The sequence below is a fragment of the Siphateles boraxobius genome, unplaced genomic scaffold (assembly GCF_051911475.1).
Source record: "Siphateles boraxobius isolate OS27281-9 unplaced genomic scaffold, OSU_SipBor_1 22, whole genome shotgun sequence".
Classification (NCBI taxonomy): Eukaryota; Metazoa; Chordata; class Actinopteri; order Cypriniformes; family Leuciscidae; genus Siphateles; species Siphateles boraxobius.
Genome location: NW_027508833.1, coordinates 5,320,415 through 5,391,924, shown reverse-complemented (window position 1 = coordinate 5,391,924; position 71,510 = coordinate 5,320,415). Strand labels below are relative to the sequence as shown.

The window sequence follows — 71,510 nt, the reverse complement described above, 5'->3', positions numbered from 1 at the left end:
GCTCGGCCTCGTGTGCTGGTTAGAAGAGCAGTAATTGAGTTCATGGGATATTACTTTGTGGTCATTCAGTCTAAAAGAACAGAAAAAAGCCCAGCCACCTCACCTGGTCTGACGATTCTTTTTTATTTTTCCTGGAGACTGCCGCGCCCTCACCGTCTGTCCTGAGAGGAGAAACAGCCGGTTAATAGCGGTTGGATTTCATACTCACGAGTGTGTTCCGTGTGCATAGAGAGTCTGCTGACTGCTGCGTTCGATCTGCTGCCGTTCTATGAGCTGAGAGACCCTGTGAACCATTGCTCTGAAGGAGAGTCGGCTGACTGCTGCGTCCGATCTGCTGCAATTTTACGAGCTGAGAGATCCTGTGAACCATTGTTCTGAAGGAGAGTCTGGTGACTGCTGCGTCCGATCTACTGCCGTTCTAAGTTAACGTCACATCTTTGCATGGCTGGTGAAGAAGCGTGTGTGCGTCTCTCGCCACGTGGTCACGTGCGCGTGTTTCTCCTTCAAAACGAGCGCGCGCTCGTTTAAAGGTCCCTTGTAGATGGATTTGCTGAAGAGACATGTCACGCGGTGTTCTTTTCACACGTCGATTGGAATTAAACACGGAGACTTATCTAAGACTGAAAAACACAAACTAGACTAGAAACAAATAAAAGAAAGGCGAAGAGCTCGCCCGGAGGCGAGACGTTACATTATGACAAGAGGGTAAGAGAGGGATAAACTGGTATTCTGTCCTTTTGAAGACCTGACGTTTCCGCCTTCTTTTGGAAGAGGGTCCAATCAGGAGCTGTCCCTTTGGAGGGAGATTTTATCACCCTTTGTGTTATAACCAGGTTTTTAAATCTCTAGTTTCATTGGGTGTTTAAGAGAAGAATCTTCACAATTCTTATAATACTAATGTGTCACAAAGTTTAGCAAAATGTAATGTCAATTAACAAATGGGGAATGAAGATTGGAGTTTATCGAGACCAAACTTGCCACAAATGGATTTGGTTAAACATTAGTTGGCAAAGTTTAAAACATTATCGCATTAGAGTTGTCGAGAAACATAGACCAAACCACAAAAAGGCAACTCATGAGATAGGGAACTTAGATACATTGTTCATACAATTCTCAAGTGGATAAATAATAGCATATATATATATATATATATATGAATACAGGATTCATTTCTCCTCCTTGGTTAGAATTCAGAGAGAGCCACAGTTCTGTGAACATTCCTTTGGGTCGTAAACGCTGTTATCTAAGAACACCAGTGATGTTAGTTTTGGTCTCTTTTCACTCCAAAGATGGAAAACATAGTAAACTATATTTTACTGGATATTACTGTACGTATTCTGATTGATCACACCGAAAGCATTCTGGAGGTGTCCAGAACTATGTGTACAAGTTATGGGAATAGACAGTTATATTTGAAATGCATAATGAAGGTATTTATAATTCACTTTAAGCTACGATAAAATCATAGTCATTCCAATGTGACATGGGCAAATGGACACACATAAAAACACATCGAATATATCTGGTTAAATGTCTAAAAAGAGAAGTTTCTTTCTCTTTAGTATCACCTTCTTTGGGACATTCCAGTCAGTCATAAAAATGTCTCGTAACTGGACACCACGCTCTGTCCTGAGCGGGCTTCACTTGTGGGGGATGCGTGTGTGTGTGTGTGTGTGTGTGTGTGTGTTAATTTACATCCAGGCTTTTTGGGCCTGAAGGCAATGGGATTTTAGCTAGGATGTATTTAGTTATTCAGATTCACCCCTCGCCCAGTCCTTACAGTGAGGATATTGGAGAAAGGTTCTTGTGTGTGTGTGTGTTTGAATGTGCTCTGGTCTCCATTCTGGCTTGGCTCTTAGGAGGTAACATCTTTGAGGCCTGACCTTCCCTGCTGTGTGTCGTACACAATTTCCTTCTCGTTGGAAAGGGGAGGCTTGGTTTTTACTCATTTCGCCATGAAAGTGTCAATGAACGCCATTAGGGGCAGACTCTGTGGTGCCCAACCTGAGTTATGAACCAGAGTCAGAGAGGTTAAAAGCATTCTTACATGTATAAGTGCATGAGTCGTCCTGACACAGTCCAGATACCCTACAGTTATCTGTTGCCTCGCCTGATTGGTGTCTTTGGTGTCGGCTCCTCCGGAGTGTGGATATTGACCCTCGGCCTTGGGAAACGGTTACACTGTCAATGGAGGGACAGAAAGCTCTCGGATTTCATCAAAAATATCTTCATTTGTGTTCTGAAGATGAACGAAAGTCTTACAGGTTTGGAACAAAATGAGGGAGAGAAATGAATTTGAAATGAGAATTTTAATTTTTGGGTGAACTAACCCTTTAATTTGATACTTTTACCTGTGGGATTACTTTTTTTATTATTAAATATTAAAATACCAAACACATGCATTATGATATTTGTGTTGCAATTGTATCACAATGTTTCACATGGATTGTTATTATAAAATGAAATGATATACTCAGTAATGAACACCAACAACTATTGATTAACTGATTTATTGACTGATGAATAAAGTACTGTAGACTATGATTTCCGTTTTTAATGTATTCATGTATTTGATGTAAAAAATGAAAAAGCTTGGTGCTCAAAAAGGCAGGAACAACCTATGATTTAAGAAAAATAACTTTTCTTGTAAAACTGATTTCAGATCAGCACTATCAAGCTGCTTGTGAGACAATTTTCATGTAACTGTCACTCAACTGCAGTTTTCCCTCTACAAATGCATCCACAACTTTTGGCAGCATGTGTTTAAGGTAAAAGCTATGTAGCCTTTGCATATATGTGGAGACATTGTCATAAGGCACCAGTGGCGTGCACGGGGGCTTATATTCTATAATAAGCCCCTTTTGTCTCTAAATGTATTGTGCCCTTTTCTGATAATTGTAAATAATTATTATTATAAATATTATAATAAATGAAACACACACACACCCTTGACACTAACAATAATAATACAAACAAATATATTTAAAAAAAATTGGCGGAGAAGTGGTAGGCGGAGTTTCCTTTGCAGCGCCTCATACGCATTTAACGGTTCAGGGCCGGTTGCACCAGCTGTGCGTAAGTTACAACTTAGCCTAGTTTTGACGTAAATGGGCACTAAGTTACAACTTACGCACTACTAAATGTTTTTCCGTTGCACCATTCAACTTAGTTTAAACGTAACTCTACGTTCCACCTAAATATTTACGGCAGCTCTCCCCATGAATAACGGTTGGAATGAGATGGCAGCCAGAGTAGATTACATCGATGAGCTCGTAATCAGGGGCGATTCCAGGATTTTATAAATGGGGGGGCACAGGGTGGACCAAGATCCAGTCGGGGGGGGGGGGGGGGGGGGGGCATGGGAAATCAGAAAATTCTAATGGAAATAAATACGAGTTTAGAAAATATTAAGCACGATTTAAAAAAAAAATCAGTGACCTAATATAGATGGTATTAAATGTGGCACTGAACAAGAGCCTGAAAATCATTTTGTATTATACATGGATTGGACCACACAGTTTTGTTCTAATAAATAAAAAACATCACCTAGGCATTATTTAGTCATTTAACATGCTTTATTCTCAACACAAACACTGAATGTATGTGTGTGTGTGTGTGTGTGTGTGTGTGTGTGTGTGTGTGTGTGTGTGTGTGTGTGCGAACGTTCTCTGCATGAAATCTCTTTCTGACATGGTTTCTTCTTAAAGGAACCTTGGATGTCCTGTTGCGGTGTAAAAATAAACAAAAACCCATTCAGTATAAATTACACAGAGTTGCATGTAAAGTTCTCACATTTTAATGTTTACCACGGCTCTGCTTTTTTTTAAAAATATTATAGTGCCTTTAGTCTTTAAAACAAAAGATAAAGTAATATGTGGGTCATTCCTAGTATGCGGTGACATTTTGGCTTCATAAATGTTGGGGAAAAAAGGGCATGATTTTCATGTTTTTAGCATTCTATCAAAATAGTGACATGTTTAACATATAGGTTTGATGTTTGACATAGGTCAAGCTCAGGGACTCTATAATAATAATTATTGGTAGATTGTTTAGACACTGTCCATAAAAATATTCCACCCTGTTAGGGACATTATGTCCCAATATCCATAAAATATTCCACCCTTATGCCATCTTAGATTTTTTTCTTCTTCTTGAAACAAGCAAAACAATTTTTGATGAATCGAATATGTTTAAGATTCCACCCTGTTAGGTTTATAGATCTAACAGGGTGGAAAATTCTGAGCTAAGTTAGCCATAGCTCTTTGAGTGATCAACATTTTTAGCTAGCTAACCTTCTACAGATGAACAGAACTTTTATAACTATGTCAAATTTGTTTTTACATTTTTTGATAGGACAAACATTCTCCATAACATAGCCTAACAGGGTGGAACTTTAAGGGTGGGACAAGCAGGATAACATTTCAAAAACTAAAAAAAAAAGTTAGGAGTGAGAGCTGAAGCATACCTCAGTTTGTACAGTTGAATTCCAGCAGGTAAAAGAAAACAAATTTCACTTCTTGAAAATGGTCTCAAGGAAATTGCAGTTGGATTAGGAAGGCAAAAAAGTACATACTAACAGGGTGGAAGATGACTTCAGGTACGCAGTAATTGAAGAAAATTTTAAGAAAAAGTCCTATATTTCCACATGATTTATATGTATGATTAGAGGCAATTTAGCGTACTCTATAACATAATTTAAAAATATTTTGAGGTTTTTGTCATTTCATGGTTTATATTTCTTGCAGAAGTTGATTACTGTGCACTGAGGACATGATATAATTGAATGCATACATCAATTAAAATTGTGTAAAATACAAAATAGTATTTTTAATGTCTATTATCTCTGATTAAATGGTAAAGAATACTTAAATCTACAATTTAAGCCATTTATTATAAATATGTGACTCATTTTAGAGAAAATATAAGTAAATAAATCATTGGGACAGGAAAGTCACCGTATACCAGGAATGACCCATGCATCAATTTTATATTTATGTAGACGCGCTGCCGCGGAATAACACTGACAAGTCATCTGCCGAAATTACGTTAGCTAATCTAACGTTACTGGCTTGATCAGTTACACATGAAAGTAATCCGACCAACATATGGTGCGATATTTCAAAATATATACTGTAATTGAGTGTATATACCATAAACAGTGACGTGTCGAGGTGTTTCTCTCTCTCAACACCTGGGGGCACCAGGGGGGGGCAATCATATTTCAGGGGGGGCCAGTGCCACCCCGTGCCCCCCTTCTAGACACGCCCCTGCTCGTAATTGATAATGAAGAACCGCAAATTCGTCGACGAGTTTTACGAGACCGAGATCATCCATTGGATATTTATGATGATGTCGACATATTTGCTCGTTTGCGTTTTAAAAGAGAGGGAATAATGCGGATAACGGACATGATCGCGGCTGATATTCAACATGAAACGGACCGAAACGGCGCTCTCTCCCCAAGCCTTCAAGTCTGCGTCGCATTACGTTATTTTGCTACTGGATCATTTCAAAACTTAGTTGGCGATTGTATACAAATTCATAAATCTACAGTATGTAGAGTGATCCGCAGGGTGTCACTTGCCTTGTGTCGCCACATGAACAACTACGTGTGCATGCCAAGCATAAATGTACAAAACACAAACAGGCAAAAATTCCATGCCATTGCCGGTTTCCCTGATGTACTTGGCTGCGTCGATGGGACACAAATCAGGATAAAAGCACCAACAGTGGATGAGAATGCTTTTGCGAATAGGAAGGGATTTCATTCCCTAAACACCCAAGTCACCTGTGACCCAAGTTTGTGTTTCTTAAACTGCGTTGCTAGATGGCCAGGTTCAAAGCACGACAGCCTCATCCTAAGAAGATCAAACATCTTTGAAAAGTTTGATTCCGGGGAGTATAGTGGCATTCTGCTGGGTGATTCTGCCTACCCACTTAAAAAGTGGCTGATGACACCATACTTAAACCCTTCCACACTAGCAGAGGAAAAATTCAATTCTTCACATACCAAAACACGGGTAACGGTGGAAAGAAGTATCGGTGTTTTAAAAAGGAGGTGGTCATGTCTCCACAGGGGTATGGCAGCATATTTAAATTTGTTTGATTGTTTATTTTTATCAGTTTAGGCTAATATTTCAGATAAAGTGCAAGTTTTGAATACACCCCAAATGTCCTCGGTAGGAATTGCAATGGAGCCAGAGTGAGCAGCAAAGGTGACAGGAGCATGCATTGTATTGCACAATTTGGCTATGCTGTGGAAGATGCCAGTTGATGATCTAGGAGGTGAAGAGATTGAGGTCCCGCAGGAAGAGCACAGACTTCAAGACCCAGTGCAAGAGGGTGTAACTGTCAGGCGTTTCATCACAGAGAATCATTTCACTTAAACTGCACTAAAACACATAATTGAACTTTTTATGTAACATATCATTATTTGTCAATAAGTTCACACACAAATTGTTTAGAATAAAAAGACTACTATTTTTTCATTTTTAATTAAATAAACTTAAATTCCATTCATTGTAGATTTGTATTCCTCGTCTCACTTGTGAACTGTATCTCAAATCTAATATATCTCAGTTGTGATGAATTCAAAGACACATCCGAAAAAATGTTCTTTTTAAAGTAAAAACTCAGACTTCTTGTAAAATATATCTTGTCAAATATTTATTCTTGTCAAAATTATTTCATGGTGTCTGCACACACTACAAATAAATTCAATAAATATACAAATTATACTGTATTGAAGAATAATAAATATATAAACATAAATATCGCTGTGTTGCAAACAAGTTATTAAACGTAATAACAGAATGACGCAACAATTAGCCTACACACTTTAACCATTAGCCTTAAACAAACTTGGCAAAGAAACTGTCGATATGATGACCTACATTTCAACGATGTTGAAGGAGTAACCAAGAGGCTTTAACTCTTCTTGTAATTTAATGTTTTCGTAGGTTTAATTTAAAATTTTCTAGTTCAATTTTTTTTGCGTTCACTTTTTATTTTCAAGATCTCCTCTTCTACTTTCGCACATTCAAGTTTGAGAAGCTTACAGCGGCTATAGTTTATGTCCTCCTCCTGCTCATTTGGACGTTTCCTTTTCTTTGCATTTTCGGCTGAAGGTAGCGGTTCTTTATCTTGTGTGCTCTCTGGACGGTCTATGCGAAGGACAGGCAGATCTCCCACTGATGCTGGCGCTACAGTGTTTCAGCGCAAGTTTCTGTTGCGGGAGTTGGCTGACTCGATGCAATAACACCTGCCGATGAATAAACAAGAACTCGCTTTTTTCAAACTTTACATGGTTGCGTCCTAACTGCAAGTCAGAAAAGTAGCCTATTTTATTTTTATAGTTCATTGGCACCATATGTATTTTTAGGAAACATTCTAAGAATAAAAACAAGAAAATATAAATACTTTGAGTAATGTCTTCTGTGGCCTCACTTCCACTTTCAACTCCAGTGATTCCACAGACGGCGGGTGAGTTCCCTTTCGATGGGCTCGTTCACGGCGAAAGCGGCGAGGCGAGCCCGCAGTGTGGAGAGACCCAGGTCATCACATCCCGGGCATCCGCCCTTGGTCAAAGCAGCTTCTGCGTGGTCCTGGCCCAGGCAGCGAGCGCAGATGATGTGACGATCCCCGTCCGGGAGAAGGTCTCTGCACGACGCGCAGGAAGGCATTTGAAACAACGCCTCAGAAAATTGCTCTTTTACAAGTGTCGCGGGGCGAACAGAAGTAAAGATACTTGCGTGTGTGGCACGCCGGATGGCTCAGTAGGATGGCGTTCGAAGGCGGCTGAAGGTGCCGACGTCCTCGTAGCAATCCCGCTGGTATGCTTTTCGACGGCGGCGAAGGCTTCCATAATCCGGAGGATCCAGCGAAGAAGGTGTTCGCTGAATGAGATTAAATCTAAAGAACTCTCATGACGGGGCGCCCAATAAATAGCTCTTGGCCACGCCCATCTTGGCGGGCTCTGATGCGCGCGGGCGCGAAGCGCGCTCATTGGTCGCGCATTCAGAGTCGCCCTGTCATTGGTTCGAGCAAGTTGCCGCAGCACAGCCAATAACCGAGCTTCCTTCGTTCATTGCTGTCAGCTGTGCAGCTGCAATGCGTTTTACATAAAGACTTCAGTATTCTCGAGAAAAGGAGTTTTCCCATAGCGTAAGCTACTTACGCAATACTCGTTCCCTCCTCTCAGGGAACCGAGGTTACGTTAGTAACCGAGTCGTTATCACCAATTATTTCCAGGATAACTGTTGAATATGGGCCAGGCTCAGGTCTCGGACCGCCTCCAGTGGAGACATGTTTTGTGCGAGGAAAATCCTCAATCGCTTGTGTCTTAAGGTCGTTCCACTTCTTCCTAACTTCTATTATCTCCCTCTGCTCACAGCCTTTTGCATTTATTTTGTTATGTCCTGCCAAGTATCATATTTTTTTCCGGTTTGTGACAGATGAGTTTAATTTGCTTTCAAGGACTGTTGTTTTCTTTATATCCATCAATTAAAATAAGAATTTCTTCATGACTGACATTCTTCTTCCTGATTCTTTTCTCCTCCATGAGTAGGCTATGAATATATTTTCAATTAAAAGTTTAATGTTTTGATTTTGACAACGTTTGTTGTAACGTCTTTTTTAAACTTTCGGTTAGTCAAGAATGAGTTTGAAATTCCACGCTGTTCAGACTATTTCCTGTTTACCTATAAGAAGGCTTGTGATTGGCTTAAAAAAATAGACGTCATTCTATGCGTCAACGCATTACTTGGAGAGTTTACGACCTACTAGCTACGTTCTGCCTTACGAACAAATGGTGCAACGGAATAAAGTAAAGAGTTAGTTACAAACTAGCTAGTAGTTACTAAGCCTCTAGTGTGGACTTTACGTTCCAGTTTAAGTAAGAACTTACGAACAGCTGGTGCAACCCTACCCTGATCATTCTTATGAATAGCTTCAATAATATTCTTTGCCAGTATTTTTTTCTTTTACTAAAATAACACCTACAGAAGTTTTGAATGTTATTGTTATCAGTCTTAATAATAGATACATTAAATTTGCTTCTCATATCCTCATGTATCTTCTGGCTGATCCACTGACTATCTGGAAGTATTTTTTGTAATACTCCAATTTATACTCCAATTTACAAAAAAATTCTTGATCAACAAAATCACAGACCTATATCAATAATTTGTGTTATTGTAAGTATTTGAATAATGAATTCATAATCTGTTATCAAAGAACATAGCAAATAATAATTTAATAATAATAATAATAACTTTTATTCTTTCACATTCCTCTGTTCATCTTTATGACGAATGGGGTTCCAGTCGAGTCACGCCACCTTCTGGCTGTCTTCCTGTGCTCTGCGTAAGTCTGAGGTACCTGTCGTGAGACTGGCACGGACGAAGGATTCCTACTTAACACAGGAATACCAAGGTACCCTGGGAAGCATTTCTCAGTGGAAATATGCAATAATGCCAACCCAAGAGGGGGGGACTTAAGAATACACATATGACCCGGAGGGGGATGCATAAGGAGAACACTGGGGTGTCCAGCCCGCAGGATGGAATATTTCAACCCCAGGGGTGGCAAGGTGGCTTGCCAAGGGAAAGACAGGTGGTCAGAGAGGCTTACAGTGCGAATACACATGTGGGGGTCGCCCAGAGGGGGGACCATTCACACGGAGGCACCTAGCCAACACACAGGTCTAGACTCTGGCGTCGACGTCAGCAGTGCTGGAGGAACTCAGGGCTTTCGGGAAGCTCACCTGAGGAGATATCGCACGTATCCAGCCCGTGGAGTGGAATGGCGAGCAAGCGAGGACACCTGAGCGGGTCCTAGTACCGGCTGATAGGCTTAATGCCGCGCACTTCCGTTCTGGTGCTTCCGTATTCTTCAGCCAGCTTTAGTACTTCCGGTTCACGGTAGCGTACGCTGTAGCTATGTCGTTTTTTACGCGATCGCTGCAGGACCTGCCGAGTATAACGGCAAACGATGTACATCGGATCATCCAGACCACATCGAAGACACCAACATCAAAAAAGGACAAAGGTTTTAAATTGTATGTGTCCAGCTATATAAACAACTACGAAGGTAAGTTAACAAGCCTCTGTTTTGAGTTTACCAAAAACGATACATGCTAGCTCATTGGCTCTTTACTAGCCAAAGATAGCACAGTGAGGAAGCAACATTAATAATGTTAGCAGAGTGATAGGTTAACATCATGAATATTTTGTGTTTCTGAAATGCAATACCCTAACCTCTATGTTACTAACAGTTTCAAACAAGGAGTCAGGAGAGGTCACGGTTAGGTCTGAGTGCTTCAGATCTATCAGGAAAAGCCAGAAGCCTCACTGTCTGAGTGTAAGGGAAAGTCATCCTGCAGGTTCAGTTCAGGTTCAGAAGAAACAGGTTCTTTTTTTGTCAAAATGAAGTTTCTGTGAGCCATATCATTGCTGTGAATTAGATCCATATAAACACCATCATTGCACTATATGGATCATATGGTACCTGAGATATCATGTGAAATATGCATACAGGGTGTGCCAGCAAGAATGTAAAATGAATGGCTCCCACAGAAGCAAGATTTTGTTAAGAGTTTTTTATAATTTCTTCATTACTTATTCTGCAATGCTATTTTAAAATGAGTGAAGTGAGATTAATCATGATATATTACATCTGACATGGTCAACTATAGGCTAAATAAATTGTAACAATCCCTGTATCACTTTGCACATTTTAAAGTTCACTAACAGATTTTTGCTGTCTCTTTAATTGCAGTTGTAGCCGGTACAGTATTCTAACAAATATTTGTTTTTGTAACAGATTGTGCTAAGGGATTCAAAACCGGTGGTGTTACTGAGATGCCAGTGTACCTGTGTGGCAGGTACAGCCTTGTGCAGTCATGTGGCAGCTCTACTGTACCAGACAGCGCGCTACTCTCAGCTGAGGCTTATATCAGTTCCCCCAGTGTTCAGCTGCGCAGAAAGTGAACAAAAGTGGCACAAACCAAGGACCATGGTAGCAAGCCTTTTAATGACTCTTTCATTTTATGTATGGATATCTCTTGAATGTTTCTCAAACATGTTTTTATTTCGTTGCTGGGTATTAAACCTGGTCCAATTAATGACATGGTCATTATATCAGCCAGACCAAAAGAAAGGAGACTTGCAGAAGGAATCAGGTATGTTGTTATCTATACTAAACACACACTACAAATCCATTTGCACACGTACATTTACGCACCCTCAGAAGTACTTACTTGCTCAACCCTTGTGCGTCAATTAAAAAAAGTTACACATAGGTCCATGGTGGACAAAAATGTCTGTCAAAAAAATAAAATAAAGCTTGAGACTTAAGTGTGGTCTCATTTAAAAGTAGAAAAAAAAAAGTTTAAAAAGTGAAACTAAAAAAAGGTTAGAGGTTTAAGTTTAGGAAATTGATTTATGAACATTATTTTATATAAACTATATATTTATACATCGATATTCGATATGTTATACGATAATGCTTAAAGTGTGTAAAATAAACGTAACTTATCTTAAAAATATATTACAAATTAATTATATAACCTACATACTTGTTTCACGTTATTTTTGTGACTAGAAAACATCCCTACAACTTCTGAAAGTTAACATCAGTGTTTTACAGTAGCATAAGAAGTGTTTTTTTAACATCAGTGTAAACCACAGGTTTTAGGTTATCCTACGTTAAGTTTATTTAACAACAGAAACTGAATAATCAAATGAAAAAATAAAACACTGCTTAGTTTTCACTGTATGAATTAAATATATACTGATTCTTATTAAAGCTACAAAAATTATTCAGCCCAGAGCAGTGAGTGATTTTCTCTTTGTCTTTTGTTCATGACCGCAGTTATTGCAAGTCGTTGCGATGTGCATATTGCGATATATATACATTTACGATCTGTCACACGCACAAAACTCATTGCTTTGCACATGTACTTCTTAATTCTAACACATTTGTTTATCTTTTTTCCACAGAAGCAACTTGTATAAAGGAGTTAGCTGCCCTCTGCCAGAGATCTCCACTCTGAAAACCTGGCAAAAAGGCATCTGGGATCTTCCCATCAGACTGCTGACATGCGGCGGGGTCTAGCCCTGGAGCCTGTAGCAGTAGAGGAGTACTGCAACGTGAGGGAAGTCAACCACTACCCATGTGGGTTCCTGATCCACCCTGACTCACCATGGATGGGGTCAACACCTGATGGGCTTGTGTACGATCCTGAGGGGCAGCCAGTGTTTGCACTGTTAGAAATTAAATGCCCAAATGTAACTAGCTATGTGGACTGCCCTTATGTTATGATAAAGGAGGGTACACATACACTGAGGCGATCCCATCCTTATTACTGGCAAGTCCAGGGACAAATGTTGATTTCTTGCTGTGACTGGTGTGACTTTGTCATTTACACAGAAGATGACATGTTCATTCAGAGAATTCCCCGTGACATGCAAGTCATACAAACCATTAAAGAAAAAGTTGACTATTTCTTTTTTTATTTCTACCTCAATGCCTTCTTGGCCAATTAATGACTTGATTGCAGTGTAAATATATTTGACAGTGAAATGTTTTTGATTGTGATGTAATGGTTTTGATTGTGATGTAATGTTTTTGATTGTGAAGTAATGCTTAGGGTAAGTAATATATGACTTGATAAATCTAAGCATTTTGGTGTTTTGTACGGCTTGAATTTAGTTTTAAAAGGTAAGAGACAGGAATTAAAAATGAGAGACCAAACAAAAGCAGATTACTAACAATTATTTTTAATATCACAAAGCGTCCATAAATCTTTCATAAAGGCACTGCATATCAAGCTTTTACTCAGACGTCCCTCATCAGTGCACTGCACATATAATACAAAGTTTTTATGTATGTTATGTGCAATGCCTTGTTGAAGGTCATCTGGCTGAAAGCCTGATATGCAGTGCCTTTATGAAAGTGTATAAATATACAGTGTGGTTGCACGTTGGAAATCCTCAGATCTCAGGCTTCTTTGCCCAGGCCTTTACCAGTGGCCCATTTTCATAGTTTGTAAGGAGACAAGCCACCGTGTACAGTTGGTTGATGCTCCCAAAAACCCGTAGGGGAATCACAGAATCGAAAAACTTGTGCTCTTTGACCCCGGCGAATGAAGCGCTCCACATGCACCCTTAGACGGGCTATGGCCTGGGTCTCCCTAACCTCAGATGCAGACATTTGAGGCCTGCCAGAGAGAAAGGCTGGCCTGTAAACCTTGCAGGGCAAAATGTCATTAATGAGGAAACCTCTGTCTACCATGACAGCCATCCCAGGTTTGAGCAGACTGAGGAGACCAGATTCACGGGTAATCTGTTTGTCGCTGATAGACCCAGCATACAGCACAGACACAAATGTCACTGGCCCATGTGGCGCGATCCCAATGAGCCCCTTCAGAGTGCAGTGGGACTTGTACCTCACTTTGGAGGAGAGGCGAAGATGGACATTGACACCTCAGCTCAGTGCAGTCAAGGATGACTGTGGTGTCAGGGTAGTCCTTGAAGTCTGCAGGCAGTTGTCTCTGTATCTCCTCTTCAGGTATCCAGATCCTCACTGAGCCGAGTTCTGTGAACAGGTAGTTGCTCCATGTTGTAATGATTCTGCTGACCGTGGACTGATGAATACCATACCGGTCAGCAAGGTCCCGTTGCTTAGACCCGAGGGCAATGTAATTCAAAAATAGGAAAAACTCGTCAATGGGCTGCAGGGAATGGGTTGTAGCATTTGACTCTGTGAGAGCTCCTCTTTGTGCTTGTCGAACACTGACCATGGATGGTAGTGAGTTCGCAATCAAGCCCCAGAAACGCATCAGTAGATCATATGATGCAAACCTAAAGAAATGGAATGTGTGAAAAAGTCGGATGGGATTTGAAATTCTGAACATTCCGCAATGTTAAGTCAATGGGATTTTTTGGCCGCTTTTTCGTCCGCTGTGCGAACATCGTACACCCGATCGCTTAGAAAAGTCATAGCACAGCTCTCCTCAATGAGCCGCATGATTTGACGCCTCACTCAGGGATCTGTGCCAATCGGTGCAGGAGGTGTTACGCGCCAAACTTTGTCCAGAATAATAAAAAGAAGAAGAAGAATAACTAGAATGTACATTTCCAGAAGAAAATGTGAAGTGGTGCTTGCAGTGGCAAAACTCGCCACTCGGTTGCTAGGGTGTGGTACATGATTGCATACGAGCCAACAAACATGTCTGTACTATGTTCTGGTGCTGAGATATGGCTTATTCATGTTGTTCAGGTGGTTGCTAGGTGGTTGCTAGGGTGTTCTGAGTGGTTGCTATGCGGTTGCTAGGGTGTTTTGGGTGGTTGCTAGGGTATTCTGGGTGGTTGCTAGGGCGTTGCTAGGGTGTTCTGGGTGGTTGCTAGGCGGTTGCTAGAGTGTTTTGAGTGGTTGTTATGGTGTTGCTATGTGGTTGCTAGGGTATTCTGGGTGGTTGCTAGGGTGTTGCTAGGGTGTTCTGGGTGGTTACTATGAGGTTGCTAGGTGGTTGCTATGAGGTTGCTAGGTGGTTGCTAGGGTGATCTGGGTGGTTGCTAGGCGGTTGCTAGGGTGTGAAAGGCTCGCTCTATGAACGCAATACGTTAAAAAAGTGTCACAATGAGATGACATTAATCGACTCGCCCTTCAACCATCGAACATTAAATGAAATTTAAAAGTTTAAAAGAATCAACAAGGTCAACAGACCAAAAATAGCCCCAAGAGAGCGAGTCTTTGGTAAATATCACTGTAGTAGGCAAATATATATCTGTATAACAGGCCTTAATCAAAAATGTTCATTAACTTCAGCATTACGTGACACTATATCAAAGTGATTTCCGTCATTTTGACAGATTATAAATTGCATTTACCTGTGAAAACAAACCTGGAAAGAAACGTGAGGATTTGAGGAAAATAACGAGAGATTCTTCGTGCATTCCAGTGAATTATTAACGTAAATTAAATTCGGGAGAACAGACCACAAATGTGCCGTATATGTTGTACTTTTTCATACTTTTACAGCGGATTGCAAAGGAAAAAATAAAAATCATCATGAGGAAAAGAAAGTAGCGACTGAAAAGAGCTCTTGCCATAGATATTCTTGTTATAACATGTCACGTTAAAATACCAAGTATAACGTTATTCTCATGATGTCTGAAAATAAATCATGAAGGAAAATTGACAGCTCATCCAGTCAAACTGACGGATCAGCTTTATTTGAAGGGCAACCTTATGATTTGAAATGATTCGTTTCAGCCTTTTTGTATGGAAGTTCCCCAAACCGGAAGTGCCACCCATGATTCAAAACGCAGTAAGGTCGTCAGGAATAAGGTGGATTGGAGTTCTTAGCATTTTTTTGGCATGATTTAGCACTTACCTAATTGCTATTAGCATGTAGCTATTCACAGCTAGCATGTGTAGCATGTTGGAAGTCCTGTTTGCTAGCATGAGTCAAAAGAACCAACCCCCATCTCTATACAATGTTCTGATGCAGAGATATTTGTTTTGCAAAATGGTTGCTAGGGTACTCTATTTGGTTGCTAGGGAGTGGCTTGGCAGCTGCCAATCATGAAACTCCAAAGACTGATTGTCAGTGTGAATGATATAAACTAACTCCCATGCCTCGGTGACATTTAGAAAAAAAGATATCCTTCTTTGAATTTTGGTTGCTAAGGTTCTCAACAATGGTTGCTAGGGAGGGGCAAGGAAGTGTTGACATGATTCATGATTGGCTGTTTGCTGCCCAGAGTCAAACTTGTGTTAACCCCATCTCTATATGATGTTCTGATACAGAGATATAGGTCTTGCAAAATGGTTGCTAGGGTGCTCTGTTTGGTTGCTAGGGAGTGGCTTGGCAGCTGCCAGTCATGAAACTGAAAAGGCTGATTGTCAGTGTGAATGATATAAACCAAATCCCATGCCTCTGTGACATTCAGAATGGAAGATATCCCTCTATGGATTTTGGTTGCTAAGGTGCTCAACAATGGTTGCTAGGGAGGGACTACGTAGTGTTGAGGTGATTCATTATTGGTTGTTTACTGCCACGAGTCAAACGAGTCCACCCTTGTGTTTCTATGACACTTCTATCCGGAGATATCCTTTTGATCTCTTTCAATAGAAGTCTATGGAACTTGTTGCTAAGGTGCTCTAAATGGTTGCTAGGGCGTGGCTTAATAGCTTCACAATGATCCTGAGAGACTGATTGGTCATCTGAGTAAAATGAGCCCGTCCCCTTGTCTCTATGACACTGTGATCCAGAGCTATGTTCAATACAAAATCCCTATGCAATGTGTAGAACGGCCCATTTCATGGGCCGTCCTACACCATAGTAAGTCAATGGGGCAACTTTGAGCAGCTCCTGACCCCCAGGGGTGCAACTTTTACCCCATTGTGAGGTATGTTCTTACAGAGCCTGTCAGCCTCTTCAAATGTGGCAGATCACACGTTTCTGTGAAATCAGATTTCTGAGCTATGACTCGTCAAAGTTTGTTGCAATGTTAAGTCTATGGGATTTTTTTGGGTGCTTTTTTGCCCCTGGGGCAATTACCGTACCCCCGATCTCTTAGAAAAGATGTAGCACACTTCTCCTCAATAAGCCGCACGATTTGACGCCTTTCTCAAGGGTCTGTGATGTCAGCATGTATTTTTTATAACATAGTAAAAGATAGTTACTATAGAGTTATTATAGAGTTCTTAAAATCTTTATTAAAAAGTGCCTATGGCCTACGGTTGCTAGGGTGCTGTAATTGGTTGCTAGATTGAGGCTATGAAGATTTTAGACCATTACTTATTGGCTGCTTGATAATATAAATCCTCTGAGGGAGAGAGAGGGAGAGAAATGCAGGGGTGTCAGGCCCTTTGTGTCTCTGTGTGTGAAAAAGTTGGTTGGGATTTGAAATTCTGAACATTCCGCAATGTTATGTCAATGTGATTTTTTTGGCCGCTTTTTCGTCCACTGTGCGAACATCGTACACCGATCGCTTAGAAAAGTCATAGCACACCTCTCCTCAATGAGCCACACGATTTGACGCCTCACTCAGGGGTCTGTGACAAAATTTGCGGGACGAGTTACGCGCCAAACTTTGTCCAGAATAATAAGAATAAGTATAACTAGAATGTACATTTCCAGAAGAAAATGTGAAGTGGTGCTTGCAGTGGCAAAACTCGCCACTCGGTTGCTAGGGCGTTGCTAGGCAGTTGCCAGGGTATTCTGGGTGGTTGCTATGGTGTTGCTAGGCGGTTGCTATGGTGTTCTGGGTGGTTGCTAGGGTGTTGCTAGGCAGTTGCTAGGGTGTTGCTAGGGTAGTTGCTATGGTGTTGCTAGGAGGTTGCTATGGTATTCTGGGTGGTTGCTAGGGTGTTGCTAGGCGGTTGCTATGGTGTTCTGGGTGGTTGCAATGGTGTTGCTAGGCGGTTGCTAGGGTATTCTGGGTGGTTGCTAGAGTGTTCTGGGTGGTTGCTAGGGTGTTGCTAGGCGGTTGCTAGGGTATTCTGGGCGGTTGCTATGCTGTTGCTAGGTGGTTGCTAGGGTATTCTGGGTGGTTGCTATGGTGTTGCTAGGCGGTTGCTAGGGTGTTTTGGGTGGTTGCTAGGGTGTTTTAGGTGGTTGCTATGGTATTCTGGATGGTTGCTATGGTGTTACTAGGTGGTTGGTAGTGTTCACATTTGGTTACTATAGAGTTTTTATAATGTTAATGGCATGATTTAGCACTTAGCTAATCAATATTAGCATGTAGCTATTCACAGCTAATATGTTTAGCATGTTGAAAGTCCTGTGTGCTAGCATGAGTCAAAAGACCCAAACCCCATCTCTATACGATGTTCTGATGCAGAGATGTAGGTCTTGCAAAATGGTTGCTAGGGTACTCTGTTTGGTTGCTAGGGAGTGGCTTGGCAGCTGCCAATGATGAAACTCCAAAGACTGCTTGTCAGTATGAATTATATAAACCAACCCCCATCTCTATACGATGTTCTGATATAGAGATGTAGGTCTTGCAAAATGGTTGCTAGAGTACTCTGTTTGGTTGCTAGGGAGTGGCTTGGCAGCTGCCAATGATGAAACTCCAAAGGCTGCTTGTCAGTATGAATGATATAAACCAACTCCCATGCCTCTGTGACATTCAGAATGGACGATATTCCTCTTTGGATTTTGGTTGCTAAGGTGCTCGACAATGGTTGCTAGGGCGTGGCTAGGAAGTGTGGAGGTGATTCATGATTGGCTGTTTGCTGCCCCGAGTCAAACGAGACCACCCTCATGTTTCTATGACAATTCAGTCCAGAGATATCCCTTCGATCTCTTTCAATGGAAGTCTATGGGAGTTGTTGCTAAGGTGCTCTAAATGGTTGCTAGGGCGTGGCTTGATAGCTTCACAATGATCCTGAGAGACTGATTGGTTGTCTGAGTAAAATGAGCCCGCCCCTTTGTCTCTACGACACTGTGATCCAGAGTTATGTTCAATATAAAAGGGGTTTCTATGGTGTAGGACGGCCCATTTCATGGGCCGTCCTACACCATAGTAAGTCAATGGGGCAACTTTGGGCAGCTCCTGCCCCCCAGGGGTGCAACTTTTACCCCATTGTGTGGTATGTTCTTACAGAGCCTGTCAGCCTCTTCAAATGTGGTAAATTACACGTTTCTGCGACATCCTCGTTCCGAGCTACGACTCGTCAAAGTTTGACGCAATGTTAAGTCTATGGGATTTTTCGGCCGGTTTTTCGCCCCTGGGGCGAACATCGTACCCCGATCCCTTATAAAAGTCATAGCACACCATTCCCGAACAGGCCGCACGTTTTGACACCTCATTCATGGGTCTGTGACAAAAACTGAGGGAGGAGTAGCGCGTCAAAAAGTGGCCAGAAGAATAAGAAGAAGAACTAGAATGTACATTTCCAGAAGAAAATGTGAAGTGGTGCTTGCAGTGGCAAAACTCGCCACTCGGTTGCTAGGGTGTGGTACATGATTGCATACTAGGCAACAAACATGTCTGTACTATGTTCTGGTGCTGAGATATGGCTTATTCATGTTGTTCAGGTGGTTGCTAGGGCATTGCTAAGGTGTTCTGAGTGGTTGCTAGGGTGTTTTGGGTGGTTGCTAGGGTATTCTGGGTGGTTGCTAGGGTGTTCTGGTTGGTTGCTAGGGTATTTTGGGTGGTTGCTAGGGCATTGCTAGGGTGTTCTGGGTGGTTGCTAGGTGGTTGCTAGGGTGTTCTGGGTGGTTGCTATGGTGTTGCTAGGCGGTTGCTAGGGTATTCTGGGTGGTTGCTAGGGCGTTGCTAGGCGGTTGCTAGGGTATTCTGGGTGGTTGCTAGGGCGTTGCTAGGCGGTTGCTAGGGTGTTCTGGGTGGTTGCCTGGGTGTTGCTAGGCGGTTGCTAGGGTATTCTGGATGGTTGCCAGGGTGTTGCTAGGCGGTTGCTAGGGTGTTTTGGGTGGTTGCTAGGGTGTTGCTAGGTGGTTGCTAGGGTGTTCTGAGTGGTTGCTAGGGTGTTGCTAGGCGGTTGCTAGGGTATCCTGGGTGGTTGCTAGGCGGTTGCTAGGGTGTTCTGGGTGGTTGCTAGGGCGTTGCTAGGCAGTTGCTAGGGTGTTCTGGGTGGTTGCTAGGGTGTTGCTAGGGTAATTTGGGTGGTTGCTATGGTGTTACTAGGTGGTTGGTAGTTGTCAAAGATGGTTACTGTTGAGTTTGTAGCATTTTATTGGCATGATTTAGCACTTAGCTAATCAATATTAGCATGTAGCTATTCACTGCTAGCATGTTTAGCATGTAGCAAGTCCTGTTTGCTAGCATGAGTAAAAAGAGCCAACCCCCATCTCTATACGATGTTTTGATGTAGAGATATAGGTCTTGCAAAACGGTTGCTAGGGTACTATGTTTGGTTGCTAGGGAGTGGCTTGGCAGCTGCCAATCATGAAGCTCCAAAGTCAATGTGAATGTATAAACCAACCCCCATCTCTATACGATGTTTTGATGCAGAGATATAGGTCTTGCAAAATGGTTGCTAGGGTACTCTGTTTGGTTGCTAGGGAGTGGCTTGGCAGCTGCCAATCATGAAACTCCAAAGGCTGCTTGTCAGTATGAATGATATAAACCAACTCCCATGCCTCTGTGACATTCAGAATGGAAGATATCCCTCTTTGGATTTTGGTTGCTTAGGTGCTCGACAATGGTTGCTAGGGCGTGGCTAGGAAGTGTTGAGGTGATTCATGATTGGCTGTTTGCTGCCCCGAGTCAAACGAGACCACCCTCATGTTTCTATGACAATTCAGTCCAGAGATATCCCTTCGATCTCTTTCAATGGAAGTCTATGGGAGTTGTTGCTAAGGTGCTCTAAATGGTTGCTAGGGCGTGGCTTGATAGCTTCACAATGATCCTGAGAGACTGATTGGTTGTCTGAGTAAAATGAGCCCGCCCCTTTGTCTCTACGACACTGTGATCCAGAGTTATGTTCAATATAAAAGCGGTTTCTATGGTGTAGGACGGCCCATTTCATGGGCCGTCCTACACCATAGTAAGTCAATGGGGAAACTTTGGGCAGCTCCTGCCCCCCAGGGGTGCAACTTTTACCCCATTGTGTGGTATGTTCTTACAGAGTCTGTAAGCCTCTTCAAATGTGGTAAATTACACGTTTCTGCGACATCCTCGTTCCGAGCTACGACTCGTCAAAGTTTGACGCAATGTTAAGTCTATGGGATTTTTCGGCCGGTTTTTCGCCCCTGGGGCGAACATCGTACCCCCGATCCCTTATAAAAGTCATAGCACACCATTCCCGAACAGGCCGCACGTTTTGACGCCTCATTCGTGGGTCTGTGACAAAAACTGCGGGAGGAGTAGCGCGTCAAAAAGTGGCCAGAAGAATAAGAATAAGAAGAATAAGAATAATAAGTATGTGAGATAACAATAGTGTTGCTTTGCCATAGGCAAGCACCACTAATAAGAATAATAAGTATGCACAATAACACTAGTGTTGCTTTGCCATAGGCAAGCACCACTAATAATAAGTATACACAATAACAATAGTGATGCCTTGCCTTTGGCAAGCACCACTAACTAGAATGTACATTTCCAGAAGAAAATGTGAAGTGGTGCTTGCAGTGGCAAAACTCGCCACTCGGTTGCTAGGGTGTGGTACATGATTGCATACGAGCCAACAAACATGTCTGTACTATGTTCTGGTGCTGAGATATGGCTTATTCATGTTGTTCAGGTGGTTGCTAGGGTGTTCTGAGTGGTTGCTATGCGGTTGCTAGGGTGTTTTGGGTGGTTGCTAGGGTATTCTGGGTGGTTGCTAGGGCGTTGCTAGGGTGTTCTGGGTGGTTGCTAGGCGGTTGCTAGGGTGTTTTGAAGGTTGTTATGGTGTTGCAAAGCGGTTGCTAGGGTATTCTGGGTGGTTGCTAGGGTGTTGCTAGGGTGTTCTGGGTGGTTACTATGAGGTTGCTAGGTGGTTGCTATGAGGTTGCTAGGTGGTTGCTAGGGTGATCTGGGTGGTTGCTAGGCGGTTGCTAGGGTATTCTGGTTGGTTGCTATGATGTTGCTAGGTGCTTGCTAGGATATTCTGGGTGGTTGCTATGGTGTTGCTAGGCAGTTGCTAGGGTATTTTGGGTGGTTACTAGGGTGTTCTGGGCAGTTGCTAAGGTATTCTAGGTGGTTGCTATGATGTTACTAGGTGGTTGGTAGTTGTCACAGACGGTTACTCTTGGAGTTCTTAGCATTTTCTTGCCATGATTTAGCACTTACCTAGTTGCTATTAGCATGTAGCAATTCACAGCTAGCATGTGTAGCATGTTGGAAGTCCTGTTTGCTAGCATGAGTCAAAAGAACCAACCCCCATCTCTATACAATGTTCTGCCTATGGCCTACGGTTGCTAGGGTGCTGTAATTGGTTGCTAGATTGAGGCTATGAAGATTTTAGACCATTACTTATTGGCTGCTTGATAATATAAATCCTCTGAGGGAGAGAGAGAGGGAGAGAAACGCAGGGGTGTCAGGCCCTTTGTGTCTGTGTGTGTGAAAAAGTCGGTTGGGATTTGAAATTCTGAACATTCCGCAATGTTAAGTCAATGGGATTTTTTTGGCCGCTTTTTCGTATGCTGTGCGAACATCGTACACCCGATCGCTCATTGCACACCTCTCCTCAATGAGCCGCATGATTTGACGCCTCACTCAGGGGTCTGTGACAATCGGTGCAGGAGGAGTTACGCGCGAAACTTTGTCCAGAATAATAAGAATGAGAATAAGAATAATAAGTATACAGAAGAACATGTTGTGGCAAAAATTCTGTTAAACATCATCACTGCGTAAGAGACACTCAGAGTCAAATTAATAAAAAGAAAAGTATTTATTCTTGCAAGAATAGGTTCAGTCTAGTACACAGAAGTTACGCTGTGCAAGAGAGTGACACACAACAGGAAGATATGAGACAGCCTTTATACTGTTTTCAAGGTTCCTCCTCACCCGCTGTACCTTTCACCCACTCAGATAAGGTCCTTACTGCTGTTCAGTTTCTACTTAAAGACACAAACTGGTACTGAAATAAACTGGCCAAAACTGACCATCCCTAAGGTCAGAGGTCCTGTCCCATATGTTCCTGAAAAGTCACGCACAAGCACGTACACACATATACTTTTATACATTGAATAGGTTCATTCTCTTATGATACCTGTTTGGGATCAATGACTATTAAAATTTCCACAACAAACACTAGTGATGCCTTGCCTTTGGCAAGCAACACTAATAATAAGTATACAGAAGAACACTAGTGATGCCTTGCCTTTGGCAAGCACCACTAACTAGAACGTACATTTGACTAACTAGAACGTACAGACTTTCACAGAGTCTCTGGAATATTCCTGATGAAGAAAATAAAGCCTGTTAAAATGCAATAATAATCATAAAAAAAAATTCCCGCAGGACATTTAACTATTTCAGGAGCATGAAAGGGTCAAACCAAATTTTGTTTACCAGTGTGTGACACAACTCTTGGTAGCTTACCCTGACGCTTTATTATTATAATTTTTTTAAAGTCCTGAACATCAAATTAGGGCGGCACGGTGGCTCAGAGGATTTCTGTGTTGACTTTGGTTAAATTGAAAAGATAACCATAGATGTTACAGTGAGAGTGTGAATGGAAAGGCTCCAGCTTTCTGTATAAGTCAGAGAGAGAGAGAGAGAGAGAGAGAGAGAGAGAGAGAGAGAGAGAGAGAATATCAGATTGCTTTTCTGTCTAGTCTTACTTACTAGCCATGCAGTTCAAACGCATGATAAGGCAAATGAAACCCTCCAAAGTGTTCTTTTCTGCAGCACCACCATACCGCACAACCATGAGACTCAGGATGTCTTCATTTACATGCATGCCTAGGGCACAAGAACCATGACATAAATACAGTATCTATACAATGTGTGAATTAAAATATTATATATATCATAATATCTCTGTTTTCAATTTTATGGGTCACTGGGCAGCTATAGAGATACACTGTACCACCAGCAGTGATGTAAAATTTGTTAATGCAAATATTGAAGACTTTTTTTTACTACTAGGCAAGTTAAGGCAAGGCAAGTTTATTATAGCACATTTCATACACAATGGTAATTCAAAGTTCTTTACATAGAAGAAATTTAAATAATCAAAAGAAATAAGAATAATTAAAACAGTTTAGAATAAAAAAGAAAGTAAAATACAGTACAAACTGTCAGACGAACACTGGCACAGTACTCATTCAGTAAATGCACAGCTAAACAGATGTGTTTTGATTCTGGATTTGAGTGTGACTACTGTAGGAGCACATCTGCTCTCTGTAATTACTAAGGAAATTACAATATTTTCAACAATGTTTTACTGCAGCAAAGTATAAACTGTATGATCTTTAACCTGTTTTCTCTAATGCATTTTGCAGTTTGTTCAAAAACAGAACGCCATCCTTGGAAGAATCCATGCTGTAGAAGATTTCCTCTAAAAAAAATTGTAAGTATCTTAATAAAAATCAATACATAGCTATGTTTCTTGTCTTAATACAATAACAATCAAAGCTAAATTCCAGACTCAAATCCACTCACCATCATAATGCGGGTCCACAGACGAAGAAATTCTGATCCACGAAGTCTTCCAGTGAGAACTATTTTTATTGTCAGGAAATATTTCTAGAGCTAAAAAAGGTTTCTTGACTGTATGACTGGAAACACGAGCTGAACCATGGGGATAAATCATATATAATTGTTAAACAAATTATTTTTTAATAGTTTTTAATTAAGGAAAAAATGATACATCTGACATGGCAATTATACTTCTGCAGGAATCCAGGCCAAATCCTTCAGTATTTTTATTTAAAAGGTACGTGTCACATTTGTGAGATTTATGAGGCAATTTAAGATTTTTAAACTAGCTATATTTCACATAACGTACATTTTTAAAACACTCACCTCTAAGTAGGTTTTCATGAAGAAGCTGTTGAAAACTTTGTACTGTTTCCAAAGAAGACATTCAAGAGTTTGAAGCTTGTAGCAGCTAATTTTATTTTTTGATCATATATTAGCTTACATATTTACCTGATTGGAATATTGTCGAAACAGAATTTTAGTTCTCATTCATCCACTTTATCGGCGTATGGAACCTAAATATGAGAAAAGAGACAACTGTATCATCGGCAGCAACTGCTAAAATCACGACTAGAGTTCCCATTTATAAAGCAGAAAATAAATGTCTGAATTCTGATAATCTACTCTTTACAATTTTCAGATGATATCAGATTCTCAAATCTTAAAATAAATAAAAAGATAATATATGTAGCATTATATTAATAATATATATTATATTAAAATCGTACAGAATAAACAATAATGTAATATTAAATGTGCAGAGAAGAGTGTTCATGTAATAGATTCTGAAGTTGTAATTATACTAACTTTATTTGTACATTTAATTTAATTCCCATTTTAGGAGAATTAACAAAACAAGACAAAGATAGGGTTTAGTTGCAATTGCATATGTTGCAAGAAGCAATATTTCAGTGACTAATTCAATAATTGCACATATTTACAAACTCAAGAGTATACAAAAAATATTACAAAATAAGTCATTATTACCTCGTCTACGAGATCCACAAGAAAATCTTTTTCTGTGCTTTCTGTGTCCTTTCTGGATAAAAAACACACACATAAATATAAATTTGTAAAAAAAAGTTTTTCAATTTTTCAGTATTCCAAGCATAAATATAATTGCTTAAATGTTGAATATTGTAAAGTTATGGTAAATCTCTCAGTCCTTCATGTAACTTACTGAATGTTTATCTCATTTTTGCACAGAATGGACAGGATGAATTCTGCGTTCTTATTAGGGATGTAAGTGGATGGTACAATGAGATACTCTCCTGGCTCCAGTCTGAATAATTTCATCACTTGTCTTGCATCCTGAAAGTTCCCGCTTGTTGCCACAGGCTTTCTGCTATAGAAAAAGCTCGATCCAAACTTTCCCTCAGATCTCATCTAAAGGATAATTAAACAAACAAAAAAACGTGTCAGAAAGGTATGACAACTTATGTACTGTATGTATTAAAAACTGATTAAAAACAAATTTTACTTGCCTCCGGTGGAACCTGTAAACGTTCCAAACATAAATAAAAGTTACACTCTAAGCACAATGGCATCATTGTACAACCATATTTATTGCCTTTGCGGCTTTTGCTTTGGTTTTGGTTTTTTTGTGAATACTGACCGCAAACACGCAAAAGCCAATGCCATGGTGTGAAGCAAGGCGTCTGTTTCTTTTGTCAGGTTTCTGTATGAGGGACACCAGAACGTTGCTCTGGCCCTGCTCACAGCCCCTATCCATCTCATTAATCTTCAGCCAAAACTGGGGGTTGGTAAAGAAGGTGTCTACAATTACAGGACATGGGTGTTAGAAGCAGATTTGCATTGATGACTAGTCAAGATGGTAATCATGCTTGCATTTTGCTAAAACATGCTAGTATCATGATAATCATGCTAGCATATTGCTAAAAGCATGCTAGCATCATGCTAGCAACATGATAATCATGCTGTTAGCATGATACTAGCATGTTTTAGCAATATGCTAGCATGACTACCATCTTGCTAGCATGATGTTAGCATGGTAAACATGTTGCTATCATGATTACCATGTTGCTAACATTATTTGATGTTTTTGATATTTTGATATTTTGATCTCTATTCAATGGAAGTCTATGGAACTTGTTACTATGGTGCTCTTAATGGTTTCAAGGGTGTGGACTGAGAGCTTCACAATGATCCTGAGAGACTGATTGGTTGTCTGAGTAAAATGAGCCCATCACCTTTGTCTCTATGGCCTTGTTTACGCTGCAGGTCTTGATGCCCAATTCTGATTTGTTGCCTATATCCGATTTTTTTGACCGTCCGTTTACACGTTCTTTGACATACTATCTGAAAACGTTGTGCATGCTTAAAGGGGGTTCTTGTACAGATGGACGAACGTGAAATATGCTTGATGCTAGCTCTGCGATATATGCGAAGTTCGCCAAACATCACCATGATTTTGAGGCGGTGGATGAAAAGGGCCATCATTGCAGCCAGCGCATACACTTCAGTTATTGTGTGCGAGAGGGCTCTCGGGACTGGTGGGAATATACAACATGATCTCATTCAAGTGCGTATCTACTAATTTTATTTATCGTGTCATTTATACGCCAAAAAATTGTTTTTGCGTGCATGATACACACTGAAAACCTCTTGGGTAGGATTAGGGGTGTGGAGTGCGTGTGTATTACACGCCATAAAATGCACATTATTGAAATTACCATTGATTATTGAGAGCGCTATATAAATGCCTCATTCATTTATATCATATGCACGCGAAAACGGCGTATCATATGCACGCAAAAACTATTTTTGGTGTAAATGGCACGAGAAATAAAATTCCGTCCCTTTGCAGATGCGCGTCGGGGTTCCTCTCGTCATTAAACCGCTGAGACATAGCCAAAAATGCCTCAGTAAATCCGATCTGCCTGTTTACATGACAGTCGCATTGGCACATATCTGATTTATTTCCACATATGAATGAGGCCTGAAACCGATCTCGAAATATCCGAATCCGTTTTTTACCTGTTTACACTGTCATAGAACACATCCGATCTGTGTCACATATGAGCAAAAAATCGGAACTGAGTCACATTTCACTGACAGTCCACACGAGGCCTATGACACTGTGATCCAGAGTTATGTTCAATACCCTATACCCAAATCCCTATGCAATTTACGATAGTAGGAAAAAGGTGTATTTCATGGGCCGTCCTACACCATAGTATGTAAATGGGGCAACTTTGGGCAGCTCCTGCCCCCCAGGGGTGCATCTTTTACCGCATTGTGAGGTATGTTCTTACAGAGCCTGCCAGCCTCCTCAAATGTGGTAAATCACACGTTTCTGCAAAATCCTCGCTCGGAACTAGTCTGTTCCAATGCAAAGTTTGTTCCAATGCAAAGTCTATGGGACTTTTTCGGCCGCTTTTTCGCCCCTGGGGCGAATACCGAATCCCCGATCGCTTATAAAAGTCATACCACACCTCTCCTCAATCATCCACATGATTTGACGTCTCATTCATGTGTCTGTGACAAAAGCTGTGGGAGGAGTAGCGCGCCAAAATTTTGCACGGAATAATAAAAATAAGTATGAGCAAAAACAATAGTAGTGCCATGCCTTTGGCACTAATAATGAATGAAAAGGACCTGAATGATTCATGCAGCCTCCAGCTGTACTCCCAGGAACCCAGCTGCCTTGGTGGAACTTGGAAATCCAGTGACATGCAGGCTTTTCTTCCAGAAAATCAGGACAGGAACAGCAGATATCCATGTTGTCAAATGTTCTAAGGAAATCATTCATTGACATCCTGCAAAAAAAAAATAATTACTATATAAATCCTAGACAAAATGTAATTCATGTTTTAGTACACATTAAGAATTTTTTTCAAAACCTGGTTCTCACCAGAACTCTCCATTTTTGTCCAGAAGATGTTGTTTGCGGTCCTCATCACTCACTGTGTTCCACAAGGGTGAGCTGAAAGAATTATGAAAAACATACAGAATAAAGGATCATTTTGACTGTGCAATAATTAAACAACTTCACAAACTTTTTTGTTTGTTGAGAACTGCAAAAAATAGAACAATTTGTTTTTGAATGTTTTCACTGCCAGTTGTTCTGCTAGTTAGTTATGTTAAACTGCTACTAATGTGTGATATAATTCATGATTCCCTATCTATTGCTATACATTTTATAAAGAAATTATACAGTCTGTTCTAACATCTGATCATTCTTATATACATAGCTTAAAGGGTAAGTTCGGCGTTTTACAAGTAAAGCCCTGTTTTAAGATCGTTTCTGATTAAATCGAACGGTTAATATTAAACTTTGGACACATGCTGCTGTCCCGAGAATTTTAGGTTTTTGTGTTAGCAGAACTAAACAGGGATTATATAAACATATTATATATTTGCTTCTTTATTTTGAGACATGCTGTACATGCTTTAGATGATGTTATATTTTTATATATATATATATATATATATATATATATTATTGCTAGGCAAACATTGCCATGTTCAAGTAATGTTAGTTTTATTGTCATATTTTGTTAGTTTCTTTGTCATGGTTTTCCTTGTCACTGTTTTGCTGATTTCTAGTTTGTAGTTTGTTACCATGGTTTCTGATTAGTTGCACACCTGTTCCCTGTTTATTTGATTGGCATCCTGTGTATTTAGCCCTCAGTCTCCTCAGTTCTGTGTTTGTCTTTTAAGTTTTGGTAGATGTGTTGAGTTGACTTTATTTCTTTGTTTATTAAAACTGTGTTATTGTCATTCTGTCACGCATCCCTCTTTAGATTCAACTACACTGCACCGTTACAAACATTTGTTTGTTGTCATTTATTATTTGTGTTCATTAACGTTTTGCTATTCTTGTGTATTAATTATCTTGTCGTTTTTTTGTGTGTTTTGTGTGTTGTATATTAGGACCCTCTTGAAAACGTGCATCTTTTGATTGTGCATCTTAAGGGGTTTATCCATAAAAATAAAATTTGTTGCAAATAGGAAATTTCCACAACAGACTTAAAAAAAGAGAGAATGTGGTTAAATAAAATCAGTTCTTACTCGTCACTCCAGTCTCCATTCCACTCAATGCCTCCCCATGGGTTGAACAACCTCACCAGCTGAACTGGATATTTACCACTCATGACCTGTGGAACATGATTGTAAATATTTAGTAGTATGAAAATGTTGCAAATCTTTCTAATATTACCAGTAGCTTTAGCCTTTAGTAGATTTATTTTGTAATTTACCAGAATTTTGAAGTAAAATGCATACGTTTATTTTTAATTATGTGTCACGTTCGAGCACTGATTAGAACAAACACTGAGATTTATGCAAAAAGGCCAAATCATGTACAAACATGTAAAGCATGGGTGTGATTCAAGTTGGTTGGCTTCCATTATCATTTGTCCCTAAAATATTTACCATAAGATCTTATTAGAATCTGATGTGTGCTGAGACTTGATTTTGTGCTGTCTTACCTGGTAAACCTTTTTCACAGTGTAAGCGTGGCCCAGAACAATGCCATTTGGTAATCGTTCCTCATTCTGATTGTGGAAACACAGAAAAATTATCAGAAGACAGATGGTGTAAAAGTCATTGATTAAAATGCACTGTAAGTGTTTTTTTTGGAACAAATTAAAATGTCCCTGTAAAATATTTTTTTTTGTGTGTGTTTACCCCTGGTGGAGTTTCACAACCCATAAGGACTTCTGACTGGAAAGCACGGTACATTATCTCCCACAAATCAGTTGGAGCCGTTTTCAGTTCGTAGTGCATATGAACCCCACCAGTGAAGTCCATGAGGGCTTCAGATACCCGGCCATAGTGCATGTCAGCGTAGGAGCCGCACACCCTGTAACAGTCACTCAAACTCTAAATTGCATGCCGCAATAATATGGACCTAAATTTGAGGACTAATACTGTACACTAATCACAGGTTGAATTACAGTCGTGCTTATATTGAATACGACAGCACAATTGCTTACATTTACATTTAATGATTTTTTATAAAGTCACATAAAGTCACTAAAAGATGTACAGGCACTTACTTTGCATATGCTTTCTCCAGCAAGGCTGGCCAGAACTCATTATATACTTTTGATTTGACAAAAATCAGCTGGCTGTTGATTGTTGGCAGTTTGTCATCAATCACAACATCGTACCATTTCCCAAACCGCCAGAACTGTAAGTTTAAATAAGCAGAACACTGAGTGAAAAACTACCAGGAATAACTATTGCTTGGAGTTTCGATTCTGGATAATATGATCAAAATAGAATTAAATATTGGAAATTATGGCATGAAATAAGAGGAACTTACCCTGAAGTGAAATAAACCAGTATAATTTTGGCTGAATGATTGTCCGTCTGGGACGACCTTTTGTAATAATTTGTTTTGAAATGTTAGGGCCCCAACAGAGGCCAGAAACCAGCAGTTTCCTGAAAAAAAAACACTTATTGGAACAGTAAATCTAATAGGCTATCTTTCATATTCCACAACTCATTCTGATTTTTTCTTCGAATTTATTTTGTTTTCAACAGAAATCAAGCCTAAATATAGCCACAAGAGGCAATCATCAGACACCAATGGTTTAACTAAAGGATATAGGGATGTTGTCATGCATCTTTTCAAATATAATAAGTCTTTAAGTGTGTCTTTATAGATGTGTTATTCTGTATATTATACAAGACAAATAATATTGTCTCTTTATTTTAATTAGACAGCAGTATATCTACCACATCACACAAATTTGCAAATATGTTTTCAATATTATTGGGATAAATTGTAAACGAATTATATATAACTAATATTGTAAGTACAATATAAAATTATATTTCTTTCTGTAACATTTTGTCATGAGGGTATTGGGATGATGCATGCCAAGTTTTGTGTAAATCGAACCATCGAACCAAAAAAATAGGTTCCCTTTCGAGGGAACACGTGATGCGTCAACGGCGCTTTGGGAACGCCCCCAGCATAAATGCGTCTGAAGCATCTATGTCAACTAGTCCAATGGAAGAATGATCGTCACGTGCGGGTGACGTCATGACCAGGAAGTGATAAGAGCACATCCGGTGCAAACCGGCATTAGCTTCTGTTGCCTCAGCAAGCGATCTGAATTTCTGTCCATTATATTTACTGTCGTCTGTTATTTATATATATATATATGAATGGCGAAACAGCTTTACAAGCTCTTCGTTTCTCCCTCCCTAACGGGTGGGGACACACACAAGCTCTGGGTAGTTTGTTTGGGAGTGGAGCATGCGGTATCAGCCTTCAAGGGGGCTGATTGCCAGCATTGCGAGATGCTTCCGCTTTGCATGCTCTGCTTCGCCTGGCACTTTTCGAGGAAAGTGGCCGGGCTTGCGATCCTCAGGGTGCAGTACCCGCTGTTCCCGAGGGAGCACGGAGAATGCATTCCTGGGGATCGCAAAAGGATCTTTCAGAGGGGTTGGAGACGGGTCCCCTTGCCTTAACTTCTTCCTTATCTGGAGGAGCCAGCGCTCTCCCTCCGGTGTCGGAAGCCCGCTCTGCGGTTCCTTCTGCCCGGGGAGAAAGCCCGATGCTTCAGTGCTCTAGCTCCGAGGAGTTAGACGTGCTGGGCATCAAAAATGAAAGCACACACATGGGGGAAAGAGATTCGCCACCTCTTTCTCCAGCATATGAGGCGCTGGTGGAGGTGATTACTCGCGCTGTCGATAAGCTTCATATTGATTGGCCAGCTGAGAAAAGGGACGCTCCACCACAGGGCCTTCTTTTTTTGCCCGATCTGCACAGTGAGCTGTCCAGATCGTGGAATAAACCATACTCTGCCCGTGTATTTAGTCCCCAAGTTCGCATATATTCTGGAATACATATTTACATATATTCCGGTCCAGCATCGTCTCTGAAGGCCTCAACTTTACCCACAAAGCCATTAAAGACAACATCGACTTTAGTGGGCAAAGCATATACGGCAGCAGGTCAGGCTGGAGAATGCCTTCACACTATGGCAGTGCTTCAGGCATACCAGGCTGACCTGCTGGGGGATTTGGACAGGAGTGAGGGAGTGGGGCCCGAGGAGGTTCGAGAACTTCATTGGGCCACAGATCTGTCTCTCAGGGCTTCCAAGGAGACCGCCAGAGCAATTGGGCGGTCTATGGCTGGATTTTAGTCTGTTGAATCGTTCAGTACAGAAACTCAAGTTCAAGATGCTAACACTCAAACAGATCGTGACTTAAATCAGATCCGAGGACTGTTTTGTCACGATAGATCTGAAAGACGCTTACTTCCATGTCTCCATCCTCCCTCAGCACAGGAGGTTCCTGAGGTTTTCTTTCGGGGGGCAAAGAATACCAGTATCGGGTACTTCCTTTCAGTCTAGCTTTATCACCCCGCACGTTCACAAAATGCGTAGATGCAGCTCTGGCCCATAGACGACTAGCTGATTCTAGCGGAATCAGAACAGTTAGCGGTTCGGCATCGAGGTGTCGTTCTCGCTCATATGCAAATGTTGGGATTGAGGCTCAATGCCAAGAAGAGTGTGCTTTATCCAGTACAGAGAACCACTTTTCTTGGTGTGGTATGGGATTCAGTCACGATGCGAGCCGTTCTATCGCCTGCTCGTGTAGCTGCTATCCTTACAGCCACAAAAGAGCTAAAGCTAGACCAGTCACGCACTGTGAAACAGTTCGAGAGACTGTTAGGCCTCTTGGCAGCAGCGTTCAATGTGATACCTTTTGGCCTGCTGTACATGAGACCTTTGCAGTGGTGGCTCAGGACCAGAGGGCTCTCCCCGAGGGGAAACCCACTTCGTATGATCAAGATTACGTGGCGGTGTCTCCACGCCTTGGTTATATGGAGGAAACACTGGTTCTTGTCCCAGGGTCCGGTGTTGGGAGCTCTTTGCCATCGAGTTGCGATCTTGACAGATGCTTCCCTCACCGGCTGGGGAGCAGTAATGGAAGGCCGCTCAGCTCAGGGTCTGTGGAGGAGTCATCATCTATCTTAGCATATAAATTGCCTGGAGTGATGGCTGTCTTCAATACGTTGAGACATTTCCTCCCAGACCTGAGGGGCCATCATGTGCTTGTCCGGACAAACAACACATCGGTGGTCTCTTATTTAAATCGTCATCGGGGGGTCTGCGTTCGCGTCCGCTTTGCAAACTGGCGCACAAGATCCTCCTGTGGTCCCTGGGGAAAATAATCTCTCTGAGGGCAGTGTATATTCCAGGGGGCCAGAACATAGGAGCAAACACCCTGTCGAGGCAGAGACGTTTTCCTGAGACGTTTTCCAAATAAAATTCAAAATGGCGGAAACATTTCCCTGCATGCAAACAAAATCAGATGTATGATTTTTGGGGCTAAACAAGGATTTGAAAGAGAAAAGGAATGTAAAACTCTAATGCACTTATTATAGCACCATCTAGTGTGTTGCTCAGAGGGCAGAAAAAGAAAATGCAAATCTGTACAAAATACAATAAGGCTACTTGGCTTAAATATAGGCTAAGCTTTTATTTACAAAGATCAGCTCGCTTTATTTCAATAGCCCTTCTAATCTATTATTCGAAAAATAATCATGGCTGACTGAATTTCTACGATGGCATAGGTAATTGAACTGAACACCATTTTGCTTATGTATAATGCCGCTAGGGTTGCAGTAGGTGCCAATGCACTAGAATTCACTGAGTTTAAGGGGGAAACTCTTAAACTCAGTGTTTAAGAGTTCCCCTTAGTTTTGCACCTTCACGTGAGTATAAGGGCTATCCCAATTCTCGTTTTGATCGAGGGGTAGGGCTAAGGGGAAGTGGTACATACCCCTTAAAACCAAGCAGTTTTGCGAGCTTACTTGAAACCAAGAGGTACCCCTCGATCAAAACGAGTATTGGGATAGCCCTCACTCTCACGTGAACGTGCAAAACTAAGAGGAAGGGGTAAGACAGAGAATTGGGTTTCACCCTTAAATTAGGGTAGGCAATTTTTTAATCAATAATTGAAGTGGTCTACGTTTAAAAATGCACATATCTTCTGTGGAAGTCTCGAGACTAAAGAAATGCACGTCCAATCATTGCATTCGGTACACCGCGTTTCATGAGGCTATGCTGCAGAGTTGTAGACAGACAGCGCTGCAAACAAACAGCAGCCGCCTTTGTAGTTCCTCCTGAACCAAAACAAGGAGTTTATGCTGCATAATTACCGAGATGGCAAGCCGTGACGTTCACGTCCTCAGGCTCGGATTTTTGTGTTTCTTTCTATGGCAACACTATCAACGCCGAAATGTTTGCCTCAGTCAGGTGGTACAAGTAAAAAACTCAGTAAGTTGTTTACGTTCCATATTATTGTAGTGTTATGTAATTTAACGCCGTCTCTCATGACGCTTTGCAGACTCTCTGGCTTTGCGCGTTCATGTGTTTTGAAGGAGGCGTGGCTTTGGAGAAGCTCTAAAAGGGAGGGTGGGATGCTTTCAAGTCTAACTTGCTATTGCTACCGTCTCCAAAACTGTCTTCCCACGCTTTAAGTGTCTAAAACAACAATATTGTGGTTAGTCACAGACATACCTATATATCCTTGGGCGTAGTCAAACGTGGACACTGACTCTACAATAAATTCAGCTTTATCTGGATACATTTTCTGAAAGAAAATAAGTAATATCTTCAGTATCTGGCAACTGATACATTCTGTGAAAGGGGTGTGATTGAAAGTGTTTTTTAGTAGTCTTTTAAATTCTTTAAAGCATTTTAAATTGTCACAGTCACAGTCGCACTTCTAATTAGGTGTGCAATATTATCAGAACATGTTAAAGATGAAGTATAGATTACATACCGTTGGTCTTATCCACTCCACTCGGGCCATGACTTCTGGCATCAGCAGCCCTTCGCCAATGGAACGAGGGTCTGGGGGGAAAAACTCATCAACAAATCTCTGTCTTGTCTTAAGACAGTAGTCTTGTAAAAAGTTGTAGTCCTGATCCATGAACTTCAAAGGATTTGTTTCAGAGCCCATGCTACCCTTCATGTTGCGGTCATCCATAATTTTTAGGCACATGCCGTGTGGAACCGCTGGAGGAGGGATTTTGAAATCTGTCTAGATTTCTTTGCTATTTAAAAGAGGACATTACAACAATAATAGGCTACAAAGATATTACATAGCTTTAATAAAAGTTACCTCTATCACATTCATGTCCACCAGTTCCCATTGACAACCTGTGCCATTCCCTGCCAGAAATACCATCCACAATCTTTATTTTAAGAGAAAGGTCAATGTTTACCCTGACAGATCAATGTATCTGTTCATCTTACAGCTCTATGACTGTTCTTGTCGGTATACGTGCAAAGAGTCTTTGAATGTAGTTGTTCACATGGTCGATTAAACCTAAACAAATCCCATTCTGTTATTGATTTTTCTGTGTTGTAACTTTTACATTTGCCATTTGAGGTTTTTATCCAAACGACTTTCATTTCATTCAAAAGTAGCCTATACATTTTATCAAACCTATTGCTAGCACAATGCTCAACTGTTTTTCCTTCGGGAATACAGACATAACACATACAGAAACAAAGTATCATAAATCCTTACAGAACAACATCTACAGATGTAAATGTTGCATATGCCACAGACTAAAGACAAAGTAATTCAATTCATACAAGTATATAATCCATAAAGTGTTTTTAAAATTAATTAGTTTGTATCTACAAACTGAATATAGGTCTTCCCTTCCTTTGAGACTATTGAGCTTCGACTTATTGCATTATTGACATAAATAAGATGAATACGTACCTTCAGAGATGTAATGAATTTTCAGCCAAGTGACTAATCTTCTCCGTCTTTACACACTTTTGTCTTACTTCAAGCTTTTAAACATTTGTAGAAGCCCTGCCCCATTCCCAGCGTATGTGTTTATAACAAAGAAGTGATTGACAGAAACTCATCTTAACTCATCTGAATCTTGTCATAAGAGACACTGAAATCCTCCACATTTGCCAAAGGACAAAACGTTGGTCTACATATTTCACATTAGAAAGTTATAATTGTTATTATTATTATTATTTTCTTGGAGGAAGGATGGTGTGCATGGTTTATTTCTGTGCATAATATTATAAAATACATGCTGCTTTTTATACACTCTATTACAGTTTAGTTTGCTTTTATGGTATCGGTTTATAAGGCCTCCAAAAATTCATTCAGTGCAGCAGAAACCAGTTTATCCTGCCTGACTTGCTTTGTATGTAGAATTCTACAGCAGACTTCATCATTATAATGATCATGAATTACAATTTATTAGAATTGAAATGAGTATATGTATGATATATTTAATTATAAAATATATAAATGATGGCCATAGTAAGTAAGAATATCTTATGAGACATTTCTTGATAAATGAACACTCATGCCAGCCAGGTATGTTAGGTATTTAAATCCTTGTAGTGTCAATACAGTATATGCAAATGAAAATAGTCAAGTCAGATCATGTCCTGCTACTGTACAAAGAGAGGAGGAGTTTGATAGTGACAAACTACAGTAGTCAACATTTGAAGTGGATCAAAAAGTTCATCAAAGTTGTCCTAAGAAAAGAACGGGTATTGTTCAAAATTCATGTATAAATTTATTGAAAGGATTTGATCAACTTCAAATCTTGAGTACTGTTGGAGAATATGCAATCAGTTTGGAACTGTGAGGTTACTTTGGAAAAAAATATACCAAGGCAAATATCTTTTTGAAGATATCCTTTTGAAAAATATATATTTTTTAATTAACAATACCCTCAGAGTATAAGACCACTCACAAGTTCACAGGGCACAAGTTATAAGGTGAGCATTTCTGGTCAATTTCTTCATCACTGTTTGTTTTCTGTGAGTGATAAAAACTCAGATTAACATTTCCTTCTGCATTCTCAATGTGCATTCTGTGCATTCCTTCTGCATTCTCAATTTGTTCTCATTCAAGAACAAAATGTTCTACGCTGTCTTCCATAGTCATAATAAAATGCACATTAAATGGATTGGTAAAAACTGATATTCACAGCCGTCATGTCACCAGTTCTCCACCAGAGGTCACTGACACTAAATTAGTGAGTTTAATTCCCATCGTTACCTGTAATCATTCAATATCTTCGACATCAATATCTTCATGATAATGTAGTACTGGCAACTCAAACTGACTACGCCATGCCCTAATGAAGGCAGGAGGGACTACAATATTAGAATCAGTAAACACAAAATTTATAAGAATATTAATACATCTTTCAGGCTATTATACTAGCCGACCATGGGGGCATCTCAAAGCTCCCTATAGCTTCCAGGGTCTCAGTAGATCAGTAGGCTATATCGTGTACATGAATTCGGGCACTGGTTAAGGACGTAAGGACCCTGCTCACTACACACAGAATTTCCAGCGACATGACAACATCCTCATTGTACAACAATTCAATTTCAATTTCCAGCGACACGACAATGTCCTCGTTGTACAACATCACTGGAGTTTATGAACAACAGCAGAACTGATATCTTTCCGACATTATCTCCCTGGTTTTCACGGTGTATTGTGCAACTTTTTAGGGAATGAACGTATCAGAGCACGTTTACAGTGGGTTTTTGTGATTGAGACAGCCCTTAAAATGGCTGTTTTAATATTAAAACAACGATTAAAACATCTGTGTTTCGATAAAATCCATAAAAGAAGATAGGGTCCGGCCTGCTCACAAACACACACTGACTCTCCTACCAGCTGTGAGACGAACACGAACACAGCACCTGAAATAAACAAAGTGCTCAGATCGCTGTCAATTTTCGAATCAAGGGGCCTTTAAAGTCTGCGTGAAACGGAAGTTGGGATAGTCTTTTCTTTCCTATTGTGAGGTAGGCCTTGGCTATATCAAAGTGATTGTTTCTCGAACAAGAAAAAAATGTATGGCGGGACTTGATTTTGTTCAACAATACATTTTGAATTTAATATTTATGTAAATATTTATGTATAATTGTACCAGTATTTGCTACTCCCTGTATATTGTTAGTCTTTTTGCAGCAGCAGGTAGGTGCAAAATTGAATGAAAATGTGTGATAAGGGTATTATACCAACAACAACAACAACTAAAAAAATGTCACACAACAAACAGAGGTCCATGCTAAGACAATCTACAACAGAGGGAGGAAACTGTCTGTTTACAAGAGCTCATGGGACGGACAGCAGATGTTTCTTTGTCTGTGGAGGATTTCGGTTTTAAAAGGGTGAGAGATATTTGGGGAGAGACAATGGGTTGATCTTTGTACTGAAATGGAATATTAATAAACTTGGATAGAGTTAATTATGATTATGAGTATGGGATTCATTGACATGACCCACTGTAAGTATCCATGTCCATCCTTTTTAATAGATCACCCTTTTTGTATGTTATAAATATGTCCTTTGCATTTTCGATGAAGTTCCTTTATCATCACTGTTATGCTAACTTTTATCAATGCAGTGAAGATAATGTTTTTCACTTGTTCCAACACCCTGTATAATGCCGTAGGAAATAAAATCGTAGGAAAGGGTATACAATTCCCAATGGCTAAGCAACTTCACTCGCATGGACACTGGGTCTAAAGGACCACCGGAAGGGTGTCTTAGGTCATTTCCTGCCATTCAAATGGAGACGCTGCCCTGCTCAACACAAACACAGGATGTGATCCATGGCTAGATTTATCAGCAACAGGCAGGCAACAGACAAAATGGTAAACATTATTGTGTGTTTGTTTCTGTGTACAATATAGGAAATATCATAACCTTTGGGGCTGAGTATGTTTGTATTAAATGTTAAATTCAGGGTCACATGTACAGTGTTTTATATTAGTGACTATTTGAATTAAAAGTTTAGTTATACAAATGTACTGTATGTATTCTCTTTAGCAGTGGTTTTGTGTGTTGGTTTAGAAAACCTATAGATCATAGCTAATATTTCTTAAAGGAAGAGTTCACCCAAAAATGAACAAGAATTAAGATATTTTTGATGAAATCTGACAGCTGGATCACTCCTCCATAGGCTCCGTCAGGGATTGAAACTTGCCAGCCCCGGAGAGTAATTAAAGACATTGTTAAAATAGTCCAAGTGACTACAGTGGCTCAAACTTAAGTTTATCAAGCGACAAGAATACTTTTGTGCGCAAAAACAAACAAAAATAACAACTTTATTTCAACTATTAATTTCCTTCTCTATGGGCCTCTAGTCAGTTAACTTAGTATGATTGCGTAGAGCTACGTCACACGTAGGCTCACTATTGGCTCACTATTATATATAAATAAATAAAATAATAAATAAAAAAGTGTCAACAAAGTTGTCAACTGACAACTAGCCCTATAGCCCTGGAAGTTTATTCTCAGCATACATGGCCTACTATCTCATCAGATCAGTAAAGTAATTCAGGTTGCACTTTATTTTACAGCATGTGCACTTATGTGTAATTACAGTGTACTTACCTAAGAAAGTACTGGTAACTGCATGGGTTGAGATCAGGTTTAGGGGTAGGTTCAAGGTTAGTACCCATGTTATTGTAACTAGTATTATAAGAACATGTCAAAATAAAAATAAAGTGCTACTGTAATTCATTAAAAATATATGCAATAGAATTATATTGGGGGAAGATTAGATAATGACAACACAATACACAACTTGTTTTCTCTTTTTGATAACTTTCATTTGTGAATTATGATTAATGAAAATAAATGAATTTTGGCAGGTTTCATCTACTCTCCCAGTTTTTTTTTTTCGGCACAGTTGTCCGATTATTATTGTATAATAATTATTATTATTATTATTATTATCTTGATGACACAAGAACATCAAGATTTGTTTGATACTTGACAACCACAACGTGCACTTATTAGGCTACTCATGGTAAACTAAATTATGCATATGCTATGTTATTTCTTAATAGTGTGAATGTGATTCTTCATTAGGAACTTTAGAAACTATGACAGCATGAAACATGGATATAAGTCTAAATCTAAAATTGGACTGGTGTCACGTTGTTGAACTGCCATAGGCTGATACATCTGGGAAAGTAGTCAAAACAATAAGCAGCCTGGTCAGTGGTCAGTTGTTTCTTGTTGGCGTCAGGAACTCGCCCTGAGAAGACACAAATGAAAGATTGTTTCCGTTGTAGGTTATTCACTAAACAGGATGCATTAGTTTGAGTCTTGGGGTGCCTATGAATAACTCTTTCTCCATTCTCTGAGATGAACTGAATATTTCTCCTCAAAGCGAGAAGTATTTAACCATTAATGATAGTGGCGGGATGATGCGTGTACTGATTCTGATGTTGTCCTTTTTTGTCGCTGACGGAACTGACCGGGTAATCCCAACCTGCACAGCCGAGGCTTGCTTCACATTGCATTTGAAAGAAAAGGATTTTGAAAAAGCTTCTGAAAACTGTGTCAATAATGGTGGCAATTTGGTTACTATGAGAAATGACAATGAATTTCAGAGCGTTAAATCGGCTCTTCTAGTAGCAGAAGACAGGATACTTAACTCTAAACTTTGGATCGGACTTGAGTTGCTAAAAGGACGCTGCACTGATTTCACTGAGGAGTTGCACGGCTTCAGGTGGACGTCAGAACCAAAAGAGTCCAAATATTCCAAATGGAAAAAGAAACCTTTGAGCACGTGCACGGAAAAAAGATGCGTGTCGATTTCGCAAGCTGATGATTTCAAGTGGACAGATGGCTCATGTAAAGAAAGTGCATTTTATATATGTAAATTTCTTTCCAAAGGCATGTGCAAACCTATAGTGATAGAAAAACCAGGTGATGTCAAGTACAATCTTCCGTTCTTACACAAACCCCAAACTCAAAGTGAAAAGTTGGCGATGTTACCACACGGGACATGGTCTGAAATACTGTGCGGCCGGTCGAAAGATGCAGAATCCTTTGTCTCAGTTTGTAACAACAAAGATGGAATTTTTGGCTGGACAAATTCAGAGCGTTTTTGCGTTCGAGAGAAAAGAAGTTGTGGACATAAAAACGGAGGCTGTGATCACCTTTGTTCAGAGACTGCTGGAGCAAGGGTTCGTTGTGAATGTCGTGACGGTTATTATCTGATGGATGATCAAGTTAGTTGTGCTCCCAAAAACACCTGCGAAAATTCACCTTGCAAATCAAAGTGTATTTCGACAGCTGCTGGATTTTCATGCGCATGCGCGGATGGATCTCAGCTGTCTGAAGACAACATCAGCTGCGTTGATATCGATGAATGTCATCAGGGTGTCTGCGGTGAACACGGGTGTCACAACACCCTGGGAAGCTTTCTTTGTGAGTGTAACCCAGGTTTCAGGCTTTTTGCTGGCAAATGTGAAGACGTGGACGAGTGCACCGAATCAAGGTGTCAGCAGGGCTGTCTCAATTCGCAGGGTTCATTCTCTTGTTACTGCCACGCAGGTTACGTTTCATTATCAGACGATAGAGGGATATGTACAGATATAGATGAATGTCTTGGTAAACCATGTGAAGACATCTGCATCAATACTATAGGTAGTTTCAAATGTTCATGCAGTGAAAATTTCATTTTGGCTAAAAATGGCATCAGCTGCATCCAGGATTCCACTGAGAAACCACACAACACTCCATCTCCAGATCATAGAGAAGAGTTCATAACTAAATTGAGTCATTTACCTGTCAGTTTTGAGTCGACAACAATCAACCCCCCTCCACTTAACAAGACAAACGCTAAAGCGGACACCACTAAACGCAGAGAAAGTTTCCTCGGTAGTTCTTGGATATTGGTGTGCGTCTTAGCTTCAGTTATTGCATTGGTTGCAATCATTGTGGTCATATCTGTCGTTTTATGGAAACTTTCAAAAAAAGCCACTTTGAAAAATACCACCGCTGACAACTACTGCTGGGTTTCATCTGGATTGGACAAAGAACGGAAAAAAGCAACATTCAACTGAATAATTCAATGTAACTATTCCAAGTGTGCATACTTATTTTCTGTCAGGATCATATTTAACAGAGATACAATGTTATCTAGAAGGATTTGAAACAAATGCCTGTTTTCTCATTAGCAATGTTTGTTTCAAAGTTCAGAACTTTTATATTATGATACTCATATGTTATGCTGTCCTCTGTGGGCACCAGGCCTCCGTTGTTTAAAAAAATGAAAATTACAGGCTAAAAGGAAAGGGATTTTTTTTCATTCACTAATCAATTTTTTAGTTCAGGATTGTTTTTAACCAAACTTAGTATAAAGGTGATTCTCAACTATGAAACAAATAACGGAATTAATTGATATACCATTTTGCTTTATACAATATGGGTAAAATGCCCATAAATGGGTAGTCCCATTCAATAATTTATCTATACACTATATCTGATTTGCATATTAATGTATTCTTGGGGCAACATGTAATGAAAACAGGAGTCTAATAATGGGAGAAATAATTGGCAACATTTTCATAATATTTAATATTTCATATGAATATTTATATATAATTTCTTTCCCTATTCACTTGGTGTGTCTCCCAGAATGCCTGATAAACATGCTTTAAATCCTGGTGTCCTCTACAGACGACATGTATGAAATCAATGCACTGTTTTGTAACAGAAAGTCGTATTTTGATTAGAAACCACATAACATTTCCCTGAGATGTTGATTTATGATAAACAATTTGAAAATTAGTCAGATTTAAATGATAATGACAAAATATTATCATTTGTCCAAACGAGTGCTTAATTTGATGTCAATCATTTTTAAAGACCAAGGAGAAGTTGTTGTTATTTTGAAACCTCCAAATATTTGGTATCTCTGAAAGGCCCTGAATGTGCTCGACATCCAGACTGTGACATTTTTCAGATTTCAGAATTATCATATTTTTTCCCCTTCTATATGTTGGATAAAAAATCTAGCATAATAAAAGCACACAGGATACTTTGAGGCAAGGGTCAATAATGAGGGTATACTTTATCGAATGGTTAAACTCTTTTTCAGGGTGTTTTTCTGTCAGGGAGGGGCAAGTTATATATGATGTCAACTTTTGTTTAACCATTTACCTTATTAAATAGTTTCTGTCTTTTACCTGTTTTCTGTTTTATTGTTTTGTTTGTTTATTGACTTCTTGCTGTAAAGCCTATAAAATAATATTTAATTGTACAGGACCCATTGTGATACAATTTGAACATGTTGTCACAAAAGGGCAATGTTTTTTCAGTGAATCTTTCTTTCTGGCAATGGAATAACAATGGATTAATCTTTTATAGCCAAGAATGTATGGTATAAACATATAGAGAAATTGATGAAATTAATTTTCAAACAATAAACCTATCCCAAGCCTTAGACCTGTTTACAAACACCACTAAATGTAAATATATAAAGACTTTGTTGTTGTTGTTGTTGTTTTAAGTACACGATGTGTAGCTATTGTTGTAAAAAAAAATGTCTGGTAGAACAAATAAAGCTACATCTAACTGTTTTCAGTGATCTTAAAATGTGTTCTTCGACAGAGCTACCCTAACATAAAATAAGTATACTTCGTTAATTTTATTAAGTAAAGTTTAAGTATATTTTTAATTTTATGTAGTAGGCTAAGTATAGGCTACTAAGATCAATAAAATAGTAGTATACTTGTAAGTGTAAAATTTAAATGCTACATGGGACTAATTTTTAGCATAAAAGTATATTTTTAAGCATACTTGAAGTGAAACAGTAGTACACTTTGAGTCCACTACTACTATACTATAAGTGAACGTATATCCTACTGATAGTTTTCTAGTCAAATACTTGTAGCACATTTCTTTAAATTATCAAAGTCCATTTTGAAGTATACTCTCAGTAGTCTAGTTAGTTTTATACTGGAAGTACTTGTAAGTTGTCTTTAAGTGAACATAACATCATACCTGTAGTTCACTATTTATATATTTTTTTTTGCACTTTAAGAAGATACTTTATTAGTTTTAAAATGATTGAATATAGGCACCTTTGACTGTATACCTGAAATCTTTCTATTTTAAAAACAGTTTATTCTAGTTGGTACTGGTGTGTTTAATGTAAAAAATGATCGTGATTTTAACGGTAAAAGACTGTAAAAATGCTACAGTGAAAAACAATTAATTGGTTAACAGAAAGTTTCCTTACTATAAATAACTGTGATATATATAATGGTACATTTAATGTAATTTTACTGTAAAATACCGTTAAATTTACAGTTTTTGGAAGTGAAAAAGAACAAGTCATTGTATAATTTACAGTGAAAAAATGTAAATTGACATTCCCACAATTCCCTTCGTGACACTTCACATTTAATGTATTTTTTTTAAATAACTGTTTCTTCATAATTTTCTTAGTTTTTTTCTAATCAGTTATGTACATTAGGGTTTTATGTTACATATAATGTTGTTAAATTAATGCTTATGCATTTTTAAAATTTCAACATGTTACCATGAGGGTGTTTAATGTTTGTGTGAATCAGACTGTGCAGCTTCAATATATTAGAATTAACTTTCATGTGGATGAGCTGCTTATGATGAGCTTTGATTGAACATTTGACTCATTAATGCTGTGATTGTTGGCTGTTAGTGTATTACAATGGAACAAAACAGATATTAATACAATAAAAGATCAGTAAATTAACATTATATCAGATAATGAAATTCGGTTTATTGCTGTAAAATGATATGCTTACAAGTCTGTAAAAAAACTAAAATCTTGCTACCGTATTTTTAACAGGAAAACTGGTAACCACAGCTGCCAGTTTTTCCCCGTAAATTTAACGGATTTTTTATACAGTGTGGCGTTGAAACTAAAATGGCCCTTCAGGAACAGAATTGAATAGCCCTGCTACTTTTTTAATTAAATGTTTTCGAAAGAGCAGGCTAATTGAAGAAGTAAGTCAGCGAATGATTGACTAAATAAATGAATGAATCGTTAACTGAAAATTCTCGTAGGACCAGAATTATTCATGTGTAATTTTTAAGGTCATTGCCATTGCATTGGTGCATTTCTCGGAGCGTGCGTGGCCTATGCGTCACGTTGATCGGCTCCCTCAGGCGGGGTTTCCTTCCTATGTTTACCTTTAGGCCTATCTCTATAATGGGTTTTCTGAAGTTAGGGATATTCAATGTTTTTAAAGCCATATAGACTATCCTCACGCAGCTCAAGTTGCCGTGTAGCCTACCTCTTGAAATCAAGATAGGATGGATTCTTATGGACAAACGATTTTGATTTTCATCGTGTTAATTTCGTTTTTTGCTGGATTGGGGCATAGTTGTGCTTGCTCAAGTAATCTAAAACATTGTGCAAACATTTACCAAATACCAGCGGACTTTCAAACGGCTCAAGAGAATTGCAGAGAACGGGGCGGTCAATTATCTATCCAACCGAATGCTGATAAAGTTTTCGGCTTTCTTCTTGATAACGTGATCGGACACTTTTGGATAGGACAACATTTTCCAATGGATACGTGCTCAAGTAATACGAGTGCATTACACGAAAGAGAAATGACCACGGATTTGACGAACTTGGAGAGCGCAGAAACGGCGTGCGTTCCTCTCTGCTTGTCTGTCTCCAGCGGCATAAGATTGACTGTGAAACCATGCGCAGAAAAACTGGATGGATTTCTGTGTGAGGGCCCTCAGGGGGATCTCTGCAAAGGGAGTGTGGTCGTCCTGGATGATGCGCGATGTATGTATGCACCCTGTGAACATAAATGTATTCCTATGGGGACCGGATACAGGTGTTCGTGTCTGGAGCGATTCCGTCCTAATGCACTGGATCCACGCCGCTGTGACTTCTATTGCCCAACAAAAGTTTGTGAAGCGCTATGTATGAGAAGCGGGGCGGCGTGTTGGTGTCCGGATGGCTTTGTTAAAAGCGAACAAACCTGCGAAGATATAGATGAATGTGAATCAAATCATGGCTGCGCTCACGTGTGTATAAATACGATAGGAGGTTATAGATGTGATTGCTATCAGCCCTTTATCCTCGTTAATGGAAGTGAATGCGTTCTCGATCTTAGGATAGACCTATTTAATGGTCAAGTAATCGCAACACCGTCCCCTAATTATATAGCACGAGGGGGCCTGTCGACCCCAGGAGAATATGTTGGGCTGATAATATTCCTAGTAGTGTCTGCTTTTGCTCTATTAGTACTTGTGCGTTATTTGCGAGGTCGTAAAGCAACTGTACAGGAATGCAATCCACCAGATTATGACGAGGTTCAAGGAAGTGTATCAAAGTGAATGATAACTGATACATAACCGTGTTTTTTTTTTTTTTTTCAAAAGTTGATAGTATGTCTCTATACGTCAAGTAATCATCTTTTTGGCTCACGTTCTCTGAAGGATTGAACTTTTGTGTCCCTATCTAAAATAAAAATGTTATGTTAAAAAATATATTTCAAAATGTGTTGAAGCTTTAAAATTGTTCTTGAAAAATGTGTTTTTCTGGCTGTAATGCTTTAAAAGATTCTAATAGGAAAATTATGCATTAAAATTATTAACTCAGCAGTCTTAGCATGCCATAAAGACCATGTGGAAAGTAGGCCAGCACATGACACTCTGGTGCTGCTTCGTCTTCATACGGGTTTGAGGAATCCGATCTTCAAGCTAAAGGAACTGGATTAAATATTTGAATGCTACTGATCCACAATCGGATTTCTAACTTGTGATGCAGCCTGGATCATAATCATACACTGTGTCCGTTCGTTGCCAGAGGAGAATATGCTCCCGACTGAGCCTGATTTCTCCCAAGGTTTTTCTCTCCATTCTGGAGATTTGGGATCTCCAACCCTGGATTTGGGTTCCTTGAACTGTGACCTCTGGCTTGCTTAGTTGGGGATGCTTAATATGCTTAACAATATTATTGATCTGACTGTACTGACAATATTGGATGAGAACTGAACTGAGCTGGGTGATGACATCACTGTTTTCTACAAAACTGCTTTATAGATGAAATTAACTGACTTAATAATTGATTATATTTACAATGGAACTGAATCAACACTGAACTGACTTCAGCTGAACAATGACACTATTTTCTTTTAGAGCTGCTGTACAGCCGAAATGATCTCTGTTTGCGTCATTGAATAATTGTCCTGTTATTACTGTAAATATTCTTTGAAAGAATCTGTGTAAAGCATTATATAAATAAAGGTCACTTGACTTGACTAAAGTTTTTCTGTGCAGGAAGTTGGGAAATACTGTACATGTTTTTTTCTGTTATTGTAATTTTCAAAAGTTGCTTTTGATGTTTAAAATGATAATGCCTCTATAAGTATATTATTGCATCACAGATGCACTTTGATAAGACGTAATTTGCATAACAAACAAATAAATGCAGCTTAATATTCTTTTAGCCCTTCGATCTTTATAATATCTGAATTCCTTCAGACTAAACTTTCATCTGAGTCATGCATTCAGTGGTCAAGCTTTGTTCTCTTAATTTGTTAGCCATTACCAACTAACTATTGAATTTTACTGATATTTATACTTTTACCTTGAAAGCATAATATAAAACCATCTCTGAATGCTTTTTATAGCCTATCTGTGATATTCTGTAATTCGCTAATAAATAATGACAGTTTTCATATTTGTCAATGTTCCATTCTGAAATGAACAAAATTAATTGCCGGCTGTTAATATAAATGTTAAAAGGAATAGTCCTATTTACTTGTTCAAATCAAAATTGTGTATCACCAACATTTCATGTCTTTTTTCAACCTTATTTAGGGAGATCAGATCATATCACATGCTCATCCTTTCAAATGTGGGCCTATTCTTGCTCTTTCTTTTAGCAGTTAGGCCTACTAGTCTATTTTTAAAAAAGTTGTTTCCCTAATTGCTCATTTTATGTTCCTCCACACTGTACTTTGACCTGTATAATAATTCATCTACCCATCAGGAGAGGCTGGATAACTTTCCAGTGTAGAAAGGATCTAGCCTACAACAGGAGTAACCTTATTAGTCCACTGAATATCATCAGCTTGATCAGCTCGAGGGAGAGAGAAACTCCGACGAAACTGATTTTTAATGTACGACATCAGTGGGTAAGTGACAGACCAAAAAATCAGAAAACATGGGCACTTTTTTTATAAACAACATTAGCGTCATCATTAGACTTTGGCTTTTAAACGGGTAAGGTAGACTAGTGACGCTTATGACGTATTTTTCATCATCATCTCGACCATTGTACCTACATTTAAACAGCATCGATATGCTGCGCGAGCCTTCGTCTGATCTGCCGAAGACAGCTGAATAATGCTTAATAATGCGTGCCGGATATGCCCTACACGCGTTCCCGAAAAGACTATTTTGGTATTTACAAATTGATATGGGGATTTACTGGTCATCATGTTCTGCGCGTCGGCGAGGAGATTCAGCAGGGTTGAAAATCCATGATGCAATCCTAATATTTTCACGTTTTACCTAGTTTTTGTCGTTGTCATCATCATTTCAGAGCATTGTGACCCGATGAATTTCATTCAATGAAAGATGATTCATCATGGTGATAAAGAAGGCAAGAAATCTGCGTTTGGACATCCTGTCTACGGCCAGATTATTCTCTCGATCATCCTCCTCCTCCTTCTCCTCCCTTTTCTGGTCACCTCCTTCCCGGCTAACACAGTAGGTAAGACAACTGCTTAAATCAATGCTGCGCTTACTTTAAGTGATAAGGATTTGGGAATATGATGAGGATGCAGGGCCCCCCTTGTGTAACGGGACACTCTGAAATTGTCGATAGCCCCCAGGCCCATTCTGTTCCGTTATGGCTTAACAGTCACTTAATGCCATGACGATGCTGCTTTTCAGCTGCCCTGTTGTATATTGAATAACCTTTGGTCATGACGAAGCAAACACATTCAAAATACAAGCAAAAAACACACTCATAAAATTCCAGAACCATTGAGTAAAACAAACATCTCAGCAGAAAAGTGTTTTCTCATGTAAAAGGAAATGATATATTGATAGCGTGATGCTGGAGAGACTACAGGGGAGTGTTGTAACACGAGCTGAGTTGTAACACTAACAGTTTCACCCAACACAGATACGGGTGACAAAATGTTATCATGCGCTCAACACCCGCCTGAGCTGTTAGAAGATGTTTAAGACCATATTTAAAATATAAAGGAAAATAACAATTTTAAGAAAAGATATATTGCAAAAAGAGTTATAAAGTCAGAGTACATCAGAGATATTCCCATTGCGAGAAATAAAGTCAGAATTGCGAGATATAGTCAGAATTAAGTGATATATTTAGACTTTTATTTTCAGAAGAGGGTTTTCCCCCCTAAGAATTAAACTTTTCAAAAAGTTATTTTTGAGTTTTAAAAGTTGTCAGAATTGCAAGATAGTCTGAATTGTGAGATATAAACACACAATTACTAGAAAAAAAAGTCCGAATTGCAAGTAGGCTGATATAATCAGAATTGCGTGATTAAACTCGCAATTCTGAGGGGGAAAAGTCCGAATTTTGAGAGAAAAAGTCGCAATTACCCTTTTTATTTTTATTCTGTGGCGGAAACAAGGTTCCATGTACCTTAGACCAGTCAGTGTTTTTATTTATTTTTCCAGCATTTTTTTAATTTATTTTTCCAGCATTTTTTTTATTTATTTTTTACATTTTTAATTAAAGACTTTCATATAGCCTACCAGATATAAACAAGAGTATATTAAAGCTTGGAAGGTATGGAACAAAAAACGATCAAACTACAGACATTAGGATCCAACCCTGATATCTGCACAATCATAAGATGTCTTCTTTGCTTTAAATGCGTGATTTTGGTTCTTCCCGGTGCACCTTTAGTGGGGCAGTTCTGCAAAGATCCCGGTTTTCCTAAGCACGGAATCAGAACTCCAAACACCGGTGTGTTCTTCGAAAACTCGGTGGCGAGGTTCTCTTGTGTTGATGGCTATAGCTTAAAGGGGCCGGCCAAGATTATCTGCACGCGCTTCCACAATGGATCGGTAGGCTGGAAACCAAGCCTTAAACCAGTGTGCCTTTCAGAAGGTCTGTAACTCAATCATTTGTACTGTTTCATCTGTAATTGTATGAAAATGTTGCAGCGTTTATTTATTCGGAGAATCTATCTTTCAAAGATTGTCTTCCTCCATTCATCGAGGATGCCCATGTCACAAATAAGACGTACAGGTCTGGCGACAGCCTCATTATTAGCTGTCATGAGGGATTTCAGATCCGGTATCCTGACACAGAAACTATGGAATCAGTATGTCAAGCCGATGGGACGTGGGATAATCAGCCAACTTGTCAAGGTTGATGCAAGTCAACAAATCTGACTATATTTCAAAAATGTTAATGTGATATGATGTCCTCCACTTAAGATGTGGGTTTGATGCGCTCCTCTGTCTCCACAGGCTGTTTACGGCCGCTGATACCTCCACACAGTTACATGAACATCTCGGAAACTGAGTTCTCTGTGCCTGTTGGAACTGTAGTCCACTACCAGTGTTTTCCTGGTTACAAGTTGGAGGGTCCTGAACTTTTGGAGTGCATGTATAACCTCATCTGGTCGGACACGCCACCCCGGTGCCTTGATGTTGAGGGTAAATACCATTCAATCATTTATCAGTTTTGAGTTGAAAACAATCAAGATCCACAGCTTTTATTCAGAATAAAAATGTTCTTTATGACCTTTTTAGAATTATTTTATGATTGAACTATAATTGCATTTTTAGTACCCTTTAAAACGTAAAACCGTTTATATGTCACCGTTTTCAACTTGAAACATTTAATGCGTTTTGGGCCTGAAGATGCAGACGTTTGAAAACGGGTTTCAAAGTGCAAGTTGATGAAAACGATACGGTTATCGTCTATGTGTAAACTACAAAAACATGTATTTGTGAAAACGGTGACTTCACGCGCATGCGTGTTACGTGTTTAGTCGATAGGGGCGAAGTGTTTCTTTACAACGTGACATCACCAACTACTGGACTGGCATGAATAACACATGCATAATACAATAATACATAACACATGTTTTTAGTCGTTATCGCGAATCCTTATGAACGAGGCTTGTTTTGACAATGTTGTCGTCTGGAAGCAAAAAGGAAAGCTTTTCATGTTTTACTACATTATTGTCTTGTAAACGTACCCTTAGTTAATGGTTTACAGTATATAGTCTTAACCACAAAGTATACTTCGGCTGTTCACATTCCGTGTCGGTCTGCGTACTGTCCTTGTGACATGTCCATGTGACATGTCTGTCCATGTCGTCAGGAGGATCCACGGACGTTTACGTGCAGCACAATTTTTGTGTCAGCGCATATTCAAGTGAATTGAGCGCTTGAAAACAAAATCCACTAGATAGAGAGCACGCGCCAAACACGTCTTTCCACGCTCACGGCCAAAAGAGTATACTTATAAAGTCTCGAGCTCGCAACTGTGTGCAAGACGGAGTGGAATGACGGAAACAAAGTATACCCAGGTCTTTAGTTTTCTCCGGTAATGAAAGACAAGTAAAATCTCAAGATCTATATGTAAACTTTTAAAAGCTACTTTAAAAAATTTGATTAAGAAAATCTGCTGCAGTAATGTAAACAGAAAGCTACGTACTAGTGTTATTTTGAAGTTTTTCCAAACAAATACGGGGACATTAAAATGTGGTGTGGGACTCAGGAAGAGGAAACGAGTTCTCTGTATCAGATGTCTTTTTCTCTGTCTCTGATGTTTTTGCAGCATGTTCCTTACCCCCGATGATAGAACATGGAGATTACATGTGCCACCCACAACCATGTGACCGCTACATTCATGGGACGGTCGTAGAATACTACTGTTATCCTGGCTACTCTCTAGCGAATGACTACAAGTACACCACCTGCCAGTACGGGCAATGGTTCCCACAGTTGCAGTTCTACTGCATCAAAGATGGTAAATCAGTCTGCATCAGTTTCGATAAAAGATTACAAACATTTTCATTTGGAACAACCTAGTCTAATCAAGCTTGCACATTAGCACAAACAATGTGCAATGAGAAATAATTAGGTACATTTTTATAGATTGAATTGAATAGATTTTATGAAATAAGTCGAGTTAATTATGCATTTATAATGCGTTTTGAAACAAATGGACTTGAATTAAATTGATCAATCTTGTTTTAAAACTGTAAGAAAAAGTTATATTTCGAGTAAATTCTGTTCTGTTTAACATCACGGTCAAGAAAGAATATTAAGCAGCACAGCCATTTTCAACACAAATCAGCATATTAGAATGATTCCTGAAGGGTCATGTGACACTGAAGACTAGAGTAATGATATAACTAAATAGATTAATTCTGTTCTGTTTATCTGATTCCTTTAAATTTATCTTCAATTTTCTCTCATATCCTAAACACAATTTTCGTATGCCCTTCTTTCATTTATGGACCACAAAAGGAGACTTTTTGGGTGCTGACTGCTATCGGCCAATAATAGCATGATCTGTGGTTTCTGTTAAGGCCGATCAGAAGAGCCGATGATGCAAAACTCGTGAGACAATTTTTCTATACGCACCTAAAATTGCTTCACTACATTAACCGGTCTGGCAGTTCAACCAAGTGTCTGAAAAGAACAATAAATCTTTTGCAACATCTTTGCGGAGAGAGAGAGATTGCAACGAAAGCAACATACAGCAATGAGAGCAAGAAACTAGGGCCTGGTTTCACAGACAGGGCTTAGATTAAGCCAGGATTAGGCCTTAGTTCAATTAGAACATTTTAGTAGCTTTTATAAACTTGCCTCAGAAAAAATATTACCAGTGAGAATCTTGAGACAAAACAATGACACATATATTAAAAATGACATTTTATTACATATCAGTGAAAGTTGCTTCCAGTTAAAACAGCTCAAACGTGCTTTTTAGTCTGGGACTAGGCTTAAGACTTAATGCATTTCTTTCCTTTAAAGCACTTTCGTTTTTCCCTAAAAACCAAAACTGAACTTCTAAATCAGCTAGATGAGTGATTGCTGTAAAATGCTAAACTGTCACTAAACTGCAGGACGTCCTCGATAATAAAAAGGGTAATTAAACAGTATTTAGACAACACGGAATGTGAACTTTGGACTTCGGGTTCGCGCCTAAATGGTTAAAAACATTAATGTCAAAACGCCTGGCTTGGTGAGTGTTTGCTTAAACACAGTCGGTTATGTCTTAAGTGAACATAAAGAGTTGGGAAATAAGTCACATATGGAACAGGATGTTGGATCCATGCATTAGGTCTTAAAGTGACAGCAGCCTAATATTCATTCAGCCGTCTGTGTCATTAATGTTGATCAAACAAGAAAAGACAAGAGAAAATCACTCACTGCTCTTTAGTAATTTAGTAGAATTAATCTATTTCATTTATACAGTGAAGACTATGCAGTGGTTTTACATTTGATTACTTTCTGTTGTACTTTCTTAAGTTGTTCCTAATCGCCTTCAAGTGAGCGGATGGAATATGTTGTCAATTCATGATACTTTCTCATCTCTTCATTTTTTAGACTTAAAATACATTGTTTTTAAGAATAGCTAAAAAACCCGAGTTTAAAGGCTTTACTATTTAAAGCCTTCTATTTATCATATTGTATTGTTTATTTCGGTGATCGGTATCGGCCAATACAGCTTCCAGTGATTGATTAATTTTCATATCGTATGCCCCCAGAACACTTGAAATATATGACATGTATCGCACGGGATCATTCTGTGATACTTTTGGGTCTTTTTTAAAAAGCTTGATGCTGGTCGCTATTCACTCCTATTATATTTTTTATTCTCCTTTTGTGGCCCATAAAAGAAAGAAGGGCATATGGGGATTAGAACAACACCAGGGTGAGTAATTTAGGACTTAACTTTCATTTTACGGCGAACTATCCCTTTAAACTTGGATGTACATGTTTAATAAGTACAGGTTTTTCCCCCTCCATAGAGACATCCTGGCCCGGTTTTCAAGACTCTCTACTAACCACATGGAAAGTAGTGGCTTGTACGGCCACAAGTGTTCTGCTAGCCCTGCTCTTGGTGATCACAGCCAAGATGTTCCACTTCAAATGCAAATCCCAGCAAAGCCCAAGGTACAGCCAGCATAATAATCACAGTGTCATTTGATCTTTATCTGATTACTCATTAAAAAGTTTCCCTTTTTTTCCCCTTTTTCAGTGAAGAGCAAGATGAAAGTCGGGATCCAAACATTTTGGTTGTAGATGGTGTTGCTGTGCCACTTCCCTCTTATGAAGAGGCTGTTAGTGGTAATTGTTGTCAGCCCCCAAACGATCTGCCCCCTACTGGACTGGGGAGCTCACTGCATTCAGAAGAACAAAACCCTCCTTCATACCCCGGGCATACAGGGAGTCAAAATAGTGTGCCGTTGGACACTGGTGAGGCTGAGACCTGCGATAGCATCTCAGACACATCAGAATGTTTTCAAGGCGTACAGCCATCTTCATCGCACGCTGGTGGACTAAATAACATGTCTGAGAAAACCAATGCCATCACCTCTATGGAAGAGACCGCTTCCACAAGCCCTAGCATAGACATTGCAGACGGTAAGGCTGCTGCCACCTAGTGGTGTAACACACTGTTTTATCATACCAATGACCAATGTTTTGCTTTGTATTTTGCAGAAATTCCTCTCGTGGAGGATGGTGAAGAGGACTGCTGATTGTTACTTTTAACTGAAAATGAGACACTTGAGATTGTTTCACTCCACTGATAATTATTTCAGCCTTTATTTCTGATTTTGTTGAACAATACGGCACAGGGCAAATTGCTGCTCATAAGGATGATATTTAATGAAGAGCACATCAGGGAAGGATAGGCAATAAAAAACATTATAATCAAAAACTAAATGAACTCCCAGTTTTTGCTCATGAAGGAACTATGCATTAGATCATTGCATATCATGTTAATTTAACTTTCCCACAACACAATATATACAATTCAAGTATTCTAAATTATTAAATTATTTTTCTTCTGACAATGCGCTGCATTCTGGACAGCTATCAAATGGTATGGACTGTAACAATGATGAATATTTCTTAAATAAATGACAAGTTAACTTTACATCTAAGTTTATTGTTATTAAATTTCAGTGTGCACTTATCCGGGTTATTTGTGGAAGTTAAAGGCAGGTCGGTGCACTGCAAACATTATGACAAGATGACAACAAAGTGCACAGTTGAACTAAAGTAAAAATATTGTTCATGCACTCTTAGAAAAAGTTTAAAGGGGTTTTATATTGAACCCTAGGGTTGTTGACTCAATTTTAAACAACCCTTTATGACAAAGGCTCTATTTAAGGATAAATGTCCTAAAGTGATAGTTCACCCAAAATGAAAATTCTTTCATTAATTACTCACCCTTATGTCGTTCCAAACCTGTAAAACTTTCTTTCATCTTTGGAACAAAAATTAGAGCTTTCTGACCCTCCATTGACAGCTAAGCAGCAACCACTTTGACGCTTCAAAAAGTTAATAAAAGTATCATAAAACTAATCCATTTGAATCGAATAGTTTAGTCCAAAATTTCCTGAAGAGACGTAATCACTTTATATGATGAAAATACTGAATTTAGGGCTTATTCACATATGAACATTCATCAACTTGTGATAAACACATCAGTTGTGGTAAACGGAAGCTCAAGCATGTTTGCTTGACGTGCGAGAACCAATAAGGTTCATCCTCGTGTTACGCAGCACGTTTGAGCTTCTGCAAGAACCAATAAGGATTGTTCGGGCGTGTCAAGCAGCTTCGGTTGAGCTTCTGTTTATGCTCACAGTCACTGATCAATGTTTATATGTAAATAAAAGCCTAATTCAATCTGTTCATCATATAAAGTGATCGAGTCTCTTCTGAATACTGAAGACTAAACCGCTTAATTCATATGGATTAGTTTTATGATCTCTTTACCTTTTAAGCGTCAAGGTGGTAGTTCCGTAGCTGTCAATGAAGGGTCAGAAATCTTTGTGTATCAAAGATTAACAAAAGTCTTAAGGGTTTTGAACAACATGAGACGGAGTAATTAATGACAGAAATTGTTTTTGGGGGGGGGGGCATTTTCAAATAAATTAATTAAATTGCTACTTACGTGTGCATTATTTCTGAACATTGTTTAGATCTAGTTAATCACTTTTAAACTTCATAGAAGCAGATGGAATAAAGATTTATTTTACTATTTATGTGCAGCATATCAGACACTTTCCAGTTCATGTTGCTGGATCACTAGGATCAAGAGCTATCTTTGAGCTCGTCTGTCATTGACTTATGAACAGATGACTTATGAATGTGTGATACAGACATTCTTCTTAAGACAAATATAATACACAGAAACTGTGCAGTTTTGAAAGTTAACCAGTTGTAAGGAAGCAATATTTTGGATAAGATAAGATTTTGTCCCCCACTAGGTGGCACACATGAGTTTGTTTTCAGGAAAGCAATGGGAGTTTTTGCTCTGAAATGAAATAAGCTTCAGTTCTACTCATCTACCTGGCAATTGAATTGTGGTGGAATTCTTAATTTCATAAACACAGTAGGAACTAATCCTGATTCTTGCAATTTAATAAAACAAAAATGTAAAGAAATATAGCCTAATTTTAAAATAATTTAAATAAATGTAACTTCAGTTGTTGGCTATTTGTTAAGCATGGATGGATCTATGTTGATTCATTTGTTTTGTGTGACTTTATTGTTGATATTTCGTCGTAGCCTACTTAACTTATTTTTGTAAAAAACAAACTTTACATCGATTGTATTAAGGGTAATGTAAAAAAAAATATTAAACCAAAAGTCTTCGCAGAAAAAAACAATTAATTATCCATCAAATGAATTAGTTTTGTTTCAAAAAAATAATTTAGAAGCGAGTTTTATATATCAGAAATGTATGGAATTTAAAAATTAATTGTATTTAACCAAATATGTGTGTGTATATATATATATATATATATATATATATATATATATATATATATATATATATACACACAGTATATGGTCGTTTTATAGGCCAATTACAAATATTGTACATCACCAATTTAGCATAGGGTAAGAATACGATATCCTGTAACCAAAGGCGCGCATTTACCGAAGAGTGCGGCGCGCGCACGCACGCACGCACACACAAAATATAGCTTAAGCAGAAATACCTTACACATACACGCTCAAGAGCAAACGCACTCCTTCACTCCTAAGCACACGGGAAAAATGCCGAGAGCGCCGGATTCACGAAATCATCATCATCGTGTAAATTGCCCTGAGGTGAGTTTCCTGACCAAGAGGACTGCATGGCTCCAAGGACTCTTCACACGCCTCATTATAATAATTTACTTCTCTTATTTGAGACATACTTTGGCACATCCTCAGTGTTTGGACTACCAGCCACCTTTCAAACCCCCTTACCACCTTGAGTTTTGCAGGCACTATGAGAAATTTGGTTGCTGTGACCAAAAAACGGACAACAATATTGCAACAAGATACTGGGACATAATGGACTTGATTGGTGAAGAAGAATATGTAGTGTGCGGGGATTTGGTAAAGGATATTATGTGTCAGGTATGTCTGATCGTTGTGAACAATTATGATGACATTTAAACTGTGTTACTGTATTAACAAGTTTTTTTTAATGTTTGTCTTGTGTGTGTGAGAAATTATAAATAAGTTGTACCTGTTTAAATTATTGCTGGTCTCTTCCCAGTAGATGTGCGGGTGCATACAGTTATAAATACAGATGCAGAAATGTACAGTAGCCTAAATTATTTTATTAGTAGCCTACTTAGACAAGTGTAATTTTACTAGGCTATCATTTAGTTAGATATGACAGGTTTTAAACAAACCCCAAAATCTAAATATTATATTTTGTTTGTTGTAATAGATAATTAAATGCAGATAGATTTTGAATGCAGATTCCAAAAATACTAAAAAATAATTATAATTATAATATTTTTACATTTGATACGATCACACAGGTATGATTGGAACGTTCAGTGCGGCACGTCATCATCATCTGCTAAATTCAAATCTCCTTTCGCGCTTTGGCAGAGACGGTCGCGCTCACATATATGTTTATTTTATGCTTCAGATATTTAAATGCATATTTAGCCTACTAGCAAAAACATTTTTTTAGTTTGTAAAGTAGACCTACACACACTGCCTATAGAAACGGCAATAATAGTCCTCTATTCTTTTCCCAGTTCGCCAACCATCTATATACTTTCATGTCTTTTGAGAGAATTGGATGAAGTTAGCCTGCACCACGTGTTGTAAAAGCAAAAGCAAAGTTAAGCAATTTTTTTCAAATTTGATTGTACTTAATTTAAGACAGCAACTTTTTTAGTGTTCTGAATTGCAGATCAACTAACCTTTAATAATAAATGTGTTTAAACAACAAAATACATTTTCTTACACATATTTGAGTCTTAATATCAGATTTCATGATATATATTTAACAAGTGTTTGGGAATGTTTTGAATAAATGAAAATTAAATAAACACATCAGTCACACAGCCATATTGTGGCAGCGGTGTCAAGTGGCAAGCATGAGCATTGCATGGAAATAATAAATATATAAAAATGAAAGGCTATCACTGGTCAATACAGATATGAATGATACCTCATATCAGGCTTTTTTTTTTTTTTTTTATGTGTACAGTTACCTTTCCAAAGCGATTTTACTTGTAATTTTCACTGGGGTATCAAATAATTTAATTAACTTACAGTACATTTCAGGTGGGACCCAAGTCATATTACATGGTAGGAGTGCCAATCCTGTTCCAAGAGATCTACCTTCCTGCTCCAAACCTAATTAAATACACCTGAACCAATTAAGCTCAGGAATATTTGATAATTACAATCAGGTGTGTTGGAACAGGGTTGGAACCAGTGTTGTAGTCGAGACCCTATACCTGAGTCTAGGCCAATACCTGTAAAGGTTGAGTCAGAGTTAAGACCAAGACCAGGGGCCTATACATGAAGCCGGTTTAGGTGGCTAGCCAGCTATGTTTCAGTTTAGTTTGCGACAACCCATTTTAGGGACCATGAAAGTGGTTTGGCTTTTAGCAGTGTTCATCGCCATAGTAACTTACGCTCCACAGCTAACCTGGTCCGGGGCAGGTTATGTTCTAGGTAAGAGGTTGCAAACCGAACTTGGACCAATCAGCTGTGAGCAAAGTGACACATGCCTGATGCGATAAAGTCACTCCACCTGTTTCTACTCCAAATTAAAGGTCACTACATAGCAAATGATTTTTAAAGACAAAATCGTCTGGTTTTTAGTGATGCTTATTTAGAATAATACATTTTTTATGATTTAGATATTATTATACCCTTAATCAATCACACATGTACAATTTTAGTTCATCAATTATTATTACGCAGTTTAAATGAATAAATATATAAAGGTAATATAAATACACTTTAGCATCAATAGATGAAGCTATAAAATAACTACATGTGAGCTTAAATGTTCAATTCTCTCTATAGCAACTGTATAAAATAACTTCACAACTTTTACTTGCACTGATATACAGTAGAGAGACTTTTTCTTTTAGTTGTCCTCTTTCATAGCTGTTTCCTTCTTGCTGTGTAAATTTGTTTAAATTCGTACTATTTTAATACTTTTATTTAATAAGTGAATTGCGCTGCTTCTTTCGCGAGGAATTAATCTCAGTTTCACTCTTTCTCAGCATGTGATTGGCTGTTCGCTACTGATGTCACACCTAAACTCCTAAACTCAGGATCAAAGCCTGAGTTGACAGAGAAAGTTGATGATCAGCATCATGGTACCAACAAAGCCTGGTTGGATTGGTTTGGTTTTGTCAACTCGAAACTAATCCTGTAACCCTGAGTTTGTTCAACTACCATCATGGTACAGGCCCCAGAATTCAGACAGTGTAAATAGGCTTTCCTTTAGGGTAAACAAAGCCTGCTTTTACTTCAGTGTCACGTGAACCTCTGTAAGACCAAGACCAAGTCCAAATGCTGAGGCTCTGTTTTACACCTGGTATTAAGATGCGTTTTGGTTGATCTGATCACAAGTGTCCAAACAGCCACAAAAACCGCTTACTGACCTAACTCATCAACAATACGGGAAGCGCGTTAGCCAGAAAGGATTTAAACTTTGTCGGCTTAATACCCAAATTTGGTTTGAAGACGAAAAACATACCAAGCACAATGTTCTCTCACCATTTGTTCGACCAAAATTCATCTTAATACCAGGTGTAAACAGGTGAGTTGGTGTAGCTGGTCCACCTGCACTCTTGCTGGGGACCAGCAAACCAACAACCAGCATCCCATGCTGGTCCCAGCATGCAAAACATACCGTATGCTGGTGACTAACAATGCTGGATTTTACAGCAGGCTCAAGATGGACTCAAATCTGGTCTTACAACACTGGTTGGAACTGAACTCTTGGACTGAGCAACCGTTACAAAGATTTGTGGGTGGGCTCTTTTGAGTGGGCCAGTATAAGCTTCAGAAAAGGTCAAAAGTCTAGTTGTCTTTTCTTACTTGCGTTGCTCTTTTGCAGGAGTGTTCTCCTTACGCAGCACACTTGTTTGATGCTGAAGACCCGTACACTCCAGTGCGCCACCTACCAGGACTGTGCTTCACTTACTGCTCAGACTTTCACAGCAAGTGCCATTCTGTGGTAAAGTACCTAACCAACAGCCCAACCCTGCAGGAGACGTCTGAGAAAGACCGCTCACATTTCTGTAACCTCATTAACCTCCCTGACCAGGACTACTGCTACCCCAATGTCCTGAGGAACAATAACCTGTATAGCAATCTGGGCAAAGTGGTGGAGGACCCCAGAGGCTGCCTGCAGCTGTGCCTGACAGAAGTGGCCAATGGACTGAGGAACCCCGTGCTGATGCTCCACAGCGGAGATGACACCCACCGCATGTTCGTGGCAGAGCAGATAGGCTTTGTATGGGTGTATCTGAGAGATGGCAGCCGTTTGGAGCAGCCCTTCCTGGACATCAGCGGGGAGGTGTTGACCACACCGTGGCTGGGAGATGAAAGAGGTTTCCTGGGTCTCGCCTTCCATCCCAAGTACAGAAACAATGGCCGCTTCTTCATCTACTACTCCATTCTGATCAACGGCAAACTGGAGAAAGTTCGCATCAGCGAAATGAAGGTCTCAGCTCATGACATGAACATGGCAGACCCCCACTCAGAGAGGTTAATAGGTTTGATCCTTGTTGTCATGCATATGCTATCAAAATACATGGAATATGGAATGGTTCTCTCAAAAATACGCAATCTTTTTTTTAACCCAAGTTGTTTAAAATCTAAACAGTTACTCTGTGCATACAATATTCCTATAGTCAAGTTCTCAAAAAGTGCTTTAGATTTCAAACTATCATAAATTGATGCGCCCCGTTAAGCTGCATGTTAATGACATCAAACCTCATTGGTTCTCTCGTGCCTCATGACCAAATGTCATTGAAGTCAAAACTGACATCATTGTTGTATCTGAAAACAGACAGTCGTTGTATAGAAAAGATCTGGGAGAATTTTTTTTTAAATGATATTTTATTTCTGTTACAAAGTAAAAAATAACAGAATACAGGTTTGGAATGACATAAGGGAGAGTAAGTAATGACAAATTTCGTTTTTGTGTGAACTATCCCTTTAAGTTGACAGTACATTTGAAATAGTTGGCTATTTTATATTTATCTTCCTTATATTTTAATTTGTTTTAAATCTGTATTTACAGAGTTCTTCTTGAGATTGAGGAGCCTGCAGCAAACCATAATGGTGGGCAGCTTCTGTTTGGTCTAGATGGATATCTATACATTTTTACAGGAGACGGTGGAAAAGCAGGAGACCCTTTTGGAAAGTTTGGAAATTCTCAAAACAGGTGAGGACAGTTTTGAAACATTTAATAATAATTAGTGTAGAGTTACTATTATGAATGTCACAAATCATGCTTAGTGCTTTGAAAAAAAAAACTCTTTCTAGTACCTCCCTCTTTGACACGTTATCATAAAATCTTTGCTATTCAAATATGTTTCAGATCAGCATTGTTAGGAAAAGCGCTTCGGATTGATGTGGATGGTAGCAGTTTAGATGGAAAGCCCTATAAGATTCCTCCAGACAATCCCTTTCTTGGAGAGCCTGATGCAAAGCCAGAGGTGTATGCCTATGGTGTGCGGAATATGTGGCGCTGCTCAGTGGATCGAGGCGATCCGCTCACCCGTTATGGCAGAGGGAGAATCTTCTGTGGCGATGTGGGTCAGAATCGATACGAGGAGGTTGACATCATTGTGAAAGGAGGAAACTATGGATGGAGGGCCAAAGAAGGCTTTGAATGCTTTGATATGAAACTATGCCAGAACTCTTCTCTAGGTGAGCTGGACCGTAGAATAACCACACACACATTTGAGTCCGAGAAAATGACAAATCCAACCCAGCATTCCAAGAAATTTTACTGCTCAATGAAACTGGTCACTGAAGAACTTCATATCACAGGCCAGTCCATAAATTTGTGATCCTGATTTCTGGAAATGGTGAAGTTTTCAAAACATTTTAAAGAAATAGTTAACTCAAAAAATTAAGATTTACTTACACCCATGCCATTCCAACACTAATACTATGTTCAGTTCCATGTAATCCTTAAGATATTAAGCGGAATGTCTGAGCCTGTTTTCCATACAAGGAAAGTGGATGATGATTTATACTGCCAAATTCCCATAAGGTCAAAAAAAGGCCCAAAGAAAAACATTGAAGTATCAAAAGCCCCCTATATTCATAATAGAGGTAAATTAATATGGGATTTACAATGACAGAGTGTCAAACTAGTCCCTCTATCTAGAATTTGTCTTCTGAAAAACTATGAAAGACTTGTGTGAGAAATTATTTATTTACTAATAATCTGCATAGCTTTCAAATCTCATTTGCTAACTGACTGAATTGCAATTGGCCACATTGCACACAAAAAAAAAACAATGGTGTTTGGTGAAAATCAGATCTAATAGTGCAATGAGCCTAAAAGCAGCTCTGCAGCGGTGGAGAGAATTTTCATTGAATAATTGCTTATATTTTTGTGCTCCTCAGACAACGTTAATGTAAAACTACAGGAAGACTTGGAATATAACCCACAAGTTGCATGGACCACATTTATGATGGGTTTTTTTTAGGGCTTAACAGTACAAATCACCATACCTTCTTGTAAAAAGCAGTTCAGACATCCTAGTCCCAGTCCCAGACTTAAATGCATGTTTGAGCTGTGTTAACTGAAAGCAGCTTGCAATGGCATATCTTAAAACATTTCACTGCCATTGTTTTGTATTATATGGAAGCTTGTTTCCGCCACAGAATGAAAAATAAAAAGGTAATTGCGACTTTTTATCTCACAATTCTGACTTTATTTCTCAGAATTGCGAGATATAAAGTCAGAATTGCGTAAAATAAAGTCGCAATTGCGTGTTATAACGTCAGAATTGCGAGACAAAGTCAGAATTGCGTGATATAAAGTCGCAATTGCGTGTTATAAAGTCAGAATTGCGTGATATAAAGTCGCAATTGCGTGTTATAAAGTCAGAATTGTGAGATATAAACTATTCTGAGAGGAAAAAAGTCAGTCTTTTTTCCCCCATAGAATTGGACTTTAGAACTCGCAATTGCGAGTTAATATCTCACAATTCTGAGAGAATATGTCAGAATTATGTGTTATAAAGTCAGAATTGCGTGATATAAAGTAGGAATTGCAAGAAAAAAAGTCAGAATTCTTAGTTTTCTCTCTCGCAATTCTGACTTTATAACACGCAATTCTGACTTTATATCACGCAATTGTGACTTTATATCTCGCAATTCTGACTTTATAACACGCAATTCTGACTTTATATCTCGCAATTCTGACTTTATAACAAGCAATTGCTATTTTATATCACGGAATTCTGACTCTATTCTCGCAATTCTCACGTTATAACACGCAATTGCGACTATTTCACGCAATTCTGACTTTATATCTCGCAATTGTGAGAAATAAAGTCAGAATTGCGAGATGTAAACTCGCAATTGTGAGAAAAAAAGTCAGAATTATGAGATAAAAAGTCACAGTTATCATTATTATTTATTTATTTAGTGGCGGAAACAAGCTTCCATAGTTTGAAGATGCACACTAGTAATGCTTTTTTCTAAGGCTCGGTTATAAAAGCTTATGTCCTAATTAAACTAAGGCCTACTCCTGGCTTAATCCAAGCCTTGTCTGTGAAACCAGGCCTTTGTGTTTTATGAAAGAAATACCATTCAGGATCAAAGCAACACAAAAGGTGAGGAAATTATCACAGAATATTCTATAATGAAACTTGATGAAGCATATTAACTTGAGTAAAGTAAAAATATGACAAGGTCTGTGTCAAATGAAATAATGAACAAATTCTCATTTCTAATGACAAAACCTGCTATAATCCAGCTACGTGTTTTCTGTTTGTTATTTTAGATGACATTCTTCCAATATTTGCCTATGGACACCATGTTGGGAAATCCATAACTGGAGGTTATGTGTATAGAGGATGCGAATCACCCAACCTCAACGGTCTTTATATTTTTGGAGACTTTATGAGTGGGTAAGGACCAACGCTCGTTCAGAATTGCAACAACTTAAAAAAACTGTCTTTTATGCATAATCAACTTTCAATTCGATTTTATAGAAAATAACTATAAAGTTACAGTACATGTATCATTTTAGGTAATTCGGTCACTACTTTTTTTACTTAACATAAGTCTGGGAGAGATGACAATTCAAGCCTTTTGTTCTTATTCAGACGACTAATGGCTCTGGAGGAGGAGAAGAAAACTGGGAGTTGGAAGGAAAAGAATGTGTGCATGGGAGACACTACAACATGCTCTTTTCCTGGGCTTATAAATCATCACCACAAGTTCATCATCTCATTTGCTGAGGATGAAGCAGGTAGGTTTGTGCACAGTTCTGTAAAGGTGTAATATAAATATTAAAGCAATAATATGGCTGAAAATCATTCATCCAATATGTCTGTTTTTGCTATTTCTGAAGGAGAGCTTTATTTTCTAGCAACCTCCTACCCAAGTGCAATGTCTCCTTTTGGCACACTTTACAAATTCGTGGATCCATCCAGGTATGTATATTTTGATACATATTGTCAACTTACACTGATTCTCGTGCAAATAAAGGCAATATTTACTGTATCAATCCATTAATACATCTATCTATAATATGCAGGCAGTACAGTAAGTGAAGAAATGAACTGTCAAAATAAATCTTTAAGCAATGGCATCTATATAACCAATCATATAGACAGATTGGGTAAGCTCCCATTATAAGAGTTCTTAAAATGTAACGGATAACTCTCAGTTAAGACATCATGCTGGGAGACAGAAGGACAGGACGTGTCAGTTTAAGCATCATGTGGTCTATATTCCTTTGGAATCTTGGAATCGTTGGCGCATGCTTTCACCAAATGGTTTCCATCCAAACTTCTGGAATTCTGCTATCATCTATCTATCACGGATCATAACTCAATGATTTGTTCGTGCTATTTTGTAAGATGGGGGTCTGATGTATGAAATGTTTAATTTATTATTTTATTTTGTCTCTAAATAAAATTAATCTAGTAAAGGATAAATAACTGACACATTTATTTTTAAAGAGTGAAATGATGACTATAAACAACCAAACATAAGCTGTTTGATGTTTTAAATAATTAACTGATGGGAAAATCAAGAAAAGAATCCTGCTGGAACCAGCAAGACTACAGGAGATTAATCGGCACATCTGAAATCAATCTCACTTTTAGCAATACCATACATTAATCCCAAATGTTCCATATTCTTTATCCCACTTTAAATAGTCAAGTGGAAAAAACTGGATTCATTACTAATAGGAGCAGTTGGAGGTCATTGTCGTCCCACACACACAACCTTGTGTATCAATTTGTGATGAAAAATTATGATGTAATTTAAAATGTATTTTTTTACCTCACAGCACTAAAGGAGGCCTACTTTTTTTTAAGGTTAATGGGAGTTAATTTTCTCTGCATTCCCTCTGTCTGTCTTGGATTTACAGGAGAGCTCCTCCAGGAAAATGCAAAAACAAGCCACTTCCAGTAAAGGTCAGAGGGAAGAAAGTGCCATTTACACCAAGAGAATGTAAGAATCTATCTTTATTTGTATGTATACAGTGATGCTTGAAAGTTTGTGAACCCCTTGCAGAATCTGTGAAAAATGTTAATAATTTTAACAAAATAAGAGGGATCATACAAAATGCATGTTACTTTGTATTTAGTACTGTATTTTACATAAAAGATGTTCACAATATAGCCCATAAGGCAAAAAATAGCTGATTTTATAAAAATGACCCCACTGAAAACTTTATGAACCCTTGATTCTTAATAATGTGTATCGTTACTTGGATGATCCACAACTTTTTTGTTTTGTTTTGTTTTTAATGGTTGTTCTCAAGTCCCTTGTTTGTCATGAGCAGTTAAGCTGCCTATTGTTCTTCTGAAAAATCCTCCAGATCCTGCAAATTCTTCAGTTTTCCAGCATCTTTTGCATATTTGAACCCTTTCCAGCAGTGACTGTATGATTTTGAGATCCATCTTTTCACACTGAGGACAACTTAGTGACTTAAACACAAGTATTAACAAAGGTTCAAACATTCACTGATGCTCCAGAAGGAAACAGGATGCATTAAGAGCATCATTTTGTGTTACAAATTCTGCAAGGGGTTCACAAACTTTCAAGCAGCACTCTATATCATACATTTATTATTTCAACTTCAAACATTCCTGGTTAAGATTGCCAGTGTTATGTAACAGAACTGCTTAAAGACTCATACATGTATAAATATACTGTTTTTTTTTAGTGACTGTGCTTGGCATAAGTGAAACACCTACAAGATCTCCACTGGAAAAGATCATACTCCCCACTAAACCACCAGGCACGCGCCAGCCCACAATGGCCAAACCCTCCACATCTGCACCGAAGAAAGAAAAGCCGGGCCAAAGCACTACGGCAAAATTGCGCCAAGACAAGCCCAAGAAGACAACTCAACCAAAGGAGAAGCAAATCAATGTAAGCACAAAAACACCAAAGAAAGCTCCTCATCCTCATAAGAAGACAATGTTACAAACCAAAAAAGTCACAGGAAAGCCCTCTCACAATCCCAAACTGTCCATAAAAGGAGCCCCGGAAAGAAAGAAAACCAAGCCGCTCAAACCAACGAAACCAAAAGAGGTGACAAAGCCGAATGTCTGGCTACAGAAGGCTAAAAAGACTGGACAAGAGGTGAAGAAACCTGTGAAGAGCAAACCTAAGCCTAATATCTGGCTACAGAAAGCTAAAAAGACTGGAAAAGAGGTGAAGAAACCTGTGGAGAGCAAACCTAAGGCGACTGTTTCCAAAAAGAATCCAGATGGCAGCAAAAAGACTAAAAATAGCCCTCTGGCAAAAAAGAGAAAACTGTTTAAATGAGCCATGTTCGTGGTGTAGTAATTAGATGGTCGTAATGAGAATTCAAAGATATCCTGTTCAAACAATGTATCAATGAAATAGCAGCTCTGAGGTCAGTAAGATGTGTGATGTGAGAGACCAAAGAAAAAACCACAACAGTCTTGCGCCAACAGTTGATTTTGTTTAGCGGAGCATTCTTCAAATGTTGATCTTATTTTTGGAATGTGGTTAAGTAATTAGTTCGGGGCGATGATCTTTAGTTTAGATCGAAACTACAATTATAAGGAGAAATTCTAAATAAAAACACAAGAATGCTTTGGAAAGTCTTTCTTAAACATAACTCTTTGAAGCTAAAATACTTCACATTGTAAAATGTGATAATTTTATGACATACCTAAGAAAGTCCAAAATACATTTTTCAAATGTAAAACCAAAGTGGCATTGCTTTGCCTTTAATAGACACAGACAGAAGGCAAACTTATGTACCATGCATGATGAGTTTTTTGCGGGTGTAAGTAAAAATGGTTCATTCAATAAAGTGTTTTGGCTTGTTTTCAGTAACATTCCGTTTAATGCAGATCCAAACCAAGTCTGAATGAGGGTGTAAATTAAGTATTACTTGCTACACCCTTGGTGTTTGAAGTACTAGTTCCATCTGAAAAATAATCCCAGACTTATAAGAGGAGCACTATTGCTGAACAGGTAAAAAAAAAAAAGATGTCTTAAAAATGGAAATTAATAAAATTCACAATTTTTTCAATGTGACTTTTAATGAATTAAACTTTTAAACTATGCAAGTTAGTCATTATATATGCATACAAGTATGCACACTTTGAAAATGTTACTTTTGCTAACTTATTTCACAAAACAACTAATAAAACACTTTAAATAAAACATGTTTTGATTTGTGTGTTTTTTTAAATAGATCAATAGTTGCACTTTCTGCAGCATTAAATAAAAACGGGTCAAGGAAAAACTATTTCTAACAGTTTACCCCAGCAACAGGGTCATCACTGTGAAGCATGTCAAAAACTCCAAGCAGAACATAATGTAGATAATCTGCCATAATTTAACTGACAACATCCAGCCAAAGCACATGCAAATCCATCATTCAAGATCCTAATAACCTCCCCTTCCTTCCATTCCATTCCACACACCTGAACTATGCACCTTACGTATTTGAATAGATATGGTAAAGGCACTTCTATCCACCTTATTTTGCAATGCGAGTTACAATTGTTTTGTGAACGTGCAAGTCTTGTGAATTAATAGCTGCTACAGGTTAAAAAAAAATCAAAGAAATAAAATGCAGTGAATGGTCAAACTATCTGTGATATAAACCAGTGTTTATAACTACAACAATACATACAAATAATATGATAAGAAATACCAGTTTGCAATATCAAGCAGTTTTTGTACAGAGCCTCACAAATGATCGCATCTGCTTTTACATCAAAAATATTTTTGCAGCGTTTGTAAGGTATTGTGCTGGATCTAATGGTCTTTGCATGTGTAAGATATGACGGTGATTATAAGAATTCAACTGTGATTGGATGTTGGAATGTTGCACGGGGATTATCATATTTGGGTATTGGGTATCATATTACAACTGTAATCAGTGAATTTTATACTAAATCAGTCAAATAAAATGTTTATTAATTTTATTGCCTATTATTTTGGTTGTTTTTTATAAGTTTGGCCAAATTGGTTCAAATAAAATAGGGGAATACTTAAAAACAAACACTCACCCACCACTTTATTAGGTTCACCTTGTTAGTAACAGGTTATATCGCTTTTGCCTTCAGAACTGCCTTAATTCTTCATGGCACAGATTCAAAAAGGTGCTGGAAACATTCCTCAGAGATTTTGGTCCATATTGACATGAGAGCATCACACAGTTGCTGCAGATTTATCAGCTGCACATCCATGATGCGAATCTCCCGTTCCTCCGCATCCTAAATCTGTATTGGATTGAGATCTGGTGACTGTGGAGGCCGTTTGAGTTTAGTGAACTCATTGACATGTTCAAGAAACCAGTTTGAGATGATTTGAGCTTTGTGACATGGTGTGTTATCCTGTTGGAAGTATCCATCAGAAGATGATACATCTTCCTACAACCTGTTAAAGGGAAGAACAAACTATGTAAAGGTTCAAAATCATAAATCCACTGCTTATACAAATAATACTGGTGTTCCGCAAGGATCTATACTTGGGCCATTGCTGTTCAGTCTTTATGTTAATGATCTGCCTTTAGTTTGTCCCGATATACAAATTCTATTATATGCTGATGATGCTGTTATTTATATACATAGCAGCACAAAACAGCAAGCTGCTTTAAAACTAACCAGTGCAATGAACTATATCACAACATGGCTTGACGGATCATGTCTAACGTTAAATGTTTGTAAAACGGTTAGCATGTTCTTTTCAAAGCGACCATGTAGCGTTCCAGACCCTGACATAATGATATCAGGTCAAAATTTGCAAGTTGTGACTGAATATAAGTATCTGGGTGTTTGGATTGATTCGAATCTCTGTTTTAGAACTCATGTAAAAAGTATGTGCAAACGAGTTAGATTTAATTTAAGTAATTTTAGATTTGTTAGGGAATCATTCAACTTTGAAACTGCTATCATATATGAATGCCATGATTATCCCGCATTTTACATACTGTTTGACAAGCTGGGCACAAGCTAACAAGTCTACAATGAAGTCACTGGAAAGACTTTATAAACATACTCTTAAAGTTTTAGTTCAGAAACCTAATAGTTTTCACACCTGTCAAATTTTAAATACCCATAGACATCTGAGTTGGGATAACTTGATCACTTACAGTAACCTTTGTCTAGTTTATAAGATATTGCATAGCACGGCTCCACCTCCACTGAAGAGATTTGTTATGCAGAGAGCAGGCACTCATGTCACTAGAGGTACTACAAGAGGGGACTGTACCATTCCCACTCGAAAAAGTGCCTTTAGTCAGTCAGCGTTCTCTGTAACAGCAACTAAACAGTGGAATCTATTGCCTAGGCTGATAAGAGAAACAAACACGTATCGTTCTTTTACTGGTCAGCTTAAGAACTGGCTAATTGATAATCAGATATGTGCACATTAGACTACTGACTGCCTACTGAAAATTGTTGCTTGCTAGCAGATTGTCTTGTGTCAAACTTGGTTATCTCTCATTTTTTAGCCTATGTTGTGTGCTGATGTTGCTTGTTACTTATTGTTGTGTGTTGTACTTGTCGTATCATTACTTTTCTATGTTGTCATTATTTGTGGACTGTAAAAAGTCATTTTTTGTTTTTATATCTTGATTTTAGGTTGCCTTAATAATAACTGGCCAGGGACAACAGATGAAAATTAGCCTGTTGAGCTAACTCTGGCTCATTTACAGTTATTTTACTGTTAATTAATGAGCACTGTCCCTGTAAAATAAACCAATAAATGAAATTAAATGAAATGATACACTGTGGCCATAAAGGGTTGGACAAGGTCAGCAACAATACTCTGGTAGGCTGTGGCGTTAAAATGATGCTCAGTTGCTACTAAGTTGCCCAAAGAGTGCCAAGAAAATATCCCTCACACCATTACAGCAACAGCAGCCTGATCCATTGATACAAGGCAGGATGCATCCATGCTTTCACATTGTTTACGCCAAATTCTGACCCTATCTGAATGGTGCAGCAGAAATCGAGATTCATCAGACCAGGCAACGTTTTTCCAACCTTCTGTTGTTCAATTTTGGTGAGCTTGTGAGAATTGTAGTCTTAGTTTCCTGTTCTTATCTGACAGGAGTGTCACCAGTGTGTTTTCTGCTGCTTTGCTTCAAGGCTGGACGTGTTGTGTGTTCAGAGATGCTCTTCTGCTTCAATGTTTGATGTGTTGTGGGTTGAGAGATGCTCTTCTGCAGACCTCGGACCTTATTTTTAAGTTATTTCCTTTCTATCAGCTGAACCAGTCTGGCCATTCTCCTCTAACCACTGGCATCAACAAGGCATTTCACCCACAGAACTGCCGCTCACTGAATATTTCTGATAATTCTCTATAAACCCTATAGAGATGGTTGTGTGTGAAAATCCCAGTAGATCATCA

The 71,510-nt window shown here is 38.8% G+C and overlaps 5 protein-coding genes across 7 annotated transcripts; 4 read left to right on the top strand and 1 right to left on the bottom strand.

The window, feature by feature from the left end:
• Window positions 1-13,038: 13,038 nt before the first annotated feature.
• Window positions 13,039-39,580, bottom strand: LOC143746346 (calpain-1 catalytic subunit). Its single transcript, XM_077238174.1, has 20 exons — window positions 39,513-39,580; window positions 35,838-35,884; window positions 34,884-35,140; window positions 34,619-34,691; window positions 30,400-30,518; window positions 30,131-30,264; window positions 29,760-29,934; window positions 29,561-29,626; window positions 29,142-29,227; window positions 27,982-28,053; window positions 27,726-27,886; window positions 25,723-25,883; window positions 25,592-25,603; window positions 25,288-25,493; window positions 25,095-25,146; window positions 24,065-24,152; window positions 23,884-23,964; window positions 23,250-23,366; window positions 22,838-22,861; window positions 13,039-13,451 (listed from the first exon to the last, which is right to left on the bottom strand). The coding sequence occupies exons 1-20, from the start codon at window positions 39,578-39,580 to the stop codon at window positions 13,039-13,041; spliced, it is 2,412 nt and encodes an 803-aa protein (XP_077094289.1).
• Window positions 39,581-40,137: 557 nt separating this feature from the next.
• On the top strand, window positions 40,138-42,121 carry cd93 (CD93 molecule). The gene has a single exon (XM_077238485.1). The coding sequence runs from the start codon at window positions 40,331-40,333 to the stop codon at window positions 41,978-41,980; it is 1,650 nt and encodes a 549-aa protein (XP_077094600.1). The 5' UTR covers window positions 40,138-40,330; the 3' UTR covers window positions 41,981-42,121.
• A 3,097-nt stretch (window positions 42,122-45,218) lies between these two features.
• Window positions 45,219-47,193, top strand: LOC143746584 (thrombomodulin-like). The gene has a single exon (XM_077238494.1). The coding sequence runs from the start codon at window positions 45,219-45,221 to the stop codon at window positions 46,260-46,262; it is 1,044 nt and encodes a 347-aa protein (XP_077094609.1). The 3' UTR covers window positions 46,263-47,193.
• A 716-nt stretch (window positions 47,194-47,909) lies between these two features.
• susd4 (sushi domain containing 4) lies at window positions 47,910-55,053 on the top strand. 3 transcript variants are annotated; one of them, XM_077238487.1, is made up of 9 exons: window positions 47,910-48,067; window positions 48,478-48,648; window positions 49,825-50,028; window positions 50,118-50,291; window positions 50,394-50,582; window positions 51,715-51,906; window positions 53,921-54,065; window positions 54,151-54,536; window positions 54,615-55,053. In XM_077238487.1, the coding sequence occupies exons 2-9, from the start codon at window positions 48,513-48,515 to the stop codon at window positions 54,650-54,652; spliced, it is 1,464 nt and encodes a 487-aa protein (XP_077094602.1). In that variant the 5' UTR covers window positions 47,910-48,067; window positions 48,478-48,512; the 3' UTR covers window positions 54,653-55,053. The 3 variants fall into 3 exon arrangements, with proteins under 3 accessions (XP_077094602.1, XP_077094603.1, XP_077094601.1); XM_077238488.1 differs by having other exon boundaries at window positions 47,912-48,052; XM_077238486.1 differs by lacking the exon at window positions 47,910-48,067 and having other exon boundaries at window positions 48,142-48,648.
• Window positions 55,054-57,111: 2,058 nt separating this feature from the next.
• Window positions 57,112-67,681, top strand: hhipl2 (HHIP-like 2). Its single transcript, XM_077238498.1, has 9 exons — window positions 57,112-57,536; window positions 60,508-61,160; window positions 61,699-61,842; window positions 61,999-62,330; window positions 64,426-64,552; window positions 64,751-64,896; window positions 64,999-65,080; window positions 66,028-66,110; window positions 66,829-67,681. Exons 1-9 carry the CDS (start codon window positions 57,189-57,191, stop codon window positions 67,434-67,436), a joined length of 2,523 nt encoding a protein of 840 aa, XP_077094613.1. The 5' UTR covers window positions 57,112-57,188; the 3' UTR covers window positions 67,437-67,681.
• The last annotated feature ends 3,829 nt before the right edge of the window (window positions 67,682-71,510 follow it).

What these genes read in the sequence shown, in the direction of transcription:
- hhipl2 (XM_077238498.1), top strand. Translation starts at nt 57,189, where the DNA reads ATGCCGAGAGCGCCGGATTCACGAAATCATCATCATCGTGTAAATTGC. An exon ending in ATTTGCTGAGGATGAAGCAG is followed by an intron (nt 64,897 to 64,998) that starts GTAGGTTTGTGC and finishes CTATTTCTGAAG; the next exon opens with GAGAGCTTTATTTTCTAGCA. An exon ending in GCCATTTACACCAAGAGAAT is followed by an intron (nt 66,111 to 66,828) that starts GTAAGAATCTAT and finishes GTTTTTTTTTAG; the next exon opens with TGACTGTGCTTGGCATAAGT.
- LOC143746346 (XM_077238174.1), bottom strand. Translation starts at nt 39,580, where the DNA reads ATGGGTACTAACCTTGAACCTACCCCTAAACCTGATCTCAACCCATGC. An exon ending in CTGGAGAAAGCATATGCAAA is followed by an intron (nt 29,935 to 30,130) that starts GTAAGTGCCTGT and finishes TGACTGTTACAG; the next exon opens with GGTGTGCGGCTCCTACGCTG. An exon ending in GTTGTGAAACTCCACCAGGG is followed by an intron (nt 29,627 to 29,759) that starts GTAAACACACAC and finishes TTCCACAATCAG; the next exon opens with AATGAGGAACGATTACCAAA.
- susd4 (XM_077238487.1), top strand. Translation starts at nt 48,513, where the DNA reads ATGATTCATCATGGTGATAAAGAAGGCAAGAAATCTGCGTTTGGACAT. An exon ending in ACCAGTGTGCCTTTCAGAAG is followed by an intron (nt 50,029 to 50,117) that starts GTCTGTAACTCA and finishes TATCTTTCAAAG; the next exon opens with ATTGTCTTCCTCCATTCATC. An exon ending in GTTCTACTGCATCAAAGATG is followed by an intron (nt 51,907 to 53,920) that starts GTAAATCAGTCT and finishes CCCCCTCCATAG; the next exon opens with AGACATCCTGGCCCGGTTTT.
- cd93 (XM_077238485.1), top strand. Translation starts at nt 40,331, where the DNA reads ATGATGCGTGTACTGATTCTGATGTTGTCCTTTTTTGTCGCTGACGGA.
- LOC143746584 (XM_077238494.1), top strand. Translation starts at nt 45,219, where the DNA reads ATGGATTCTTATGGACAAACGATTTTGATTTTCATCGTGTTAATTTCG.